General features: G+C 33.5%; 1 long non-coding RNA gene across 2 annotated transcripts; it reads left to right on the top strand.

The window, feature by feature from the left end:
* The first annotated feature begins 14,111 nt into the window (after positions 1-14,111).
* LOC306666477 lies at positions 14,112-71,241 on the top strand. 2 transcript variants are annotated; one of them, XR_013765312.1, is made up of 6 exons: positions 14,112-14,350; positions 29,307-29,409; positions 34,260-34,332; positions 36,322-36,425; positions 68,288-68,422; positions 70,981-71,241. It is a non-coding gene; the product is annotated as an uncharacterized lncRNA (long non-coding RNA). The 2 variants fall into 2 exon arrangements; XR_013765311.1 differs by lacking the exon at positions 34,260-34,332.
* The last annotated feature ends 848 nt before the right edge of the window (positions 71,242-72,089 follow it).

Below are 72,089 nucleotides of genomic sequence, written 5' to 3'. Positions count from 1 at the left end.
CTAATTTACTAAAATGAACATTTAAAAATTGTCTTTTTACTAGGGAGATGAAAAGCTGTTCTGTTTACATTAACCTGGGTATTTTATATTCACAAATACACTCAAGTCCTGTGTCTGATCTTTTAAAATGTATCACATTATTAGTGTTAATGAGATTGAACGTATTGTATACTAAAATATCTATCCTTTTTATAAGTCAGTTTTTGTAATCATAGCTACTTTATATGATATTTAGAAAGTCATTATTGGTTATGCTTATGGTAACTTTCAATTATGGTTTTGACAGAGAGGTCACCTAGAATCTTGTTTCTAATATGCATTGATGTTAACCATCTGTCAAAGTTTTGTGTTCTTCATGTGTTTGATTATCAATCTTTGAATGTGTTCTCCCAAGAGAAAGATAATGATTTAAGTAGAAGTTTTGATCAACTAACCAAAAATCAAATAAACTGTATTGTAATATAAGCTAAATTTCATTTTGCACAGAGACACATAGTTGAAGGGAAAAGGAAAAAGAAACTTGGAAAATTTTTAATCAAACACCACATTTTAAGCTTAGGGAAAGTGAGACTCAGAAAGGAAACGGCTTGCTTTATTAGGTTAAGAATTTGTTGGAAGAAAGTTGCATTGTATGTGTTCATGGTGTCCTCAACCTTGGGGGGGAAATCCCATATCTATAAACCACATTCATAATTAGTTTTTAATTTCTATTTAATTATCTATATTAAAGACTGTGCAGCTAATAAGATCTACTACCATTGCCATCTCTTTTCAAGAAGAAATATGAGTACTTTATTTTCACCTGTCAATGACCTTAATATTTATTGATGGAAACGTATCATTTCCCAGTGCTCGGTGTTAGAGAGGTAAATGTAAGAATATGAGCTATAACAGTTTTATCATTCGGAACTTGAAAATAAATAAATAAACCCTGGGATCTGTCTCAATCACAGAACATTCTGGCCTTAGAAACAGCTTTATCACAGTATTGGCTGTTGGCTTAGTTGTTGGAATAATTGTTTTGTTAAAGTTGAAAGAAGCAGCAAAGAAAGTTCATGATATATTGATCTGTTTTCATGGCTGGCTTGAAATAAGTGAATTGGTACCAATTCTCCATGCATATATTGATTTTTATATAAAAGGATTTGTAAGAAGGGCAGTTGAATACTGTGGAAAGTAGCTAAAAAACGTTTCCTTATAAACCTTATGAGATTTTCACAGGGTCGATTTTATTCGAATACTATATTCTTGTTTTTGTTATTTTTCAAAGAAAAGTAAGAACTAATTAAATTCAGGCACATCTCTTTATGCTTGTGAATCCAAAGAGTTCAATAATCTTAATTGTTCAATGGTAAAGAAGCTCCTAAATTGAAAACTCTGATGTTCAATAATTCAAGTTACCCAACTAGGATCCAATTCTCCCAAAATTTTAAAATTAATTAAAAATATTTAATGAATGTCATTCCTTTAAATAAAATGGAACCACTTTGCCTTTGTTTCCTTAACCTGAATCCTTCTTCACGTTGCTTGAAATGTAAATTCTGCAGGAACTGTTTCCTCAATATACATAGGGAGGACATGCCAAGTGATCATCATCTACTTTCTTAATAGAACATGATGGTTATTCTGAGGAGCTATTTTCAGAAAGCATCCTTAATCAGATAAATGGAAATACCTAAAATTCAGGTTTCCATCTCGATTTTCAACTTTTAAAAAACCTTGATACATTTACAAATTTTAAAGAAGTCATGAAATACTCAAAGTATAATGGAGTGATCAAAAGATCACGTGGACACATACAGAAAACATAAATCTGGGAAATAACAACTACGGACTAGGTGGACTTAGAAATTGTCTTGAAGATGAAAGTGTCATTGCTGTTCATGATGTGATTTTTCCTTTTGCAAAACTCCAAACAACAAAGTATATTCTCCTCTATATTTACCTTGCAGTTGTTTTTCTGGAAAACTCCATGCAAACTTAAAAAGTATAAAAGCAATTTGTGTCCACATGCAAAAGGTAGTTTGGTTCTAGATTCAAATATTATAAATTGTCTCCTCATCCCACTTTGCCTGAATCACTAAAAAGACATAAAAGTCTTTGTAGGGAGGGGCTAAAGATTCTTCTCTCCATTTTATATGGTGGTTGCATATGCTGATGAACATCAAATATCCAGGCACGCTGGTAGAAGATGTATGGTAATCTCCCAAATATTTTTACAACCAAAAATATTCTCATAAATTTCTAAAATGCTAACTTTGTTTGCTTCTACTTCATGAAACCTTTACTTATGTTCTATACTACAGGTAAGATTCTATATGTCAATGTGAGTGGAGCAAACAGATGTGGTAGTTGTCATCAGATCATTAGGAATAAAACTAAGCCTTTGGAGTAGAAGTAACAGAGAGGAAGCTTTCAGCTTAAGAAAGAAGGATCATCCCTAGAAGAAGTGTGTTCTTGATAAGCAGACAGATGCAGCAAAAATGAATCACAATCACCTGATAGTACTTTGACATAAAGAAATTCTTCCAATGATTAATTAATTGAATAGTTAAATTTCTGGGAGCCAATTACTATAATATACTAATTTCATAATTTAGCCAACTCTTCCATTATTTATCCATAAAAATATTTCTTCAACAATTAATATTTTTTCTGACATCACTTAGTTTTCATCTTATTTGGATAATAAAAAAAAAATTACATGTATTTTGCATTTGGGGTGTTGTTCACATCACATGGCCAAGAATTTTGTAAATGGCAAAATGTATTTCAAATCCATGACATTTTATCCTCACCTACCTAATTTATTTCTCTGAATGCCTTGATTTACAAATATCCAAGCATATCCTGGATGTGTATCTGTATAGGTTATTTTAGGCGAAATTCCTGAATTCAGCTGCAAATTGATTACAAAGACCACTAACATTCCAACTAAATTGTCCTCTGTTATGATTCCTTCCTTTCCTGTTCTTGATAATTATTTATACGCATTTTCTTTATCTTATATACCCTTTGGGGATGGTAACCAAGGAGCATGGCTATGTCTAATTCATTGAAAATCATAATTCCTAAAATCCATGGTTCCTGTCACACTCTCATGGGTGCTCAGTGAACAGGTCTTGCTTGACTCGTAAGTATTTGAAACTCGATCCTCAAGCAGGTTTGGTAGGGACTATGTCAATGTCTATCTGTTAAGAAAATAACCAGCCAGGTCTAGCAAGTGGTACAGGAAAGAGAAGAGCAAATAAAACTTCAACTTGAATGATTGTCATCATTCATATAAAACCACTGGCCAATTGCTCTTCTTCGTTTTGTTTCCTGTGTGGTTATCATGACACCGGACTACTCAATGGACCATTTTAAATGGATTGACCGGTCAATTTCAGAAAGTATCTGATACTTGCTGGAACTGATCACGTCATCAGATAAATTTAGCTGGGCCAACACAGCCTGTGCCTTTGATGTCAGACCGATAAGAAGTAGAAAGAGGAATTAGAGGAATGAGCAGTAGTAGTAACTCCTTCTTTTTCTTTCATAATCCATCTTTCTTTTCTTATATTCCATTCATTTCTTTCCTTTTCTCTCTCCTGATTTTCCCTAAGACTGGGTGATAAAACACACAGCTTGGGAGAAGCGTGGCAAGACCATGCCAAAAGATTGTGGCTGTGTGCACAAGTGCCCACCTGCCTGCTCTGACAGCACAGCTACACTTTCGTTGGATCATTTCATTTCCTAAGTATTGTAGATATCACTTTTTATCCTAAGATGTTAGCAACTGAGGAAGTAAACAAGTATCACTGAGCATTTGAGATCATAGTTATTTTCCTACTTAAAAAAAAAACATTAACAAAAAATACTATTGTGGTAAAATGGGAAAGAGCCCAGGGAGGGCAATTAAAGAAAGTTGTTTGCATTTTTCCTTGTTTGCTTTCTTGTCTGTTAAAATGCCCAAACAAAGTAATTTCAGAGTCTTCCCTAATGTGGAAATGATGATCAAACCCTTCTTATTTTAGCCACTTGTTTCTCTTGTCTACCGTTCTTGCAACTTTACATATGCTAAGTATAAGTGAAAATCTGAGATATCTGTTGAAATAAATTGCTTTCAGAATGTAGTTCTTGTATATATGGTGTATATAGAACACATGTGTTTGAGAAACTGTAAGATGGGCTGTCTGACAGATTCTTTAAATCTTATTTTTTAATAAGGAGGAAAAAAGCAATCTTTGAAAAACAGAACAATATAATTTTAATTCATATCGCTTTAATGGCTGAAGACCAGAGGCAAAATAAGCCAAACAGGAACAGAAAATAGTACATATGGGTAAAATGACTGTGATAATGTTACTAAGGAAACATAACTTTTGACTTTAATAACTTTAATGTGATTCAGTTTTCAATTTTAACATTCTAATGACTCACAATCCTAATTATCACGTTTTTCTACATATCACGTTCTTTCTTCTTAGGGTTGTTGCTAGCACTCTTTCCTGGTTAGCATATTTATTTTATTTTTGTCTCTTTTAAAAACATGCAAACAACATTTCAGTATAATAATTTTCCAGCAATATTTTGTATCTTTGCTAAAAAAGAAAACATTTTAGATTGAATGATAAAATTCTCAAACATTTCACATCTTTAAAATATTTAGGAAATTATTTTCTCACTTTTTTACCACATGCATGCATAATTGTCTTAACTAGCCAACATCATCAAATAATAAAATATATTAAAGACTTTATGTGCCACTGAGTTAAGTTTTGCTAAAAAATATACATTCTAGCAAAGAAATATAAACTTGGATTATCTGTGCCATAGAAATTACTTATATGGATTTTTTTGAAAGAAGGAATAATTTAATTTCTTTAAATTTATCTCTGAAATATTTTAAGTAAGTTTCTACATCATATTGTCTTTCTTACAAATTAAGGCAGAAGAACTCTATATGTTTTTATTTAAATAGCAAACCCAGGATCTCATTTATGAAAAGGATCATTGTAAAGTTGCCCCGAATGGCTCAGAAAACTGTGCTCTGGTACATAGTTTTTTAGTTTTTTCTGTAGCAACTTGTAAGGCTATGAAATTGACCCAAGGTTCCATAAAACCTCACTGGAAAATCAAATTCAAGTGCCAAACTTAAAAGCACTTTGCATTTTCTTGGTTTTTAAAACAAGAAAAGAAGCTTTATTTTCCACTCCTGTCCATCAACCTACACAGCAACCCATCAAGCCTATTCTAGAATTATACAACATTCTCTCTGCTCTCATTGCATTTTAGATTCTACTCTTCATAGGCTTCTTTTTAAATTTTTTTGAATGTTCTACATACATTTTATTATTTGGAAGGTTTATTCAGATATATTTTATTTTTTCTAATTAGTTATACATGACAGTAAAATGCATTTTGACACATTATACAGAAACAGAGAACAACTTCTCTTTTTTCCTTGACTGTGCATGATGCAGAGTCACATCGTTGCTGTAATCATACATGCACATAGGGTGATAATGTCCGTCTCATTCCACCTCCTTCCCACCCCCACACGCCCTCCCCTCCCATCACTCCCCTTTACCCCATCCAAAGTTCCTCCATTTTTCCCTACTCTCACCAACCCTTCCCCGCCCCCAGATTATGGATCAGCATCCACATATCAGAGAAAACATTTGGCCTTTGGTGTTTTGAGATTGGCTTATTTCACTTAGCAGTATATTCTCCATCCATTTACCTGCAAATTCCATTTCATTCTTCTTTAAGGCTGAGTAATATTCCATTGTGTATACATACCACAGTTTCTTTATCCATTCATCTTTGGAAGGGCATCTAGGGTGGTTCCAGAGTTTACCTATTGTGAACGTAGCAGCTATAAACATTGATATGGAGTGGGATAGCTCCATTCCAAGTTTTCTGAGGACTTTCCATACTGCTTTCCATAGTGGTTGTATCAGTTTGCCGTCCCACCAGCAAAGTATAAGTGTGCCTGTTTCCCCACATCCTCTCCAACACTTATTATTGCTTGTATTTTTGATAATTGCATTCTGACTAGAGTGAGATAAAATCTTAAGAAGTTTTGATTTGCATTTCTCTAATTGTTAGAGATGTTTAACATTTTTTCATATATTTGTTGATTGATTGTATATCTTCTTTTGTGAAGTGAGAAAAACGAGTTTGAATCAATCCCATTTATTGATTCTTGATTTAACTTCTTGTGCTTTAGGTTCATAGGCTTCTTACCAGCTGGTTGAGCCTCTTAAAAAATTCACAGACTGTAGCTGTAATTTTTTATATTTCCATTTGTGAACACTGTTGGACTTAGTAAGTACTCAAGAAACATTTGCCAAATGAGTGTATTAATGAAGAAATACGTAAGTAAATAAATAAATTGATAACCTAAAGAAAAATGAAACATATATTGATTAGAATAAATGGTGTAAAAGTATGTTCAATTATACCCATTTGTTACTAATAATCCATTTGTGTATGAACTTTCCAATATTTCAGCTTGCATATCTATAGCTTCAATAAAGAGGTTTCATTCTTCATACTTAAACAAATCTCTTCACCTACATCTTAGGTTTAGTGTCTTTCTACATTCTCACAAACGTTGTTCTTCTCTAGTCTCAGTGTTTCCTACATTGATAATTTCCCTTCAACAAGAAATATACCCTTTTCCCCAAAATTAAACACAAGGAAATATATTCCTTTAACTCCCTTACCAATTTATCTCTCAACATCCAAAGTCAAACATGTAATAGATCATGCAGACTATCACCTACTCTATTTCATCTGACCAAGCTTGCATTAAGTCCTCAACCCACTGCCTGTCCTACCCATTATCACTCTAGAGTGTGTCACTTTTGCTCAATAAAGTAATACGAGTAGTAAAAGTGATGATGATGATGATGATAGTGATGACGATAATGGGAATATGTTTATGAGCACTTCTGATATGCACCAGGTATGGTTCTAAGTAGTCGCATGTATTATACTGAAGACCTCTCTGTGAGAGGAAAGTCGAGGATGACCACATAGAGCTTAAGCAGGTCACACAGTTATTAGTGGTAGAGACAAGATGTGAATACCTTCAATTAGACACTGAAATCACACTTCTAACCATGAAGTTACAGCCACCAGAGGAAATACAAGAATTCTGTAACTTCTTTCCCAATCTTACATTCATTGAATATTTTTGTCATCAAAAAATACCCAATTCCCTAAATTTTGATGAAATTTCATTCTGTTCAGTTTACTTTTGCTTTCTTGATTGTTGTTTTAAGACTTTTCTCCCTCACATAAATGCTGTTGTTTCTGAAAATTATATCGTAGGCTATGTTTTTTTTTAATTCCATGCCCTTTTCCTAGGTGATCTCATTTATTCCCCATGACCTCAGATGCCATGCTCATGTAGATAGATTGATAATCTAGAGCTTTTATACATTTCTATTTGCAAAACAAAAGACGTGTATCCAATTTCCCTGAAACCTGTTTCTTTTTCCTTCTCTTACAGCTTGCTCAGTGGTTAAATCCTTTTCTCTAGTAAAGCATTTTGACTCCCTGCTTATTATTTTCAATTTCTCTCTTACAGAATTTGCTTCATGGTTACCATGAGGCTTGCAAAAAGACATCCATTTGATTATAATAAGCCATTTTGTTGAAATGAAAATAGGATAACCTGATCACCAAGAAAATTTTAAAAATAAATAGAAAAGAAATACACAAATAAAATACTCTGCATTTGGAGTTGATTCCTCCCCACTTTTTGAATTTTTGATGTTTCATTCTTCTTTTTCTGTAATGTAGTTCTCTTAACATATTAAGAGGGATATTGATTTTTAAGTGTTTTGATTTTTGTCTTCATCTAGAATACATTAATGGTTTAATGCATCGTGTTTGCCACAGTAAAACATTCAGGATTTGTCCATATAATTACTCTTACCAGTGATTTTTATACATTCCAATGTTCAGTTCTTACACATTAACATTTCTTCCTTTCCCTTGGAGAGCTCCCTTTAGCATCTCCTGTAGGCCAGGTCTGGGGGAGACCTATCTCTGAGCTTTTACTCAACTGGTAATATCTTAATCTCTCTTTCATTTCTAACAGGTAGCTTTTCTGGGTGTTCTTGGTTGACAGTTTTGTTTTGCTGTGTTTCATTTTCACTCAGCCTGGTGGTAATATCGTCCCATGCCCTCATGACCTGTAAGGTTTCTGCTGAGATGTTTGTCCTGGGCCATTAGGACACCCCTACATACTAGTTGTTTCTTTTCTCTTACTGCCTTGAGAATCTTCATCTTCTGTCTTTGCGATTTTGTACTATTTTTTGAGTCAGACTTGGTTGAGTGAGATCTGGCTGGTGACCTTTGCCTTTCTCACACTGGCTGTTTCTCTTCTTCTCTAGGTTTGAGAAGGATAAAAGGATTTGTGTTACTTCTTTGAATGAACTTCCTGCACCTTTGGAGTGCTCAAATCCTTCTCAATTAACAATAACCCGAATATTTGTTCTTTTAATGCTGTCCCAAAATACCTTTTATTCTTCTCTATTTCTTTATTTCTCTTATAATGATGTATCTGGCTTTGTTTGTGCCCATGTTTTTAGAAATTCCAAGAAAGCGGCTTATTTTTTCCAAGCCTGTATTCACTTCTAATATTTGATTACTAGAGGATGCCCTGAGTTCAGATAGGTCATGAGTTGACTGTTGTTGTCTTTCTTTCAACACCAACGGATGACATGAGCCCACACTTCCCACCCACAGTCTGTGTGTGACTTACCATGAATTGGAGGAATACCTAAACAGGGTAATGTGCCTCTGCAGACCTTGCCCCTGGACCACAGGAGACCCAGGTACCTCCCTCAAAATCACTACCTTTCATCAGGCACTGTGGGATTCTGCTCAGCTCCAAGCAGAATCACTCTGGAAGGGCTAGTCTCAGACTCCTATGCCATGCCTGTGGCCACCAATGCTACACAGTGTCACAGCCTGAGCCCACAGCTCCAAGACCAGCACAGAAGTAGGGTAGGAGCAAGGTTCACACTAGGATGGTCTTCCCACTGCCGAGATGGACTTGTGGAACAAGACTGTTGCAGCCAGAAATAGAAGATGGTGACCAGAACAAAAGATTGATTAACTGGGACCACGTGTGTACACTCCACACCAGGTCTCCTTCAGAGGCTCTCTCCACAGGTCGTCCAGGAGGTGGGACCATTAGGATCTCTCTACTGTCAGATTCACCATTTTGGTCCCGATATCCAAGGCACAGTTCTATTCACGTGGCCCCGCCCACCTCTCAGCAAATGGAATCTTGCTCTATACTATGCTGCCCATGATTAGGGTAACAGAAGTGATTTCTCAGCCACCAAAGCTTTTCTAAGCTATGTCCTGACGGAGTCTCACCTTCACGGACCTGTACAATTTTAGGAGTGCAGCCAGACTCATGTTATAGTTAGCGTTGATGCAGGAAGAAATGTGAGCCAATCCCACTGGAGTACAGCTATTGCTGGAACAGGTTTAGAGAAAGCTCTGTGCTCCGGTCTGAGGATAACTGTGTTGCCTGAGTTTGGGGGCTAGGTGGTCAGTACATTGGCCATCAAGGCTGATGCTGAGTCCCACTACCTCTCAGATGCACACATGGATAGTCTGGGAGTAGGGAGACAGGCCTACTCCAAGGCCAGCAATGATACCGGAGAGAAGCCCTTGGCTGGAGCAGGTCTAGAGACTCCACCTGTGAAGAGTAGCCTGGGTATGGTGGCCTTTGTTTTCTGCCTGCTACCGGGTCTCACCAAACAGGTGCAAAGCACTGAAATCCAATGAAAAATATTATGATAACTTTCCTTCTGTGCTTTATCTACAGTGAGTGAAACCTGGCTCCACCCTTTGATGTCCAAGTCTAGGGAAGGGCTGGTGGTGCCATAAGCTGCTAAGTTAACTCAGTACTAATGGCAGAGTCTATAGATACTAACCTGGGTATGGAGTCTCAGTGGCTTTGTCCAGCACGGGTTTTCACCAGGTAGGCCTGGAACTGGGTTTCAAATTCGAGGTCTGAAATTAATTCCTCCTTCCTCCTCAAAGAAGAAAACATCTCTTTCCATCCACCATGCTTGGAGCTTGAGGAGGTGAAAAGTGGGTAACTGTTTCCTTCCTGCCTTCTTTAGTGCATCTTTTCTTACTGCTGTACTGATCCAGGCATTATCATCCCTTATCTGGCCTTCTTTGCTCTTGTGAAGATAGTTTACTGTATGAAGAATTTTTCAAATTGATATGACTGTGCAGAAATAATTGCTGATGGGTCTTTCTCAGCTGCCATCTTGCTCTGCTCCTGGACCTGGAATATTTGCATGTTAATATTCCATGGCCCTCAAATTATGCATGTTCAAAAAGTGCATAAGAGACATAAACATTGAAGTGTATATGATTAAAATATTTAAGAATATAGAGAACAAGTTGACCAATTGCATTTAAAAAAAACAAATGAAAATTATAGAGATACAAAATTCAGAAATAACTTCATGTTTACTACTAGGTCTTAGAGTAAACAAAATAACCTAATAATGTTATTATCAGTCTTTTATTGCTGTGACTGACAAGATCAACTTAGAGGAGGAAAAGTTTATTCAGGCTCACTGTATCAGTGGTTCAGTCCATGGTGGGCTGACTACATTGCTCTCAGCCCAAGTGAGGCAGAACAATGTAGCAGCAGGGGATGGTGGAGTACAGCCTCATTTACAGCAGCCAGGAAGCAGAGAGGGAGAAAAGGAAAGGGGCTACAGGGAAGACGAACCCTCCCAGGTTATAACCCCAACCTCCTTCAGCCAGGCCTCATAATTAATGAGTTGTGGCCCACTTAATTAATTCAAAGTAGGATGGATGGATTAGGTCATGGCTCTCACAATCTAATCATTTCACCTCTGAATATTTCTGTATTGATTGACCCAGAAGGATTTGGGGGACACCTCCTATTTTAAGTCGTAACATCAGATGATCATTCAGCCTATAAATCTATCATAAACTGTTGTCTAATCCAAAGTCACAAAGTTGTGCATGAACAGCAGAAATATATTTTTAAGTAAAAGGAAGATATGAGTCATGCCTGAAAGGTTCAAACAAATTGAGCAAGTGGATTATACTTCTTGCACTTCCTTGTCACTGGCTTCTGTATATTATCTTCTCTCCCCCAACCATTGCCTGTGTTCATTATATTTAATTGACTAAGAATTTGATTTTGGGCCTGTTTAAAATATGAGCCTGTATTTTACACTGGTGCCATTCTAAAGTGAATGATTGTGTCATTATAAGTCTACTCAGGGATGATTCTGAAGTAGAGTAAGAAAGGAAAATCTTCCCAGTGGGAAGAATTTTGAGCAGTACAATTTGTTTCCACTTTCATCGGCCATTTAGTTTGGCCAGGAATACAAATGTACTCTGATTCATAAGCAGCTGTTAATAGTTTGAATGAAAGGTCAGGGACTTGGAAAGAATAAAGTTGGAAAATTGGAAGTCTTGGGAAGGGGTATGATTCTTCTTTTAAAATAAGTCCAGAATATAAATATGTTTATGTCTCATATGAATAATCAGCAAAGAAAATGCATTGCAGAGAAGGTTCTCAATAATCAAGTGGACACAATGACATTCACTGTGTCTATCAGTTAGCTTCTCTCTCAGACCACTATAGTACTTGCTCAAGGGCACTGTAAACAAAAGGTATAGCATCAGGGCTGGGGAGATAGCTCAGCTGGTAGAGTGCTTCCCTTGCAAGCACAAGGCCCTGAGTTCCATCCCCAGTACCGAAAAAAAAAAAAAAAAAAAAAAAGTATAGTATCAGGAATAGAAGATATTCATGGATTAAAAAATATGTTCTTCTTATCAAGGTTGACCTTGTTAACACTAATGTTAATAGCCTAATGCCAATAGGAAAAACCAGTACTAAGCCCCAATTACATCATTCCACAGGAGACAAGTCAGACACTTGGTGGCAGATAGATTTCATTGGACTTTCTCTTTGCAAAGGCAACAGAGATTTTCTTCCCGTGGGTATATAGTAATCTCCATATATTTTCCTTATCTCCCAAGACTGCCTCCACCAGCACAATCATTGGTAGACTCACAGAATACCTATAAACCATCATTGTATGACACATGCCATTGCTTCTCATGAAAGAATTCATCTCCCATAAGAGAACATGAAGAAATTGACTCGTGATCATATAATTTATTTGTATTAGCACATCACGTATAAGTGACTATTTTAATAGAAGGATAAAATGGCTCCCTGAATATTGAATTACAGTGCCAGTTGGAAGGTAACCTTTAAGTTTATCAAAAAATTATATTGTAGTCTCTACATTTTCAGAATACAAGGAAAGGAAGTAGAAAAAACTCTTCACTGTTGTGCCTCATAATCCATTTGCAAAATATTTGTTTCTTGTCTCAAGAACTTCTGGTTTTACTGCAGTGAGATTTGTTTTTCCCTAAAGGAAGAATGCTGACCCTCAGGTACAAAATATTGATTCCAGGGAATTAAGAGAAAATGCCACATGCCCATTTTCTTTTTGTTCCTTATGACACTAACTCCAAATTGAAATGGGTTGTTCTCATTTGAGTGACTGATCATGATTACAAAGGTGACATAAACTTCCAACTTTGCATTGAGTGTAAAGAAGAATACATATGAGACCCACAGGAGTCTCTGGGGGTTGCTCTTTATACCTCTTTATGCAATAGTAAGGATTATTGACAGAATAAGCAAATATGAAACAAAGGACAGGACTTTTAAAGGCTCATCCTTTTCAAAAGGAGGGTTTGAGTCATACTGCCTAGGGAAGTGATGCCAGCTGAAATGTTTTTTCTGCAAGAAAGAGGATATGAGAGAACTTATAGAAGAAAGAAATCATAAATATTAACCCAGGTAAGGCTTATATCCAAATGTAATCTAAAGTTATTTTATATAGTTTCCTTTGGCTTTTTATATATGTATGTGTGTATGAGTTTAAATTTAGTATATTGTCTTCTTTTTTTTTCTCTTTTTAAATTTAATATACAATATATTGGTGGCTAATTTTATAATTTAGTCTTTACACAGCAGAATGCTAGGTGAAATTTTGACTGAATTTGATTTGTGATAAATACAAACAGTGATGGCTATGGGATTGTGGGTCTCATGGTCTTGGTGAGAGGGAAAGGATCTCACATATGTGAAGGATACGACATTTTACTAGATGGAATTGTAGAGTCGTGTTTTGTTTTATGGAGGCTCAGGTAGGAAAGGTGTGTTTGGAAGCTGAAGTGCTAATAGGTTGACTGTCCTTGTTATGGAAAATACCTCTTATCATAACTCACTCTTCTTTATCTTCCTTTGGGCACTAGAACTTGACCTGATATGTCTTCCTCCTTGCCACCCAGCTTCAGGGTGGGTTTTTGAAAGACTCTAAAACCAGGGAAGCAGGAAGGCTCTTCCTTCCTGTATCTGGTGTGCTGTTTCTTAACAAGACAGCCAATACAGAAGCATGTGAAGCTGGGCAGCACTGACCAACGGTCTATGAAGACAAGCTGAGGCCAGAACTCAAGTTTTCCCACCACCCAGCAGTCACCCTGTGTGACGGTGATAGCCATGCTCTTCCAGAAAGGTTTTCCAACATCAGGCAGACTCGTGCTTACCCATTTTTCTTTGCCATGGGAAATAAATCTGTTCTCACCCTTGGCCATAATGTCTTACCTTTGTATGAATAGGAACCTTATATAAAGTTTTTATGTCCTTCCTTGTTCACATTCTCTATGCCCTAGAGCATCCTGATACTAAAGGATCTCCTCAGGAAGAAATAAAATGATCCCATAATGAAGAACAGGAATCAAGAAAGGAACAAAAGCGACAGGGAAAGATAATTATAAATGTAAATACACATTAATATGTATGATGATGAATCTATAAAATACAGTGTAATAAAATGCATGGCAATAAAATCACTAGGTGGAAGGAGGATAAACCCAGCTTAGTGAATTGGATGCTTGTATTTTCCAGAAAGTGGTTCAGGTACTATTTTTTTTTATGTTAATGTTAAGAGGAGCACTGTCATATTGAGGATAAACTGTATAGCAATAGTAAAACCATGTATAATTGAAAAACTAATGGAGAAGGAGCACTGAGTAATAGTAACTGTTGTTGGTTATTTCAAATGATGAAAAAATAAAGAAGCAAACATATGAGACAAAAGTTAAACATTAAAAGGATGTTAAATATAAACTCAGATACAATCATTCTCACAGTAAAGGTCAACAGATTTTGTAATTTCAAACACAAGATAAATATCATATTGATTTAAAGTATAATTGAACAAAATTCCATGTTGATCGCCTCACAAATCAGGTAAGAAAACTCTATAGAAAGTAGAAAAAGAAATCAAGAAATAAAAGAAAAATACTGTCTAAAATAAAGCTGGCAATTTCAATTTTTGAAAGATATTTCAAAATGATGAGATTCTTCAGTTTTAAAGTTCTAAATTTCTGTGTATATATGTATGCACCTACTGATATTCCCTTAAGATACATATGTATGTATCTTTTTATCTTATTATGCTATTATTTGCTCTTATCTTCATTGTGTCCTAATTAGAATTATTCTAGTATATTATGTTGTTACTTGTGTCAATAATTCTAAAGTTTTCTGCTTTCTGTACATTTTCCTAGGATTTTTATTTCATTCAATTTTCAATATATTTCAATTTTTGTTATTTTAGTTTTTTTGCTATTTCAATTTTTATTATTTCTTCTTTGGTTCATTAGTTTATTTAATTACCACGTAGCATTTCTAAAGTGCTTAAATTTTAAGTGTATAAATTGTTGAGCATTTATACGTTTACTATTCATTGTACTAATATTCAATTCAATATACAGACTCTGCAATATTCCATGTTTTCTTAATGCTTCTTCCCAATCTCATTTTTAAACCTTTCCCCATACCATCTCATAATCTTTTGGGTTTATCTTTTTTCATTAATTATTTCATGTATGAGATTCAGCTATAATATTTCATGTAGCAGTCATTATTAGCTACATAGAATCTTGTTTTTTTGAAGATACCATGATTTAGAATTAATATTATTATTGATGAAGATTTAAATTCTAGTCTTCCTTCTTTCTTTAGACTCTTAGGAATAATGTTTCTATGATTAGCATTATTTATGTCTTTGGCAAACATGTACTTTTTTCCCTCAGAAATGGAACTGTGGAACTTCACTTGAACTTGGAATAGAATTGTGAAATTCGTTGGAACACAAAATGAGAGTGGATCTATTGTGGTCAGTTATTATATGCTGTATGTCATCTTTGGCATTTGTGGATACCAACTTTATGGACTGTTACAGTAACAATTTCCCAAATGTTCCTTGAGTGTTCTTCAATTTGTGTGTTCCCTCTTGGCGAATATCTTTAATTTGCTCTTATTGAGTTCTTAAAATCTTCATGCATTATTTCTGATTTTTTTTCTATTCCATTTATCTTTAGGATATGGATTTTAAAATACCCACTAAATTTGTAGATTCAATCACACTTGCCTGACTATAGGGCAAATGCGGCTTTAAATATTTTAAAATTGTCACATATTTACAATCAATTTAAAGACAGTAATCGCAGTTGAAATAAAATTTTAATCATTAGGTAGTGATCTGTATATCTATCGTTGTCATAATTTCACTTGTGCGTTTTTTTAATATAATCGTGATTTAATGAAAACTGCCCCCTTTGCTTAGTTTATGGTTGATGTATATCTTTCTAACCTTCTAAGTTTAATTTTCCATTTCATTACAGTTTAGGATTCCCTCCTTATAGTAGCATACACATAAATTATATATTTATATTAGTCTGAACTTCTTCAATTTTTAAAGCTTATTTTTTTTCATTTTCACTTAATGTGACTTAGTTTATTATAATATGCTTGCATTTATTTCTATTACAGTGATCATTCTCAACCTTCTTTATATTGGATAAAACCTTGAAAAAGTATACACGTTTTGAGAAATCCCTGAATAAAATTTATTATACTTACAAGTGTAATATATAAGCAGGATTAATAAATTGTGGGTATTCTAATACAGTAATAACCGGACTTTCAATTTTCAATACAGAATAATACATTCTATGATTTGTTTCAATGGTTTAATATCATTAGTTTTGACTATTTTTCTCTACCTGCTTCTAAAGTAACTTAAGCCTACATAGAAACAGCTCCAATAATTTTTGTACTTTTTTAAAAAATAAGTTAACCTTATTTCATTAAACAAATCTGAGTTCTGCTAAAAGATTTAAAAACACTTCTAATGTTTAGAATTCTATTAGGCATCTCTACTATAAAAGTGGATACAACTTTTCAGCCAGATTTTCTTGAACCGAAAGCTACTAAGCTTAATTCACATTTTTTGACATTGATTTTTCTTTCCTTCTAAATATTTTAGAAATCATAAAGCAAATATTAAAATAATGGTTCAAATTTGATATTATTTGATGTATTACAATATGAAATACGTTGACATTTGAATGGTAAAACTACTAAAACCATAAACAAAACACATTTGATTAAAATTACAACTTAAGATCCAGCTTACTATGACTTTATAAAAATTTTTCTAATATGATCAAATTCCATGTCAATTATAGTACCAAGATATGTATGTTGGTTGCATGATCTTTTTCATGGCTATATATAACTGAAAGTTATTTTGAAATCAAATATAAAGAACAAAGTTGGTCTACCTAATATGAAGTTTGGGCTTGTCATTTTTGTTTGTGTATGTGTGTGTGTTCACACAATTACTCAATGCTAGTTCACTTTTAGAAAACACACATGATTTTTTGTTTTTAACTAACATGAGACAACTTCTGTCCTTGGCTTCAAAGCCTATAGAACAAGTAGACAGCCTTATGAACATGTAGGAAGTTTAAAACTACATCAAAACTTTCAGGGCTTTCTTCTGATTGGAGGGTTACACTTTTTCCACAGAAATGTAGAAACTGTCTAGAGGCCATGTAATAATGCTAATCAAACCATAGGTCACAAAGTTCTTCTTTTAAAGTCAAGTTTGTAGGTTGAAAAGTAATTACAGAGAAAGGAACTCCCTTCCTCTTATATACTTGATTTGAAGGGGCAGAAATACACTATTCCAAATTGTTCTGTATTCTCCAATGGTTTTCAATAAGGGTTGGGTCTTGCCCATTTCCCTCCTCCATCCAAGATCCAACAGCAGTGGAAATATTTCAAGATTTCTTTTGCAACATTATTTTAAAAATACAAGTGATATTTACAGATAGATGATTTTTGTTTTCATTTTAGATACAAAAATCTTGTCAGAGAAACAAAAATATTCTCCAGAAAATTGATTCTGCGTCATATGATGAAAACATTTACCAGTTAGACTAGTTTCTGTAGCCATTTTTCATTCTCAAAGCACTCCATAAAATCTGCCTCATCATTTTCCTGAATGTGATGCTATAATTACTGTTCAGAAAAAAAAAAATCATACTGGGAACTCTTTCTCTGTTAAACCACTGGATTCCATTGTTTAACGTGAGCTCTGTGTGTGTGTGTGTGTGTGTGTGTGTGTGTGTGTGTGTGTGTGTGTGTGTATTTGTAAATCACCTAGGCTTTTATACATTTTTAAAGGATTCTTGAGTATGTCTTGACTTTATATCATTGATTATTTTATTCTGTACTTCTTAAAATTTCATCTCCATGGTTTTCCTAACATCAGTGCCTTGTCTGAACAAACCACTGATTTATGATAATTTTTGGACTTTGATTTTATAAAAAATGGAGAAATCCTCAATAAGCCAACTGTTGGTGGAATAGTTCAGGGCAGATGCTAATGCAATTCCTGCAAGACGAAACTTCTGTTTTGATGTGAGGATGAAACATTAAATAGAGCTAGTCCTTTGCTTGTTTGATACCACTCTTAGTACAGGAGAATTTACTGTGAATTTCATCATCCTTTATAAAATATTGCAAATGCTACAAAATGACATTTATTGGTGAAACATGTTGAGTCATCAACTTAGATAGTGAAGCTCTAGTTTTTCAGTTTATTACACAAAATCTCTTCAACATTTTGTGACATACCTTAATGATCATACTCCTTGAAAGTGGAACATTTTCAGCATCTTGTCTTAGAAATTTCCTAACTATAATTTTACATGCTGGCATTATTAGAATTTTACTAACTTTGTGATTTATCCCAAATGAAGACTTTAATTAAAATAATATATATTAGGAATCTTTAACAGATGAATTAGGATTAAACATTTCTGCTGTGAGAAAATATTGGCCCTACCATATAATCCAGCTATTCCTTTTCTGGTTGTATATCCAAAGGAAATTAAGTCAGCATACCAAATAATATATACCTGTGTGTCCTTATTTATTGTGGTGTTATTCAAAATAGCTGAGATATGAAACTGGCTGAGGTACCCATCAGCAATCCAGGGGGTGAAGACAGTATGGTGTATATGCACAACTGAGTATTATTCAGTCATACAGAAGAATGGAAGCATCTCTTTTGGAGAAACGATGGCTGGAACTGGAGGATACTATCCTAAGTGAAATAAGCCAGACAAACAAAAATGACCAGAAAGTGGAAGAGGAACTTCAAAGGAAGGGGAAGAGGCTGGGAGGCGGGAGGGAGAAGAATGGAAAGGACAAGAAAGAGCAAAAGGAAAGATGGACATGATCGAGGCATGATATATATATACCTATTGAGAAGTCACAGGGAAACTCATTTCTACAATTAATGTGTATTCATTGCTGTAGCGATACTGAAAAAGTTTTTAAATTCTTTAATTTTCCAGTATATAATGAAAAGTTTTATTCTCTGTTGACATAAACTTTTGCTTCTTCTTCTTCTTCTTATTATTATTATTATTTGAAATTGCCTTGCTATTTATTGTTTTTTTACAACATTATTTTCCTTTTCTTTTTTCCTCTGTGGTTCTGGGGATTTAACACAGGGGTTCTCTACCACTGAGTTACATCCCCAGTCCTTTATATTTTGAGACAGAGTCTCACTAAGTTGTTGAATCTGTGTCTAACTTGTGATCCTCCTGCCTCAGCCTCCTGGGTAATTGTAATTATAGGCATGTGACACCTTGCTTGACTTAAAAGTATTTTGTTGTCATCAGTTACATATACAAAAACTTTTGTATCTTATGACTTGTTTCGTACCTTTGATATTATGATGTGTGGGGTAAAGAGTATAATAAATATGTCCACATTGTAAAACTATAACTCTTAGATTGAACAATCATAACTAATTTGTAGGCAACCATAAAAATCATTTTTCATGATTGCCTGGAAAACAACTATGTTTCTTCTTTTCTCTTTTCTCTGGGAGAAATCTTAGGCTTCATAACATTTTCTGGTCATTTTGTGACATTAAATCTAATAGTCACCTTTATCTTAGGAAAATTTCCACTTTTTAGCAGAGAAATATAGCAGCAGGCTAAGATCCTGCTTCCCCTAGGCACATCAATTTGAACAGCTCATTCATGCAGGATCTTTAGAAGAGTTAAAAAAAAAAAAATAGGCGAGAGATCACAATACCAGGTTTTAGCATAATAAAAAAAAGGAACAGGAACGTTGAAAATGGCACAAAGGTAAGAGTTTTTCACAACACCCCTCCCTCAAAACCAGAAGCATAATGTAGAGAAAGTTTCCTCTCATTTTGCAGAAAGAAAGAGAATCAAGTATAGTTATTAGACTTCCTGAATTAGTGGCATTGACCATAGGCTCAGAGAAAGAACAAGTACTCTACATAGGTGTTCTGGAAGGACAGGCACAAACAAAACCAAATTATGAATTATAAACACCTAAATTTTCAATGAGAAGATGCCATCATCTCTCAACATGCATCAAGAACTTTAAAGGAACCAAGGCCTTACCTAACAGATAAAGACAGACACCAGAAACCAGTCATAAATTAACCAATATATGTGAATTTTTGAATAAAGAAATCAAAGAGCTCTTTTAAGAATACACAATAAACCCCAAGAGAACAATTCAGTAATTTATCAGAGAAAATTAACAGAGAATATAAATAATTTTTAAAAAATCACACAAATCCTGGAGCTGAGAAGTACATTAAACAAAATAAAAATCAAGATAGAAGGCCTCAGTAGCCTAATCAATCACGCGGAAGAAAGATTCAGTGAGCTCAAAGACAGACTATTTGAAAATACAGTTGGCAGAAAGAAAAACAAGAAAGAATGATGAGAATGAAGAATGCTAAGAGGAACTATGAAACAGCATTTTAAAAAGCAAATACTCCTGTTACTGGGGTTCAGAAAATACCTGAGAATTACAAAAGGGCAGGAAGTGTATTCAAAGAGATAATCAGAAAACTGTACAAACCTAAAGATGGATACACATACAAGAGTACAGGGAGGTCAAAGGTCAAGAGTCAGGAGCTAATTTAACCAAGTTTACCCCAAGACATAACAAAGTTCTTAGAGTTTAAAGACAAAGAGGATTCTGAAACCTATAAGAGAAAGAAGAAAAAAAAAAAAAAAATCTGAGGTGTTTTACTTTAACTTCCAGCAGACTGCTCAACAGAAACCTTAATGGTCAGAAGATAGTGAGACTATATATTAGGAGCACTGAAGGAGAAAAAATAAAAACAAAACAAAACAAAACAACTGCCAGCTAAGAGTACTATAATCAGACTTAACAAAGCTGTCCTTTAGAAATGAGAGATAAACACAGTCCCAGATAAACAAAAGCTGAGAGGGTTTAGTACTACTTAACCTATCTTAAAAGAAATGCCGAGAGAGTTTTCCAAACTGAAAGAAATAGATTCTAATGAGCAAGAAGTAAACACAAGGCATAAAACTGATCAGTTAAGCGTAACCATACAGAAAATCCCATAATATTCTGATACTTTAGACATGATGTATAACACATTCAAGGCTTTAGTATGAAGACTAAAAACAAATGCAAAATTATAATAATAACATTAAGTAATAAGCAATATGAAAAGAAGCAAATTGGGGCATCAACAATTCAAAATGCATGGAGGAATGAACCACAAGTTTTTTAGTGTTTATTTCTTCTGTATTTGTTTTCCTATTGTTAAGATCAATCTTAATTTGCTGTTATTTTAAAATAACGTTATAATCAAAATTTTGCTTTGTAAGTTTCATGGTAACCAACAGGCAGAACCACCAACAATAATAAGTAATGAATCAAGACAGAGAAAATCAATCACAAAGGAAAACTATGAGAGAAAAAGAGGAACTATCAAAAAACCAGAGGAGTAACAAAATTGCATATTAAAAATTATAAATAACATTTTACATGTAAATAATTAAATTATGTAATTTAAAAACATACAATGACAGAATGCATAAAAAGAAAATTCCTTTTTGTTAATTAAATCTTCATTTTGCCTCCCCAGCATGAGCTTTCTGCAAGCTGGAAACTTAGAGAAAATAAGAGATAGTTTCTTCCCCTCTTCCCAATCACATGGTAATATTATTGCTGCAACTGCTAAACTTCCCATTCTGGATTCCCAATTCCTTTCCCACGAGGTAGCCCAAAGTTTTTTGAGATATAGAAAAGGGGTAGAGAGAAGAATTTGCTTTGATTATCATCAGCATTAAATCTATTTTAAAAGGGGATTTGTAGAGAGTAAGAAACTTACAGAAAGATGGTAAAGAGATTTACTTGTGAAAGAGTGTATTTATATCAATAATATTGTTGCCCACTAGGACTTAATATTCAAATCACCTCAAATCTGTCCATATCTTATCTCTGCTTCTCTCTGACCATTGACTTTATGACCAGAAAAAGCTTTCCACTGAGCAACTTCCCACCAGGGCATCACAAAAATATTTACCATCAAAGTAAAGTCAGATGTGGTCTAACTTGGTCCCAAGTCCAAAAGTCCTAATCTAGCCATATCTTTATTGCTTGAGGTATAAATCACAGGACCAATAAGCTAAGAACAGGGCAATATAAATTCTTAACATTGTGGTTTCTATTTGAACCATATTTGGAGACACAAGAACATGTTACTTGGGTTGGGGCTGGGGCTGAGCATTAGATGCTTACCTGAGGCTCTAATTTCAATCCACAGCATCACAAAACAAACAAAATAAATGAGCATTGCAGCACAAAAGAACTAAGTGTTAAGTATGAAATACCTCAGAATTTTTGAGAGAAAATATTAATGTTTAACCATTAACCTTGTTGATGGAAATAAATTAGATTTTCTTGGAAAACACTTTTACATTTGGGGTGGAAGTTCATTGTTTTTGTTTGTGTTTTCTTTATTATGATTATTTTTATTTAGCTTTTAATTTTTTACAGACTGCATTTTGATTCAGTGTACACAAAGAGAAAATATGCAATATACAATGGCACTCTGAGGACTAAATATTTCTAAAACATGATTGTGTTGAAGTGAAGACATTAGTCATTGAAAATTAATACTTTGATTTTTTTAAAAACTATTGGGATGACTTTTGATTACAGTTGCAAAGTCCTACTAAATACCTACATGATAAAGAGCTCATTTGTGTTTGTTTTACAATATCTACTGTATGAGCAGTCTCCAGCACTGGTGGATTCAGCAGGTCAACACTGTCATTAAAGGGAAAATCCATCCTTTTCCTGAACATTGGCTTTTTACACAAGATGGTGGATATTTGGCTATACACATTCCATAGGGTTCCATAAGGTACAAAAATGGTCCAGAGGAAGCTAAGGGGTTATATTTTACTATGGTTTTCATGCAGATATATGAAAACCATTTTAAAGAAACCCCCACTTCTTCAAATTTGCTGGAATTTGTTTGTATATATTTGAAAAATCAGTGGCAAAAGGTCATAATTATTTTATTGTCCATATATTTATTGTTTAAACTTACATTTAAATAGATTAATCAAGTAAAATATATGATTATAAAATTAGGAATCTTTGTATTTTAGGTTGTGAATTTACTTTTTGAGTTCTTGTTTCAAGAATAAAACTAATTGCTTATTAAATATTTATTATAATAGAAAATCAAATATATGCCATTTCTATTTTATAGATTTCATGATCAGATTTTATTCTATTTTAAAAGAAGATAGTAGAATTTAATGCTGATGTAATAATACAAAACTACCATTTACAAAAGTTTTATAATTTTAACTCTGCTCTATGGTATTTAGTCACTTTTAATGATTTTTTTTGATTTTTTTCTTTTTTAAATTTTTTTATTGGTTCTAATTTGTTATACATGACAGTAGAATACACTTATGCATTTTGATAAATCATACATGAATGGAGTATAATTTCTCATTTTTTCCAATTATACATATTTATTCTAATAAACCATCACAAATAATTGAGATATGTAAAATTTGATTCATAAATTTACAAAAAGCAACAAAAATTCTGAAATTAAAATACATTCTATTTGTTTACAATAAAAAAATAAAATAAAATAAAAATAAAACGGAAAAAAAAAAAAAAAAAAAAAAGAAAAGACAGCTAACCATGAATCAGGAAGCAGGTCCTCACCAGACATTGAATCTGCCAGCATATTGCTCTTATGCTTCTTGACCTCCAGAACTATGAGAAATAAAGTGTATAAGCCACCAAAAAAAAAAAAAAAATACATTCTCAAAATTCTAATAGAATTTTATCTATGTACTACTTAAAATAGCCAAAATCATTTAATTATTGTAATTATTTTACTTACGATTCACAGGGAAGTTCATGTCTAAATAAATTGAAATGAAAATACTGCAATTTGGTTGATGGGCTGTCTAATCTGCTTTGCTTCCCTTAGGATACTTGTGAGAAAGAAAGACGTTGGCAGTATTATATTCATCCTTGGACTTCTTACATGAAAACTTGATTATCATCATAAAACTGATGTTTAACATAAGTTTTCCCTATGCTACAGCAATATAAATAAGTGGAAGAAACAGCATCTCTATTGTTTCTACAATTTGCTTCAGTAAATTCACAATTCATAATTTTGATTGAATAAATCTTGGCTATTTATGTTCTGCTCCTCTCTTCTGTATCCCTTGTAAATCCTTTCCAATGCTTAAAAAGGACAAATCCAAATGAAAAGATAAATAGATAAACAAGAAAAAAGTACCCAAGCAATAAACTGTAAAATATATTTGTATTTTAACAGATAACAAGTAAAGAACATTTCAAATGTATTTAAAATTTGTGGAATTCTGTAATATATTCTGTTTTGTACTATTTTATATTTTAGATTACCTAATAGAAATAAACAGTGATGAACAGGTAGGCCTACAGGTGTTAAAAGTGTCAGTGGAAATTACAAATTTTCAGATGCAAAAAATACTTACATTTCCTATGTTTAGATCATTTCATAGAATCTACTTTCCTGGCAATCTGTTTTCTTAACATATTTATCTATTTAATTTCTAATATAGCTAAAGCATTAAATAGAGTAGATTGCACTGTTCCATGTGCCTCAAGCATCAGAATTAGAATACATTCCCCTTTGTCAAATAATAGAAATGTGTCTGGATGTTTCTAAAGTCAAATATTTCCTTAACATGAAATTTGTCAAGACATATACATTTGCTACAGGAAAACAGAAAGCAGTTTGAAAAAGCCATTAAGGATTGTCCCGGAAGGGTTTGAAAGTCAAACATTAAATCAATCTTAAAATGACTTGAGAAATACAAGATTGGGTCAATAAAAAAATATTCTTTGTATAGCATTAGATAGAGTTGTTATATTTTCAAGTTGATAGAGGTTTGACAAACTAAAATCACATATGTTTGATTCTCATTATTTGTGGTAGTGTGTTTTATAAATTTGCTATGAATGCCAAATTAGCAAATACTGAACCAACTCTCCTAGTGGAAATAATAGAAAGTTAAGGTTCCTCAAGTTTCTGTTTACACTACTTTTGCCAACAGATTAATACAATACTTGTTATTGTGTGTGTGTGTGTGCGTGCGCGTGCATGTGTGTGTGCGTGTGAGCGTGTATGTGTGTGTGTGTGTCTCTGCTTAAAGAATTAATATGTAGGATTGATTCATTAACATGGAAACCAGAGTCTAACACCCATGCCAGAATCAACCTCATCTAACACACAGGCTTTCTCCACAAGACACACTCTTTTTGAGTTCTTCTGCTTGGGAACAAAGCATCATACTTTAGCACTGTCCTTAAGCAGAGAAATTAACAATAAAAACTATAAAAATATAAAAGATGCGAACTAAGTAGATCATGAGATAGCACTTATTTACAGAACGTGAGCTGAAATAAGAAGGCAGTACCTTGGTGATTTGAATCAAGCTGTTTAACTTCTGCTGGGAATGTTCATTTTGAACCATTAAAAGTTTTTGCTACTCTTTATGTTTGCTAATGTACATGAAATTGATTTGGGGGTTACAAAAATTTTACCAAGTAGATAACTCCACAAGTAGAGAATTCACAAATATTGAGAATACATTGCATGTGAAAGGGAGATAGAAAATGTTCCATCCTTTGAAACCTCCAAATGTTCGAATTCAAACTAATTACTACTACCAGAGATTTATAACTAAGTAATTATTCCAACAGTAACAATTCAGGAAAACAAACACCTTCCATTAGTCTACTTGTATAAACTAAAATGCCTATGATAGTACCTTGGTGATTTGAACTCTCTACTGGTTCTCAGATTTATTGGTTCATCAGATTTTCCCATAGGGCCTGTTCAAACACAGATTATGACTCCCACTTTCAGAGGGAGGGAGCCTGAAAATTTGTAGGAGACTGGTGATAGTGCTTTTCTGATCTGGAACACACTTTGAGAAACACTGGGCTAGATTAAGTATGAAATAAGGAATACTATAAGTCTATAGGACTTGAACATGAAGGAGACTGCATGAGCCTATTTTGCCTTTTCCATGGTTCTACACCTCCCATGAGATTGTATTGCTCTCAGGTCAAACACAGAAAAGTTAAATAAAAATAAAGTAAACATCAGAGAAGAATAGCCACTCTAAGTCTTGGATCAAAACCCACCATCCCTAGGTTTCACTAGTATGGGGGATTTGTGTTGCTTGAAAGAATATCCTCATTTACTCAAGTAGATTCATGGTGGTGCTGAGAAATATTCCAAGAAGTAAATGAAATTGAAAAGTTGCTAAATAGTAGGAATTCAAAGCCAAAATTAAAACCTGCTACAGAGGTTTTAATCTAGCAAACACATTAATATTTCTAATCCTTAACATCCTAATGTTAAGGATGTTGTAAAACAATTCTCGTCTTTGAAGAGTTGAAAGTCAAAGCAGCTCTCAAAACCCTACAAGAAGTGATACAATTCAATGTAATTAATGTCTGATTTTAACTTGGAAAAAAGGGGAAGTTTTTCAAAAAGATTCTTAAAGTGAAATAATAGACAAAGCTGATATCAATCCTTGAATTCCAAACGAACAACATGATGGCCTGTGACCAGTCTCCTCCTGATGTACCTTATTGTCAGCTACATTATTGGTAGAAATGATGATATTACAATAAGATTCTGTCTCTAAATCAAACCACACTTCAAAATTGCTAACCAGATAATTTGATAACATGGCTATATACTGATAATAACAGAGTATTGCCCTACAAGTATTTTGGTCATTGAAGTATATAATCATCACAACTTGCAAAATAATTTAAATGAAACTTAAATGCTATAAAAATCCAATCTGTAATTTTTCCTGTTGTTTAATATCTAATGGTTAAAAAAAATGACTTAAAATGAGTCAGGATTCAAAGAGGCAGTTTTCCAAATATAATATCCAAATGCCACAAAAGAACATGGAAGATGTTCTGTATTCACAAACTTTAGGAAAATGCAAATGAAAACTACAGTGACAAAGCACTTCACACTCATTAGGAGAACCTATACCATATACTTGAATACACACACACACACATACACACACACACACACAAAGGCATCACACAGAAGTGAAGAAATTGGAACACTTGCTCATCATGGATAGAAATGTAAAATGATACAGGTGCTATGAAAAACAGTCTGGCAATTCGTCAAAAAATAAATATAGAGTTACCACATGACCCAGCAATTCCACTTCTGGGCATATACTCCAGAAAATTGAAAATTTGAGGTAGGTTTACATATAGGTTCATAGCAGTATTATTCACAATAACTCAGAAGTGGAAACAGTCCAAATGTGTCTTGATAGCTGAATGGATAAGCAAAATGTGGTATGGAGATACAATGAATATACTTCATTCAGCCTTGCGAAGTTTGGCACATGCAAACACCAAGAGAAGATCTTCCTTATATGAGTGGAGAATTCATGGAAAGAGTGTCGGGGGGAAGACACTAGCGGGTTGTAGTTTATAGTGTACATAGATTTGCAATTTTACAAGAGGAAAAGTTCTGAAGACTAGATGAAAAAACATGTAGATGCACTTAATGTTACCAAACTGTGCACTTAAAATTGTTAATATGGCAAAATGTTATGTATTATACAATTAACATTGTATTAAAAAGTCTAATGGGCTGGGAGTACAGTTTGGGGATAGAGCACATGCTTTGCATGTACAGTATTCTTGACTCAATCCCAAGATCCAAAGTAAATAAATAAAAATCAATAAATGAAAATAAAAACAAATACAATCTAACAATAATGTAATGTTTTGCAAATGTTATTGTATATAATGTATTTAAAGCTCTCTTTTGCATTTTTGCCCTCTCTAAAAATAGACAGACATATAACATTGGGGACACACATGGTGCTGCTTCATGATAAAAATAATTGATATAATATACAGTAAAGCATTTGGTCACAAATTGAAATGAATTCATGTCAGTGAATACTATTGAGTGTTACCTAGAAAATACTGTTGACAATTGGGGGAAAAAGTGATAAAAGCATAGTTTTCTTGTGATTTTAAGCTTATGATATTTATTAGCTTCTCTTTTTTCTATGGTAACTAATCTACTAAAAAATATATTCACAATATGTGCTCTTAATATTCAGGCACATAGTTGGCATGTGTAGCCCCTGATGAAATGTCTATTTGAATATATTCTGTTTAAAATTTGAAGTAAGATTAGCCAAATAGTAATATATATGTGCATGTGGGCACACACACACACACACACACACACACACACACACTGTGTATTTGGGGGGTCATTATTGCAGCCAATACTCAAAGCTAGAAGAGCACAAAGTAGTAAACACTATCAGTGTGGTTAGTTTTATAAAAATAGATATTCAATAGATAGTAGAATCATTGTTATATATAATGAGGAATGGACAGAAACCAACATAATTTCTGTAAGAAATCCTCTGTTTATGTAAGGTTCAAAGTGTTTAAAGGAGTGATCAAATTTAATGATACCCTAAGGCTTTGTTAAATGCTCCAAATATACTAAATTTTTTTGGATTCTTTTTTTTATTTTTTTAATTAAAACTCATATATTTACATAGGGCAATGTTGTTTGATTCATTGTTATTTTTTCCCCTTCCCTCCCACCTCTCCCACCCCTCTTTTCCCTCTATACAGTCCTTCCTTCCTCCATTCTTACCACCCTCCTTATCCCTAACCCTAAACCTAACCCTAACCCTAACCTTAACACTAACCCCTCCTACCCCCCATTATATGTCCTCATCCGCTTATCAGCAAGATTATTCATCCTTTTGTTTTTTGAGATTGGCTTATCTCACTTAGCATGATATTCTCCAATTTCATCCATTTGCTTGCAAATGCCATAATTTTATCACTCTTCATGGTGGAGTAATATTCCATTGTATATATATGCCACAGTTTCTTTATCCATTCATCAACTGAAGGGCATCTAGGTTGGTTTCACAATCTGGCTATGGTGAATTGAGCAGCTATGAACATTGATGTGGCTATATCTCTGTAGTATGCTGATTTTTAAGTCCTTTGGGTATAGGCCAAGGAGTGGGATAGCTGGGTCAAATGGTGGTCCCATTCCAAGCTTTCTGAGGAATCTTCATATTGCTTTCCAGGGTGGCTGCACTAATTTGCAACCCCATCAGCAATGTATGAGTGTACCTTTTTCCCCACATCCTCGCCAACACCTATTGTTGCTTGTGTTCTTGATAATCGCCATTCTAATTGGGGTGAGATGAAATCTTAGGGTAGTTTTGATTTGCATTTCTCTTATTACTAGAGATGTTGAACATTTTTTCATATATCTGTTGATTGCTTGTACATCTTCTTCTGTGAAGTGTCTGTTCATTTGATTTTTGGGATTCTTATGTGATGAAATTGTATTTGTAGTCTACATTAATGATGTTCACTACTATCATCATTGTAGGTTCTAGAATGGACTTTTAATGACAAATGAACACACTTGAAGAATGTATAAAACACTGTTGTTAGGAAATTGGGATCTCAATGTGAGAGTCTCTACTTACTAGGTAAGTCTGCATGGGTTGGGGTTGTTTTCCTCTCTGACATGGTTGACATATTTCACAACAACCTTCTAGAAGAATGGTTTTAGAGCACAGAATGTGAACCAGATTTCAGGCTTTGATGTGCCACCTCTGTTTTTGGCTACATGATCTATCTCAGACTAATTAATTTACAAGTTTGATTCTCAATTTCATCACAGGCAAGTTGTGGATAATAAATCTTACTTGATGGCAATTAACAGTATACTTGGTGATAAATTATATTAAATGGTTACTGGTATAGATTAGGTTGTTATAAATTGATTGGTATTTTTCCCATTTTTCAAATATTCAATTTCTGATAAATCTAAAATAATAGAATAGATAACTTCTCTAGAAGAGATTAAAGTATTTGCTGAAGATATATATTTTAGCTGGGTGCACTGGTGCACACCTATAATCCCAGCAGCTTGGGAGGCTGAGGCAGGAGGATCAGGAGTTCAAAGCCAGTCTCAGCAAAAGCAAGGCACTAAGCAACTCAGTGAGACCATATTTCTAAATAAAATACAAAATAGGGCTGGGGATGTGGCTCAGTGGTTGAGTGCCCCAGAGTTCAATCTCTGGTACCCACCCCTCCAAAAACAAGACATATATTTTGCTCCAAGTTAACATTTTTGGTTTCTCTGTGAATGCAGGGAATTCCTAAAAAACCATTTACTGTACCACAGGCATTCATTGAGTAAGTCAACTGTTAGCATCACTAGGGTCCTCAAATTATTAGTCACTATTGTAATGGAGTGTCTACAGAATGTAATGCCCATTCATCTGGATTTTCTCATCTAATGCAATATAGATGATTTCATAGTAGTCTGAAGAAAAATAAAACATTGGGGCCATCCTGAGAAGGAAAATTGTTATGGCAGGGTCTTTTCTTCAACTTTAACCCATCTTGTAGGCATGGTGCATTTGGATAAAAATGATTATTGTGCTACCAAACTCAAGAACCTCAAGTTAAAGTAGTGCCTGGGTAGCAAACTAATCCAAGATTATGTAAGCAACAGCATCCTAATTAAAAATGTGGCCAAAGAAGTAAGAAAACAAAATCATCTTAAAGATTCAGAAGAAGATAAGTAGTTCCTTAGGTTAGTTTTTTTTTTTTTTTTTTTAAGATCACAAATAAATGTGATGGATTAATGGACTAGTATCATAAATAAGATGAAAACATAAAAGGAGAAAGGATCATTGAAAGAGAACAGAATACAGAGTTTATAGAAAGATTACGAGGAATTTAAAATGCAATATCTTATTGAAATTGCCTGTGAAAAACAGCAAATTAAAATATGGACATTGCCAAAAAATCTCATAAGTGGTTTGAAGCAGAAAAAAATTAGACAAATATTAAAATAATAAAATAATTCAAAGATAATTCTGGTGGACAAAGAAGGGAAACCTGTACTAAACACTGCAGGTGCCTCTGAGAAACAAAGTAAACTACTTGAAAGAGAAATATCCTAAAATCTCTGATCAGTGGCAATTACAAAGATCTTTCAAATTCTTTTGTTTCTAGATAAATTAGACTGTAACAAAATATAAATTATGTGTTTCTTTGTTATAGGAATATTGAGGTTTTCTTGATGGCCTAGCATGTGGAAAACTTACAGAAATATTATGAGTGAAAAGGAGAAGTAATAATGTTCATATTCACCATTGTGCAGGATTTGCTGTGTGTCAGACTTTGTTCTAAGTGCTTTACACATATTGACACGTTCAATTGTTAACACAGTCCTAATCCTCGGAATAATTGATTCAGCTAGGGTTCTCCCCAGAGTATTAACAGGACAAATATAGAGATAGATATGGATATAGATATATGTCTATAATGAGATTAATTACAAGAAATTGGTTCTTGTAATTAGGGAGGCTGAGAAGTCCCACAGTCTGCCCTCTGCAATTTAGAGGTCTGGGAAAGCTAGTGACATAAATTTCAGTCTGTGTTTGAAAGCCTGAGAACCAGGAGTTCTTCCTGTGTAAGTCAAGACCAGTATCTTTTCTCAAGCACTTAGACCAGGGAAGAGAACTCACCCTTCTGTTTGTTCCCAAAGATGGATGAAGCCTGCTCACATGGGGGAGGGCCATGGACTTTACTCAGTCCATCCATTCAAATGCTAATTCCTTCTAGAACTGCTGTAAAGACAAGTTTTACCAGGCTTGGGGCACTGCATGGCCAGTCCAGAACCAGGCATCATTCAAACCTAGCTTTCATATGAGGAAAGTGAAGAAAAGAAAACTTAGGATTTTGAATAAAGATACCCAGCTAATAAAGGAGGTGTTTGACTTGGCCTTTTTTTAGCTCCATCATCCATATTCCTCATCAGAATGCTCACAAGGATTTACTGGAAGGCATTGATTTTTTCCTTTGAATTTCCTGCATCTAGAAGACTACCTTACATAACAATACTTTAATTCATGTTTTTAGGGAAAAAAAATACATATATTACATATATATTACATATATTGTATATATTTTGTATTTTTTTACCCTTGATCATACTTTAAACTACTTATCTTCCATAAACAACTATGAGTGTTAAAACATTTAAACAATATATTCCTGACACATTCTTCATACATTTGAACAGATTTTATTTTGCATAGTTGGTGCTTTGATAGCAAAGTTCATGAAAATTCCTGAATATGATTTTTCCAGGAACTTTTTATTTCATCAAAGATATTTCTATCTTAAAATTTAAGAGATAAATCTCGCCTATCTTGCTTCTAATTTATCTTTATCCTGCTCCTACTTTATTATTCCTCAGTTAATTACAACTGCAACCTTCTAAATATTCAGATTGCAGGAAAAAAAATGTGAAGTCATTCTTTACTCTTTTCTATATTAAATCCTACCACCAATGCATCCTCAAGTTCAACCATATTTATCTATAAAATAGATTGAGAATCCACTTCTTACCACTTCTACTGCTACAACATGGTTTTAAAACCCCATACTCCAGAACTTAGATCATTCTGATAGCTTCCAATAGGAAGGAAGAAAAGAAGACCTTGAATTTTGTATGCCTTTTTGTTTATTTTGGTTTCATCTTGTGGTATTTTGCAAAAGTATCAACTAGAGAAAGAAGAAGAACAACAAAAAAAGTCATTTACTGTAAACATTAAAGAAGCAATGATAGCAAATATAGTATAAACTTCATATGGGGAAAATTAAGCAGAAAAGACAATAGGAATACAATATTAGAGAAAGGAGACTATGATTCTATTTATTTTACCTTCCAATTACTTGTTTTAAAAAAATTAATATAAAGAAGCAAAAAATATATGAGTTAATGCCCAGATACCTTCAACTATTAACAATTTTGGAGATTTTTACCTACTTGTCTTCTATTTCTCCAAAAATATACATATGCACCATTTTCCTATATATATAAAAGTAGTAAACAAGATGAACACTCAGCATTCATCTCTAAGAAACAAGGACAATTTTCTCCAAAACTTATTTAGTTGTAGTAGTCCTATTATTTTAAGTCCTATGTATTACTGTAAGATTCTTCTATCCAATGCATTTTCTTTACACTTTTCCAACAGGAATGAAATCTTCCAGTTTATCTATGAAAATCCACAAAAACATGAGAAACCATGTCAGAATACATGGAAGAGGTTTTAACATAAATAATCATGCTCCCTAAAGTTTTTGAACTATTCCTTCAAATCCTATCCTAAAATAATTTAAATACAATTTGAAAGGAAGATAATGAATAATATGTCATTTGAAACATAAATGTATATTTCTTAACATAAGATCATCCCACTCATTGAAATCAGTCTATGAAAACAAGTGCAAAACTTTCCCAGAGATCAGTGTTAGTCTATAATCAACCTTACTCTACTTTTTTTTAAATTCTAAAAATAACATTCATTTAAAAATCTATTGGTGTGAACATAGCAGGATATTTTTTTCTTAGAAACAAAGGCAGAACAACTAAAACATCTTAGCTTGCTAATTTATAGATAGATAATGTATCTTCTCAACTACAAATATGGTTGCCAAGGATATAAATAGCAACAGAGAAGTAAATATATTTTTCAAGATTAAACTAGGGAAAATGAAGAAAAAAAGTCTCTCTATATAATCTAAACTTATTTGAATTTTCTATTTATTCAAGTGGTTCATGTTCCAAAATAATCCTGCAGATGGTCAAGAGACTTGATTTCTAATTTGGTCATTCTCATATTTTAAAAAGGAATATAATCCTAATGTTTGTAGATTGCTTACATGCAGAATTTCTCAGCTTTTCCAAATACTTTCTCAATGAGAAACTCTTAATTCGAAAGATTGTTGGCAGAACTGATTCAAGTATATGGGCTCATGCACAATATGTTGTTCCTTCTTTGGAACTGTACATATTGTTTTTCTTCCTCTTGTGGATGTTTATTTGAAGGATGAATAGGTCACTCTTAGCAGGAGAGCTTGTCATGTGACTGCCAGATACTGAAGACAGATGAGTCAGTTCCACACAGACTACAAATTATGCATGCTGGATAAATCTATATTCGTATTTGCATTTGACCTAAGCTTCAACTTTAAAAATAGATTTAACAGAAATTACACGGAAATTCAAAAATTGTTTTGCTAGGAAGCAAACAAGTTATGCAATACAATTTAAAAAAAGAATGTTCCTTCTGCTAGAAAGGGATCACATTAGCAATGAAATACTATATGTCAGTCTGAGCTTAAGCCCAAATTCAAGAACATATTGTACACAAAACTTCTGAAATCTATTTATCTGCTGTGTGATTGATAGCTATTGCTGCAGCTTGGAGACCTGAGGGCCAGACTGACTCCCTATCGTTTGTCATTACAGAATATTCTTCGAATGGAAAGTTATATCCCTTTCACCGTCAGTGGAAAATAGCCCAGGTGTCTGAGTTTCAAGTGTAAGGTTGTGGGCTCAGTAGTAGAAGAGCTGGTTTCAAATAATAACTGAGCCACTAAATTGCTTACATATACAAAATATAAATGCCTTAATTTACTCATCTGTAAATCATGGTTAATGATGACACTTGCTACACAACCCAAAGCTAAGTTGTAACTTAACAGGCATTATCTCTTAAAGGGCTTAGCTCACAGTCTACTACATACTTACTTAAGACGTATTGCCTGTGCTCTCTATTTAATTAGTTATTTTGCATACACTATTGAACAATAAGCCCATGGTGTTCACAGAAAGATTTTTATAAATTTTAATATGTGTTCCAAGATCTCAAAAACATGTTTTTGCCTCTTTTCCCATTATGTTTAAATTTGAAAATTAAGCTTACTCTTAACTAAATTAAATTTTAAGAAAGAGATCTGCAGAGAATAAGGAAATAGTGCTAAATACTGCATCATGTCTAAATTCCTTCTTTCTTGACAGAGTAAAAGGAGTTACTAGAGTAGGAACTGGGAGTGGCTCAATTAATGACTTCCTTTTTTCTTTTTCCTCTCTAATTTAATAGTCTTCATTAGCTTCTAATCTCACAAGTACAAAAATCATGTCCAATAGTTCAGAGTTGTTTTCAAGCTTTCACAGATAGTAAGTGAAATCAGAACTATCTCCCAGATGTGACCAATGTACCAAATAATATTAACTTGTGACAGAAAAAATAAAATGTTTTGGACAAAATGGAGAGCCCAACCTTTTTCTTTGGTGCCTAGTAGAGACCTCTGAGCAGGTGCTAAAGCTGCTTATTAATGTCATCTTTCTCGTGAAGCTAAATAATAGGAAAAGCACACACACACACACACACACACACACACACACACACACAAATACATATATTCTAACAAAGATGTTAGGCTTGATAAGTGCCATTTAGATATGTTCTGAAGTGAAGGTTAGTATCCCTGAGAGGCCTTTCTGATGTCATTTATTGAAAAGATGCATGCCTTCAGAGCTTGACAAATATCTGTATCTAGGAACTTTGTCGTCCTAGGTCTGGACTTTGAGAATACTCATAGCTGAGAGAAGTATGGCAGCAGTTACAGAAAGAAGGACTTTTTAGAGGTATTATGGTGTTCTAGAATAAAATAAATGTTTTTAGCCCAATTATCTTATATTATGCCATTTCTTTCTGTTGTCTGCTGTAAGTCCTCGTCTCACTCTATTATACTTCTTTGAGTTTTCTGTTATGACATTTAATTACTACAAAGAGAATTCAGCTGAACCACAGTAAGACATTTAAAAAAAAATTCATTGATACAAACTTAGGGTTTATGAAAGTGGCAGGAATTTTCTTCTGGTGCAAAACTGGAAAATTTAAAGCTAATTGTATAATAAAATATAAACAACAATAAATATATCCAAAGTCACACAGAAAAAAAAAATCAATATCTGTGTAACGATCTCCTCCAACCAATGAAATGAAACATACAAATGTTTCTGAAAACCACAATGTCAGCCCCTCCATCAGCCTAGTTCCCCTTCACAAGGTAACCACTACATTGAATTTTCTATTTATAATTTCTATGTATATATTTTTGCCTTGCTGCAGCTATCTGTTTGCACAAGCAAGACACAGTAATGTTTACTCAGATTGTATAACTTTAATCTTCATGAAAAGCATGCTATACTCTATACATCATTCCACTTTTTTTCAAATGTGTGCTTTTGAGATTATCCATGTGGAGACAGGTCACTGCAGCTTTTTCATTGCTTTGTTGTATATTATTTGTGGATTTAAAAGTCTTTCTTCTTCAGTGAACATTTTTTATCTCTCCTGATATTTTGCTGTACATTGCTGTTTTAAATATTTTATACATTTCAATATGCATGAGCTCTAAGATCTATATGATTGAAATGGAGGGAGTATTACCATCTTCCGATGCACTATTTCCTAAATTTACTTTTCCAAGTAATTGTTGCAATTAGTTTTCCATTGTTTTAGAAAGAATTATGGGGTTTTCAAGATGGCAGAATGGAGGAGGTCACTTTATTGGCTGGTCCAAGGAGTGAAACCAAGAAAGCAGAAAGGCAGCTACTCAGCAAGATGTGTGAACACAAAAGGGAGGAGGGAACTTTACTGGAATTTAATATGGACATTCAAAGTAGAATGGGGACTTATGAGGTTAAATATAATAAAATAAGGGAGAAATCCCCAGCACTACAACCACTGCTGTGGCGGGAGGTCTCTGTCAAAGCAGTTCATCTGCGAGCAAAGTGCAGGGATAAGGCAATTAAAGGAACCCATGTTTTTAGAAGGCCTGAGGCATGTCAGGGTAGGGAGAGTTTAGAGATTAAAGACACTGCCTGACTAAACTGAAAGGCTCACTGCACAATATCCTCATACAGGAAAGAAGCTGCCATCGCTCCTGGCTACATGCAGAGGACAGGGGAAGGAACTCTTTTGCAGCTGTGGCATGGGGGCAGGCAGCTGCAGGAGCCAGCAGATGAGGAAGCTGATTCCCTGGCAAACCTGAGTTTGGCCCAATATACAGGCCTGGCAACCCCACAGGGCACAGCATAGGGTGTGACTAAGAGACCAGGAGGAAAGCAAATGTGGAGAGAGGTTTACATGTGGGATTATTGGTCTGTAAACCCACCTGGCTCTCCCTCTCCCCCTTCAATCAAGCTGCTTGGTAGACCAGATGGGAGATACTACTCTGACTGAGAATTTGAAAGGGTCAGAGCAGGACAGACTGAGTTTGGAGACAAAATCTGAGACAAGGAAATATGGGGCCATAGATAGAGTGAACAAAGGATTGGCTCCTCCACCACAGAGGTTCACCCAGGGGAGATTCCCAGGGTGCAGTCTTCCAGCATGGATCAGCAATTGCTGGGTACTGCAGGTGTGCTGATTTAAAATCTCTAGACCAATTGGCATTCACCAAAGAACCTGTAGCATACCTAAGCCTAAACTCTGCCTCCAGGAGTTCTGCCTACAGGATTACCTCTCTCATTCTAACAACCCCACACTGTGGGAGGAGCAAGCATCACAATTCAGAAGACCTCACCTAAAACAGTTGAGGAAGGAAGCTGATATTTTTTTAAAGCAATGGAAAGATGTGTGTGTGTGTGTGTGTGTGTGTGTGTGTTTTCCTTTTGTCTGTTTAATTGTGACCTTAATGGTTCATGAACATTTGTACATATTTATATTTGTTTTCATTTTCTCATTTCTAGCATTTTTGATGCCAGTTATTTTTCATCAATCAGGTTTTTGAGGATTAGGATACTTGATTAGTATTTATCAGTTTTGTATTGCATCCTTTTATTTTAATTTTATATTCTTATTTTTAATTTTTATAATTAATTTTTTTATTTTTTATTTGTTCTAATTAGTTCTACATAACAGTAGAATGCATTTATGCATTTTGATAAATCATACATAAATGGAGTGTAATTTCTCATTTTTCTGATTATACATATTGTAGGATCACATCAGTCATGCAGTTGTATGTATACATGAGATAATACTGCCTGCTTCATGCTACTATCCTTCCTACTCCCATACCCCTTTCCCTTCCTTCACTCCCCTCTAACTAATATAAAGTAACTTCCCTAGCCTCCCTCCCCTTATTGTGAATTAGCATCTGCATATCAGAGACAACATTCAGTCTTTGGTTTTGGGGATTTGGCTTACGTTGCTTAGCATGATACTTGCCAACTCCATCTGGTTGCCTGCAAATGCCATAATTTCATTGTTCTTTAAGGCTGAGTAAAATTCCACCATATATATCATATATATATATATATATATATATATATATATTCATTCATCTGTTAAAGGGCACCTAGGTTGGTTTCATAGTTTAGCTAATGTGAATTGAACTGCTATGGACATTGAAGTGACTACATCACTCTAGTATGCTGCTTTTAAATCCTTTGGGTAGAAACTGAGGAATGGGGTAGCTGGGTCAAATGGTGGTTCCATTCCAAGTTTTCTGAGAAATCTGCATACTGCTTTCCATAAGGGTTGCACCATTTTGCATCCCACCAGCAATATATGAGTGCACCTTTTTCCCAACATCCTTCCCAACATTTATTGTTGCTTGTATTCTTGATAATCACCATTCTGATTGGAGTGAGATGAAATCTTTGAGTACTTTTGAGTTGCATTTTTCTAATTGCTAGAGATGTTGAACATTTTTTCATGCATTTGTTGATTGTATATCTTCATCTGTGAAGTGTCTATTTAGTTCCTTAGCCCAATCGTTGATTGGGTTATTTGTTTTTTTGGTATTAAGTTTTGTGAGTTCTTTATATATATCCTAGAGATTAATGCTTTATCTGGGGTTCATATGGTAAAGATTTTATCCCAATCTGTAGGCTCTCTCTTCACATTGTTGATTGTTTCCTTTGCTGAGAAGAAGCTTTTTGGTTGACATATATTTCAGTTATCTGTTTCCCTTGATTCTCTTTCTCACTTTTCTTCTGCTAACAGCCAATCTCTATCGTTCTCACTTTCACTCTTCCTTTAAATTTTTACTTCTATCTTCTCTCCGCTTCTGTTCACCATTTAAAATTGTAAACCTTTTTTGCAAACTCGCTGTTTTTATTTTTATTTTTTTATTTTTATTTTTTTTTTTTATTGTAAACAAATGGGATACATGTTGTTTCTCTGTTTGTACATGGCGTAAAGGCATACCATTTGTGCAATCATAAATTTACATAGAGTAATGTTGTTTGATTCATTCTGTTATTTTTTCCCTTCCCCCCACCCCTCCCACCCCTCTTTACCCTCTACACAGTACTTCCTTCCTCCATACTTGCCCCCCTCCCTAACCCTAACTCTAACACTAACACTAACCCTTCCCTCCACCCCATTATGTGTCATCCTCCACTTATTAGCGATATCATTCGTCCTTTGGCTTTTTGATTGTAGGCAGTAACTGAGCATATCATTTCCATTTTTGATAACATTTTAGACATCATAGCAAGAACTATGTGGATTAACACTCTATATTGTTTGCATTGGTTGGTGTTGTTATGTTTCTAACCCTAAATGATGAGGTAATGAAAACCTTCAGGGACCATATAAGACCACAGGATAGAAACTCTACTGCCTCAGGTTCATAATGTTAAATGGGTAAACACACAAACAATTTGAAAAGCAAGGGAACAAATTGCCCCAAACTAACCAAGATACTCCAGTAACAGAATCTATCAACACCACCATGGAAGAAATGTCAGAGCAGTAGTTTAGAATGCACATAGTTAAACTGATCTGCAAAGTAAAGACTGGAATAGGGAGAGAAATCAGAAAGAAAATACAGGAAGTGAAAAATCAATAAAGAGAAAGGGATTCTGAAAAAAAAGAAAAAAGCAGAGATCCTCAAAATGAAGTATTCAATAAACCAAGTTGAAAATTCAATTGAAAATATCATCAAGAGAATGGATCACTTGGGAGACAGAGTTTCAGGCAATGAAGACAATATATATATATAATCTTGAAAATAAAGTTGACCATGGAGAAAAGATGTTAAGAGACCATGTACAGAATTTCCAAAAAATATGAGATAACATGAAAACAGCAAATTTAAGATTTATTGGGATAGATAAAGGCTCAGAGATACAAACAAGAGGACTATACAATCTTTTCAATGAAACAGTATCAGAAAATTTCCCAAACTTAAAGAATGACCTTCTAATCAAATCTAGCAAGATCACATGACCCCCAAATTACACCAGACCCAGACCACTCACATTTATATGAAATTGACTAACATAGAAAAAGGATAGAATTTTTAAAGACTATCAGAGAAAAACAATAGGGGACATTTAGAGGGAAACCAATCCAAATTTCAGCTGATTTCTCACTCCAGACCCTCAAAGCTAGGAGGTCTTAAAATAATATATACCAAGCTTTGAAAAAAACTAGATACCAGCCAAAAATACTATATCAAGTAAAATTAAGCTATAGAACAGATAATGAAATAAAAACCTTCCATGATGAACAAAAGTTAAAAGAATTCAACAAATATTTGGGGACATATGACCTACCCTAACTCAATTGAGTTGATGTGGAAAATTTAAAAGGATCAGTTTCAAGCAATGAAATTAAAGATGCCATCAAAAGCCTACCAAAAAAGAAAAACCCAGGACCAGACAGATTCTAAGCTTATTTCTACCAGGCTGTCAAAGATAAACTAACAACAATCCTCCTCAAATTATTTCATGAAGTAGAAAAGGAGGGAAACCTTTCAAACTCATTCTATGAAACTAGACACAAAAACAGACAAAGACACATCAAGGTAAGAAAACATCAGACCAATATCCCTGGTGAACACAGATGCAAAAAGTCTTAATAAAATCTGGGCAAATTCCATACAAATGCATATTAAAAAGATAGTGTACCATGATCAAGTGGGGTTCATCCAGGGATGAAAGGTTAGCTCAACATACAGAAATCAAGAATCACATGATTATGTCAATAGATGCAGAAAAACTATTTGACAAAATTCAGCACCCCTTCATGTTCAAACACACACACATACAAAAGCTAAGGTTAGCTGAAACATACCTAAACATTGTAAAAGCCATATACACTAAGCCCAAGACCCACATCATGCTAAATGGAGAAAAACTGAAATCATTCCATCTAAAAACTGGAACAAGACAGAGATGCCCTCTTTCACCTCTTCCATTCAACACAGTCAGTGAAATTCTATCCAGAGCAATTAGACAAAAGAAGGAAATTAAAGGAACATGTATAGAAAAGAAGAACTCAAACTATCACTATTTGCTGATGACATGATTTTATAGTTAGAAGACCCAAAAACCTCCACCAGAAAACTTCCAGAACTCAAAAATGAATTAAGCAATGTAGCAGGATACAAAATTAACACCCATAAATAAAAAAAGTGTGTTCCTATACCTCGGTGATGAATTAACTAAAAGAGAAATTAGGAAAACTATCCCATTCACAATAGCCTCCATAAAATAAAATAAAGTATTTGGGAATTAACCTAACAAAAGTGGTGAAACACCTCTACAATGAAAACTACAGAACTTTAAAGAAAGAAATTGAAGAAGACCTTAGAAGTTGTAAAGATCTCCCTTATTTTCGGATAGGCAGAATTAGTATTGTCAAAATGTCCATACTATCAAAAGCACTATTCCGATTTAATGTAATTTCTATTAAGTTTCATAAAATATAAAAAGCAGTCATGAAATTCATTTGGAAAAATAAGAGACCCAGAATAGCCAAAGCAAAAAGTGCTGAGAAAAGTGCTCAAGAGGCATCACAATACCAGACATTTAAATTATACTACAAAACTATAGTAACAGAAATGAGATGGTATTGGCATTCAAACAGACTTGATGACTGGTGGTACAGAATAGAAGACACAGAGACAAACCCATATGCATACAGTTATCTCATACTAACAGAGGCACCATAAACACAAATTGGAGAAAAGATACTCTCTTTAACAAACGGTGCTGAGAAAACTGGAAATCCTTTTGTAGCAAAGTGAAATTAAACCCCTATCTCCCACTCTGCACAAAACTCAAAGTGGATCAAGAACCTAGGCATTATATCAGATACTCTGTGCTTACTAAAAGCAAAAGTATACCCAAGTCTCCATAATGTCCCCTTAGAAACTGAATTCCTCAACAACACTCCTAAAACCCAAGAAGTAAAATCAAGAATAAATAAGTGGGCTGGTATCAAACTAAAAAGATTCTCATAGCAAAGGAAACCATCAAGAATGTGAAGAAAGGGCTGGGGTGGTGGCTCAGTGATAGAGCACCTGCCTAGCATGTGTGAGGCACTGGGTTTGAATCTCAGCACCACATATAAAGAAATTAGTAAAATAAAGGTTCATCAGCATCATATATATATATATATATATATATATATATATATATATATATATAAAACAATGTGAAGAAAGAGCCTACAGAATGAGAGAAAATCTTTCCACCTGTACCTCAGAGCATAATCTTCAGTATATACTCAAAAAGGAAGGAACTCAAAAAATTTAATACCAAAAAAAATCCAATCAATAAATATGCAAAGGAAGTGGACATTTCAGAGAAGAAGGAATACGATTAGTCAACAAATATTTGAAAAAATTATCAACATCTCTAGCAATTAGAGACATGTGAATTAAGACTACATTGAGATTCAACCTCACTCCAGTCAGAATGGCAATTATTAAGAATACAAGTAACAATAAATGTTGGTGAAGATGTGGGAGAAAAGGTACACTCGTACATTGCTGGCGGGACTATAACCTGGTGCAACCACTCTGGAAAGCAGTATGGAAATTCCTCAGAAAACTTGGAATGGAACCACCATTTCACCCATTTATTCTGGTTCTTGGAATATGCCCAAAAGACTTAAATAAGCATACTGCAGTGATGTGGCCACATCAATGTCCATAGCTGTTCAATTCCCAATAGCTAAGCTATAGAACCAACCTAGGTGCCCTTCAACACAGGAATGGATAAAGAAAATGTGGTGCACAATGGAATATTAATAATCCATAAAGAAGAATGAAATTTTGGCTTTTGCTGATAAATGGATGGAACTAGAGACTATCACGCTAAGTGATTGAAGTCAATCTCCAGAAACCAAAGAATGAATGTTGTTTCTGATATGTGGATGCTGACTCACAATAAGTAGGGTGGTAGGTAGAAGAGTGGAGGTTCATAGAATTGAACAGAAGGGAGTGTAGGGAAAGGAACAAGGATGGAGATTAGAAAGATAGTAGAATGAATCTGATATAACTTTCCTATATTCATATGTGAATACCCGACCACTGTAACTTCATATCATGTACAACCACAAAAATGGTAAGTTATATTCCATATATATATGACATGTGAAAATATATTCTACTGCCATGAATAACTATAAAGAACAAGTTAAAAATTTTAAAAAATTTTAAAAATGAATTTTCAGTAAAACTAGTCTGTTTATTTCAGAGACATGAAACATACCTCACTGTTATAGTTTGAACTGTTTGATTATTAATGAAATTTTCTTTTATTTTTTTGTGATCATTCAGGTTTTTTTGGAATTGTCTCAATATAATTCTTATTTTAAAAATTGATAGTTTCTTAATGATTTTGAATATTTCTGATATAATCTATACTGATTGTTACAGTTAGCTACATTGGAAATAGCCGATACCACGTTGAAACTCCTGTTGTATTTTCTTCTTTTTTGCATAAACATTTTAAGTTTCAATGTAATCAATCAATCAATTTTTGTTTTCTTAATAAAACTTTCTCTACTCAGTGACTTAAGAAACTTCTATACTTACCCTTTGGTGTTTATGTGTAAATCACCAATTTAATTAAATTTTAGGTTTTTCACATGGAGTCAATTGTTTTAAGTCTCACTTTATTCATGTCATAGTTTCATATAGGATCTGGCTTCTTCATCTATCCTTTAGTCAACTACATAATGTCTTGGTTACCTAAATTTTTAGCATCTTGATTTCTAATAGTAATTACGTTGCATCTTCTTTCCTTCAAATCATTCCTGACAATTCAAAATCTGTAACTTTCCCATAAAACTTTTAGAAAATTCACCAAATTCATGATTGGCCACACTCCTACATTGTGATCAAATTGATAAATATTAATGACTTTAATATGTGACTTCTTTTATCCATAAACATGATGTATCTTCGCTTTTTTTTCAGTCTTCTCTGAAGTCTTTAACAAAAGTTTTCTAATTGTCATTATAAAGAAATCCCATCACATACTTCACATAAAGAAATTCTGAATACTTTGTATACATAATTATTATTATATGTTAAAGTTGTAAAATATATCATCTGTTCATTGCTGAGTTATGAAAAATTAAATTAACATTAGTATTGTGATCTAACATAGAAATATTGCTTAGTTCCTTCACTGATTCTGGTAACTATATGTGATTTCTGGTTAACTATGAAGAAAGATGTAGTGTGTGAAATAAAGATACAAAATCTACTGGTAGTGTATTTATCCTATTGTACATGGTACCAGAATATCTAGTATAAGAATGAACAGATCACTTGGGATTAGTTATCTTTGTCTGAATCTTGTTTTTTAAGGAAATGTTTGTTATGGTTTGTATATGAGGGGTCCCCCAAATATCTTGTGTTCATGCAAAAACAATCAAAGTTGAAATTATTAGATTTTGAGAGGTGTGAACTAATCAGTGGGCTAATCCATTTGAGGCCTGCATGAAGTGAGCAGCTTTCCTCTGCTGCCACCCTTCTGCCATGGTGTTCTTGCCTTACTTGGATCCAGAGCAATAGTTGGTCAACTATGGACTGAATCCGTGAAAACTTAAGTCCAAAGTAAACTTTTCTTTCTCTAAACTGTTGTTGTAAGGTGTTTTCTTCACAGTGACAAAGGGCTGACTAATACAGAAATTGGTACAAGGAGTGGATTGTTGCTTGACTAACTTGATCATGTCATTCAGAAGCCTTTGCAACTGGTATTTAGGGTGAAGTTTGGAAAAGTTTGAATATGTAGAATGGAGAAAGCTTAGAATATTGGAAGCAGAGATAACTGGATAATTTTGGTGTTAAGCACAGAAGACAGGATGCTGAATGGCATGTATTAAGTGAAACTATGCTCAAGGGTTTCAAAAGGGAATGAGTACTCCATTGAGAATTAAACTAGCAGCCACATGTGCTATGGTCTAGCAAAGGATTTTTTTTTTTAAATTTTACTCAATTTCTGATACTTTGTGTGGTTAAATTTAAAGATTATGAACTCATTAATCTCAAAGAGGAAGTTTCAAGGCAGCACAGCATTTTGGGGTAGATGGCTATGGTAGGTTTTAATCTGGTTTATTGTGAAAATAGGAAGCAGACAACAGAAAAAGAAGTATTTTAAAAATTTTCAGTTTAGCAAGTCCATGCAATACTCAAATCAAGGAAGGTGCAATTGATAAAGAGATTATAGTCAAAAGAGATGCTAAGTACTTTGCACAGACACAATAAGAGAGTTTATTTGAGGGCATCTAAGAAGTTGACAAGACAGTACACATTGCAGACTCAAGGATAAGTAAAAATGACTTTGAGGAGACACTGTGGGGGCATCCTCAACACACAGAGAGCGTCAGGAATTTGTTTCACCCATGCCAGTCACACATTCAGAAGTCATGGGATCCATGATCCCAATGGACTTTAAATACTGTGCAAGATGGCAGCAGTCCTTGATATCGCGCATAAGGTGCTGGTTTTTAGGAATGCAGAATGCTAGAATTAAGGGGTCATGGAGACTTCCAATACAATTCAAAGAAAGACCTGAAAGCCCAGGCAAAATGTACCAGATGTAGCAGATTTAGAATCCCTCTAGAGTATTTCTGAGAGGGAAATACCTGAAGGTGACCTCAATGCTTGAATGGAGACCTCAGGAATTAAGATATGTTAGTTACATGGATTATCTGCTGAGAAAAGCTGATGACTCAACTGGCAGGCCAAATGGATAAGACTGTCCAAGCCTTTTGGAGTTCACATCTTATCATCTGGTGCCTTAGATGCTGGATATGTAGCTGATGAACTTGTTTGCCTTGCTGAGTCTTGTTTTGGTCCCATTTCTTCTTTCTAGCCCCTAATTCTCCCTTTTAGAACGGGAATATTTACTCTATGCCATTCTATATTGAATATATATAACTTGCTTTTGATTTTTACTATATCTCATGGTCAAGAGTTTGAGTCTCAGCAACTTTGTACTTGGACTTTTGGGCAATGCTGAAACTAAGAATATGGAGACTATTGGAGATGGTTTAAATGAATTTTGATTGTAAAATGGATACAAGCTTTTTGGAACTATGGTAGGAATGTTTTGGATATCAGGTGCTCTCCTAATACGCCTGTGTTAATGCCAGAAAAATCAGGGGCAAAATAATAAGATTATGATAACTATTATTTATTCATTGGATTAATCCATTTGATGGGTTAATAATTTGAAAGGTTTACCAGGGGTTGTCACTCTAGGCAGGTGGGACATGCTGAGAAGATGTGGGTCACAGAGGTTGTGCCCTTGATGATTGTATATTGTTCCAGTGTATCTTCCCTCTTTCTCTCTGTCTCTCTCTAACTCCCTCCTGACCACCTTGAGGTGAATAACTCTTCTCAACCACTATACTTCTGCCATTGTATTCTGCCTCATCCTTGGTCCATAGCAATGAAACTGACCAACCTTGAACTGAACCATGACCACAAAATAAAATATTTTTTCTTTATAGTATTACTGTCAGGTATTTTGATCACAATGATGAAAAGCTAAGATAATTTTTTTGACATTTAATTTTATCAAAATGCTCAAAATAAGTTCTTGCTCATTTCCTTAACCAAGGTATGAATTTTTAATCTATTATTAGCCTGTTAAGTTTTCTATTTTTTCAAGTTATTTTGGTTTTGGATTTCATTATTTTTTTGAATCTGTTGAGAGAACTGTGTATCTGTTCCTTAATTGATCAATCTTATAAATTCATCTGTATATCAGTCCATATTTCTAAGTGCAGAAATCCTTGCTTTTTATGTCTGTAATGGTTTGGATGTGAGGTGTCCCTCAATAGCTCATGTGTGAGACAATGCAAGAATATTCAGAGGAAAAATGAATGGGTTTTAAGAGTCTTAACCTAATCAGTGAACTGATCTCTGATGGGATTAATTGAGTGGAAACTGGAAGCAGGTAGGGTGTGGCTGGAAGGACTGGTTCATAGGGGGCATGGCTATGGGGTATATATTTTGTATTTGAAGAGCAGAGTCAGTCTCTCAGTCTCTCTCTCTCTCTCTCTCTCTCTCTCTCTCTCTCTCTCTCTCTCTCTCTCTCTCTCTCTCTTCTCTCATCCTGATCTCATGTGAACTTCTTCCCTCTTCCACACACTACACCATGATATTCAGTTGCACTTCAAGCCCCAAAGAATGGAGTTGGCCTTCTATGGATTAAGTCCTCTGAAATTGTGAGCCCTCAAATTCTTTTTCTCCTAAAATTGTTCTGGTAAGATCTTTTAGTCAGAGCAGTAAAAAATCTGACTAAAACAACTTTTGTTTACACTTTGCTGAATTTGCTTTGCCATATTTTGTTTAAAATTTCTGCATTGCATCCAATGTTAATGAGCAAAATAAACCTATAAGTTTCCATTTTCCTACTTCCTATTTCAGATTTATTTAAAATTGGCTCCATTTTTTTTCTTATATATATTTTTTTGCTTTAAGTTTCATTTTTTTAAAATTGTAAACAAATGGGATATATGTTGTTTCTCTGTTTGTACTTGGAGTAACACATACCATTTGTGTAATCATAAATTTACAAAGGGTAATGTTGTTTGATTCATTCTGTTATTTTTTCCCTTCCCCTCATCCCTCCCACCCCTCTTTTCCCTCTATACAGCCCTTCCTTCCTCCATTCTTGCACCCCTCCCACCCCCCCATTATGTGTCATCATGCGCTTATCAGTGAGATCATTCCTCCTTTGTTTTTTTTGAGATTGGCTTATCTCACTTAGCATGATATTCTCCAATTTCATCCATTTGCCTGCAAGTGCCGTGATTTTATCATTCTTTATGGCTGAGTAATATTCATACATATATATATGTATGCATATATATATATATCACAGTTTCTTTATCCATTCATCAATTGAAGGACATCTAGGTTGGTTCCACAATCTGGCTATTGTGAATTGAGCAGCTATGAACATTGATGTGGCTGTATCTCTGTAGTATGCTGATTTTAAGTCCTTTGGGTATAGGCCAAGGAGTGGGATAGCTGGGTCAAATGGTGGTCCCATTCCAAGCTTTCTGAGGAATCTCCATACTGCTTTCCAGAGTGGCTGCACTAATTTGAAACCCTACCAGCAATGTATGAGTGTACCTTTTTCCCCACATCCTCACCAACAACTATTGTTGCTTGTGTTCTTGATAATCACCATTCTAATTGGGGTGAGATGGAATCTTAGGGTAGTTTGATTTGCATTTCTCTTATTACAAGAGATGTTGAACATTTTTTCATATATCTGTTGAGGTGAAAGATCTCTACAAAGAGAACTACAGAACACTAAAGAAATAAATTAAAGAAAACCTTAGAAGATGGAAAGATCTCCCATGTTCTTAGATAGGCAGAATTAATATTGTCAAAATGGCCATACTACCAAAAGTGCTATACAGATTCAATGCAATTTCAATTAAAATCCCAATGACATACCTTACAGAAATAGAGCAAGCAATCATGAAATTCATCTGAAAGAATAAGAAACCCAGAATAACTAAAGCAATCCTTAGCAGGAAGAGTGAAGCGGGGGGTATCGCAATACCAGAATTTAAACTATACTACAAAGCAATAGTAACAGAAACAGCATGGTATTTGTACCAAAATAGACAGATAGATCAATGGTACAGAATAGAGGACATGGACACAAACCCAAATAAATACAATTTTCTCATATTAGACAAAGGGTCCAAAAATGTGCAATGGAGTAAAGATAGCCTCTTCAACAAATGGTGCTGGGAAAACTGGAAATCCATATGCAACAGAATGAAATTAAACCCCTATCTCTGACCCTGCACAAAACTCAACTCAAAATGGATCAAGGACCTTGAAATCAGATCAGAGATCCTTCATCTTATAGAAGAAAAAGTAGGTCCAAATCTTCAACATGTCAGCTTAAGATTAGACTTCCTTAACAGGACCCCCATAGCACAAGAAATAAAAGCAAGAATCAATAACTGGGATAGATTCAAACTACATAGCTTTCTCTCAGCAAAGGAAACTATCAGCAATGCAAAGAGAGAGCCTACAGAGTGGGAGAAAATCGTTGCCACTCATACTTCTGATAGAGCACTAATTTCCAGAATATATAAAGAACTCAAAAAACACTACACCAAGAACATAAATAATCCAATGAACAAATGGGCTAAGGAAATGAACAGACATTTTTCTTATATATTTAATGAAAATCATCTACAAAAATGCATAGGGTATTTTCTTCCTCTATACCTTAAAATGTTTGTGCCCATATACTTTATGCAATTTTTGAGTAAACAGCATATAATTAGAATTTTAGAATTCTGTCTAAATTTTTTCTTTGGTTTAAAAGATCATTGGTAATTCCTACAATCTTTATATATTTATATTTATATTAATATCTTGTTTCATCCTTACTATTTGCTCTGCACTTTTTCCTAATTGTTTTCTTTTTTACCTCATTACTTTTCTTCACTTTTGTGACTGTTCATTTTCTCTCTACTGCTTTGGACATCATACTTCATATTTGATTATTTATTTTTCATTGTCAATATAAGGTCTTTAATATATTATTTCAGTAAAGTTTACAGTTAACGTATTTCCATTTTTCTGTTGAACAATGCTAGATCATTAAAAATCTTTAATTTCCATTTACTCTTATTGAACTTCCTTGATCGTATAAGCCAATATTTTAGTTTTACCTTGTTTTTATCTATAAAACTGGTGATTTTGATTTTGATTTTACTGGGTCAATCTTTGCTTAGTTTTAACCCCAGTTTGCCAGTTTTGTTTTTAGTTATCTGATGCTATTGCATCTTAATTTTTCTTCTTTCTTTTTGAATTTAATATCCTCCATTCAAAGAATATTCTTTGGTAGTTTAATCATGATGTCTTTTAGCAATGAATCTCTGCTTTTATTTGCTTGCCCTAAAAACATTTTTGTTTCATCTACATTTTAAAATTCTTTATACATGCATGCAAAAATTTTATGTTGACCGATACTTATGTGTCATCACTTTCAGTGTAAAATTTTATATATAGTGCTGTTTTTGTGTATGTTGTATGTCAAAAGAAAAAAAAAATTGCTCAGAGTGGTGATTTTCTGACTATGTTCAAGTATTGATTTTGACCTTGTGATTTTTGAAATGTTTTTAAGATTTGTCTTGATGTGGATTTTTAAATATTTATTAATTGGTTTAGAATTTTCTAGGAACTCATGTAAATTCAAATTCCAGAGTGTGGTGAAAAATGTAGGATATGACTACTTGTACCCTGTCTGAATCCAGATCATTGCTGATAATGCACTGTTCTCTTACTTTGACTTCCTTCTTTCCGGATTCCACCACAGAATTAAGGGAGTAGCATTTTGTGACTATTTTATGTGGGAGCCTCAGTTGTAGCTCTGTAGTTTGCCTGGTTGGTGGTCTCTTTCTATAGACCTATTGATAGTCAAATCTTTTGATTTCAGTATTGGCAGGAAAGTCTGATTCTCATTTTTATTTTGTGCTTCCTCTTTGATTTAGACCCCTAGGGGTTTTCCCATGCATTCAAAAGGTTATTTATTGAATTGCACTCATGATTTCTAGATGTTTTTATTGAGATATTTGGGGGGGGCATAGATTTTGTTATACTGCAGATAATTAGTGTGCAAATATCTTGCTAGCTCATCTTGAGTATAAAGGAGCGTTTTAGAGTGGTTTTATACTCTTTCTTTTCCTTGCCTAACACTTTTACCTAATATTACCTTAAAAAATTGTACAGGAATTCTTATGAAGAGTTTCAAAGGAACTAAAGTGGTAAGAAATGCTTATACAGAAAACACATTTGGAATGTTTAGCATATGTGTCATCTACACAATGGGACTTATTAAATACTACTTAATAACTTCAGACTAAACCAATTTGTCACTTAGTCAATTAAATTGAATTCCAGACTGTAAGAGATGGATTTATGTTAAGATCTATATGACAAGTGAGCTATCACCTGGGAATAAAAGAAAATGTTCTTGCCCTGAACATAAATTCTCAGCATGTGAATTCTTATTAACCAGATTTTCTTTATAATTCTGATATATCTAGTACAATTTTATGCCTAAATTCTAGTCTGGTTTGTAAAATGCAAAAACCTGCATTGTATTTTAAAAATTTTAAATAAATTTTAAACACACAGAACCTTTTCAGTTTTTTCTGTATTTATTGAGTAACCTTATTTAATTTTCTATCATAAGCATATTTTGCCATGGCAGCTTTTAAATAAAAAGCAAATGATTTGAAATCATATTTTGTCATTTTAATCATTCATTTCATAAGGAATAAATGATATACTAAAATTTGAAGATTTTAGTGTAAGACTACACAAAACTTTAGCATGAAGAGCATTTTTAAAATCATGTTGAACCTTGAGATGAGGTCAAAATTATTTTCTGAAGTTTCCTATACAATTTAATATTTGGGGTAATTATCAAATGACATGAAATGTACTATCATCTTTGTATAGAATGTAGAAATTTGGAGAGATGGTGATATTTTTGTATCTCTACAAAGTCTCCCATATAATATTAAAAAATCCTAGTAATTAAACCAAAATATCCACAACAGTAATAAAGTATGAAACATAAAGCATAAGACAATGGGAAACAAAAAAACAAACAAACAAAAAACCAAGACCTTTGTGATATCCGCCTCTCTGCAGGAAAAAGTAGAGGGAAGATAAAGGAGTTTCTAGTGTCTTAAAAGCTGTAAACTCATGAACCACTCATGGGTATTTGGTGGATTATTTAGTAAGCCAATCTTAGAATCAGTTGAAATGACATTTTGCAGATTCACATTAAGTTGAGTGCAAGAAAAGAGGGCAAAGGAGTGTGAGTAAGTCGATGTTGCTGAGATGTTCTGGAGCCTATGAACTGTCATTAACCAAATGAAATTCCCTTCAAGCCAAGATGAACACAGTAGTCAGCAGTCAGTCTCTTCACGTAGAAATTAATTGAGACTGGGGGAGAAGAGCGAATGTCTATCAATAGGCACTGGATGAATAAACTATTGCTCACTCACATGATGGAGAATTATGCAGCTATAATACAGAATACTGAATAGGTATAGGTTACTATCAGCAAAGAAAAATATGTGACAAATGAAGAGAAAATGTATAGTTTGGTTAACATTTATCTAAGAAAGTGGTGAGTGATTAAATATATATGTATTTTCTTAGTTTGGGGAAAATCGGTCTTAAACAAGAAATGAAAGATATTATGACATATGTTGGGGAAAGAGAATAGAGGGTCAAGGAGTTGTACAAGATTGCAACTAGCCCTCTTTTCCCTAGACCTTATTGTTTAGATTTCACAGTAGGTCTGTGTAAATATTTTGCATAACTATAAAACAAATTTAAATCAACATAAAAAGACATAAAAGTAATTGAACTTAAGTTTACATTGAATTTATGGCTTTAAGAGAAAGAAATGATTCCAAGTGAAAAACATAGTAAATTGACTGTAGAACCCAGAGGGGTATGTAAACAAACAACACACACGTTTGCTTGAGCGTGCACGTGCGCAGTCACACACACACACACACACACACACACACACACACACACACACACACACACAGAACTACACAAAAACCTCTAGAGGTATGTTCCTTAAGCACAGTTTTTGGTAATAATATTGGTATAGTTATTTGGAAACATTTTTATGTATATAACAGAGAAACCAAAGAATTACGTAAAGTCATTAAGAATCTAGATTTTCAACAAAAGAAAAAAAAAAAAGAAATAGGAATGAATTCAGCTAATATTCTAAAATGTTACAATTGAATTTTAAATATCAGTATGGATCAGTGATGTTAATTTCTCCCATAATTTTCTAACTCTAGCAACTGAAAAAGCCAAGAAATGGGTAAAAGATAAGCAGCTATCAAGAGCACAGAAGAAATAATACACCTCTGTTAACAGTAGAATCTCATGCTTTTTTGGAGATAGAGCAGATTCCAGTTCTGAGTCAGAGAGTAGAAAAGATGAGCTTGGATTCAATGTTACATCAAAATATAAGGAAGCCAACAAAAAGTACTCCAATCTTCCTGTGTGAGCAGGGGGGTTCTTGTTACCACGGGGTTATTTTTTTCCCCTTTGGGTATGTTTGACATTTTTGAGGCTCCCTCCTCCTAAAAAAAAAAAATAGCAAATCTGAAACCTTAAAAAGGTTTATCTCATTTCATTAGACCTTGAGCCACACTTATCTCCTAGGTTTCCCTGGCCTTCACTTGTCTTTCTCTAAGCCTAAAAATATTCCAAGAATACCCATCTAGCAGAGAGGTGAATGAACAAGTCAAGTTCTAGGATCAGGACTTAGTCTTTATTATCCTGTCTATTGTTCCTCTTAGAATGAGATCTTCAGGAGGACAGAAACCACATCTTTATTATTATTACATCAAGGCTTACCACAACATCTGGAACTTTTACTATTCAATCAGTGCTTTGATTAAATAGAGAAAATAAATCAAAAAGTATGCATGATCATTTTCAAAGGAACATCTTGATGAGTTTATTTAATATCCTTTTTTGTTATTATTACATTAGAGAATCCTAATACAGTCACTCTAATGTATTCACATATTTTGAAAAATTTAAATCACTTCACTAGCAAAACTCAAAATTTATTGTTTTTTAATAGCACATTCATTTTAATAGTCACTCTTTAACAACCTTGGCAATATATGTTGTTCAGAACTCATTTAGTCTTCCCTAGACAAATTGAACAGTCTTTAATGTTTCATTTCCTTCTGATCAAGAAACTTACAAAATTTTTAAATAATTGATGAGAATGATAATAGATAAAAATTCAATAATTTATCCATAAAGAAGTGTCTAAGAAATTTATGGAGCCCTCATGACAAGTAAAGATGATTTTGAGCACAAAAAAACATATAATTTTATTGTAATTATAATTATGAAGACAGAACTCTAGCAAAATATAGAGTTATTATGTTTAAAGGAAACATATGCTCACCAACTGGGAGGAGGTGAGCTGTATTCAATCATAAAATAAAAAAGGGCATGGATCCATGTTTATGCCACACTGAGAAGATTGGAAAGAATCCTAAAAAGTCAGTGAGGAAAATGCCTACTGCATAGGTATAGCCTTAAAATAGAAATCATATTCTAAATTTTAATTTTCAATATCCACCAACAAATTATAATAGAGAATAGAGAATTAGCTGTTGATCAGCTAATAGGAATTTAAGTTCCCTTCACAGTTACTTTTTATCACAATGAATAAATCAAAATTGTTCTTTAAAGAAAAAGGATTGCTTGGTGTACTTGAGGAACCACACTGACAATGATGACAATTCTGACACTGCCAAGGAAATCTCAGTAACACTCTTCATCAGTGAAGTTATGCCAGAGTCCCCTGTTTAACCTTCCAAATGAGCAATCACAGTGACTTGCTATGCAGGCCCTGGAGCCATATCTCCTGGGTTCTAATCCTGCCTGTATAGCTTACTGAATGATAAACTCTTAAAAATCGCTCTTATTTTGCATATTTATAAAACCAAATTTATGAATAAAACAATTTTTAAAATGTCAGTAATTATTATTTTTTGCATGCAGTAGGGTCATCATGTTTCACTATTCATAATTCATTTAAGCCACATCACATAAAAAAAAATCTTTCCATGTTTTGGTTACACACAAATTTCATCCTCCTGTAAACATTTATTAACCATTATTACCAACACGGACACATATTTTTAAATGTTTTCCAGAAATTGAAAATTTGAAAACAAAAATAAAAAACAGAATTTGCAAAAATTTGGGGAAATTACTGGTCAAAATGCTGTCATTTAAAGAAAAATACTTCTTAGTATTTTAAGGGAAATGTCATTTTATAAATGCTAAGTTTATTTTCGTAAGATGCTTATTTGACATTTGTATGAGAAAATTTTAAGTATAGCTATTAGTATCCTCACTTTGCAAATATAAAAGAGACTTTAAGGAAGGTAAAGTAACTGACCTAAGGTCACAGGGTTTAGGAAGCAGGAGCTAGCTAGAATTAGATGAAGGCTCAATACTTGGCAGTGGTCATATCCCATGTCCACCACGTTGCCCACAGCATAGCACAGCCATTCCATATCTATCTATAACATATATAACAATATTTTTAATTTAGGAGATTTCTATGGAGAGAATTGTGCGCCTTAAAATTCACATGTTGAAGCTGAAATCCCAATGTCACTGAATTTGGAAAAAGGTCCTTTAATAGGTATTGAAGGTAAAGGAGGTCATGAATTTGGGGCTTTGAGTCTGTAAGATCGGTGTCCATGCAACAAGGGACATCAGAGAGCTTTATGTCTCTCTTTGCCTCTCACAAATGCCACCCCCTCCCCACCCTGTGACTACAAAAGAGATTATCTGCATGCTCTGAGGAGCACCCTACTGGAAACAAGGCCCCTCCAGGGTTTCAAGTGGTACTGGTAGTCCCCTGGACTGTGAGAAAATGCATTTCTGCTATTTAAAGCATCCAGTCTATGGTATTTTCGCACGGCAGCCAGGACTGGTCAATATAAAGCTTAACACTCATTCTCAGAAGCATCAACTATGTTTGTATAAAAGGTAATGAAAAAGACTCAAAAATTTAACAAAGAAAGTACTTTGGTCTTTTTTTCAGTTTATGCTAAAGCTTTCTTTAGCTACTCAATTTTCATGCCTGCTCTTATATTCCCTTGCTCTGGATGTATTAATTTCCAAGAAAAATTTACCAAAGCACGTTCAACAGGTCCAGAATTATTCATTTTCCTAACCTTGAATTTCATAATACTCTAACTGTATTCCCCTTAAATTTCAGTTCCTTAGAAAATCCTTCTGTGTTTATTATTTGGACATATAGCCTGGTGATAATAGACAGGCTATGATTTTCTGTCTTTCCCCTGAACTAGAATTCAAATGAAGGATATGCTAAACACAGCTGTTGCTGTGTATAATGACATTCAGTATGTGGATGCTGCATCCAGATTCCATTTTAAGGCAGCCATCTGTCCTTTAGCTGGCAAAATAACGGAAGATTTATACCTTAATAAAACCACACACATAAGTGGAACCTACACTCCTTCATGTGCCCTCTGTGCAGTTTCACATTTATTAGTGAATTTTCTTTAGACTTTTTCTAGCCTTAAGACTGTTTGGGGTGACATGCTGAACCTGTTAAGCCTGAACACAGGTTTTAGCATAATACATTTTCGACTCATTATGGTTTTCAGTAAATCTTTACAGACTGACATGAATGTCATGAAATTTAAAAGATTAAGAAACACTCTCTATTTTTCAAGACCTATACAGCCTCATATCTGTTCAGTACTGCAGAGTTTATGAAACCTTTTTCCCTTCTTATTTAATTTAATAAGTACACCAACCCTTGGGGTTGCTCAAGGTCACACAATCCATTAGCAAAGAAGCCGACTCACAATGTTCTTTTTCCAAATCCCATACTCTTCATCACCCCTCATAGATAACAACTGAGCTATGCAGTGAATTATTATATATTATAGCTCTTGATAACAGTAATTTTTGAACATGTTATGTGCCAGGCATTTTACTAATTGTTTGTGTTAACTTTTCATCATTGTGACAAAATACCTGATGTAAATAACTTCAAAGAAGGAAAGATTTCTTTTGGCTCACAGTTTCAGAGGTGTAGTTCATAGTCACAATTTCTGGGCCGGTGGGGAAGCAAAGCATCATGGTACAGAGGGTAAGGTGGAGCAAAGCTGCTCACTTCATGGCAAGGGCTGGGGACAAATTAACCCTTCAAAGGCATGCCCCCTTGTGCAAGTCACCACCCACCTGCTAATGCTTCTACCAACTCCCAACAGCACCATCACATAACCAAGCACATAATTTCCAGGAAACATTTGAGATCCAAACCACAACATAGATTGCACTACACTGGAATAACTAAATTATTCCATTTGATCTTTAAGATCACGCTAATACAGTCACTATTTCTTGGAAGTATCTTATTTAATACAGGAATTTAGAAAAAGTAATTATCTGCATATGGAATATATTCCCACATTCTTCTTCAAGTACAATTAGAAAAAAATTTGTGATGTTCTTTTTGTTGTAATACCTCCCTGATTTGCAACTGTTTATTTTGTTTTCCCTCCTTGAATTTGGTTAGATTTACCCTTATGTTAAAAATCTTCATAAATTCAGAAGCCCTGTTTGATTGCTAATTAATTTCCTTTCAAATAATATTAAAACATTCTTTATTCTTTATTCAACTTCCTATTAACTCTAATTAGTAGTTGACTTTTGTAATTATGAAGCATAAAAATATACAATTATTACACAAGAAACTACTTTCTAACTTCTATTTAATAAAACATTTCACTAGTTACTCATTGATTGAATAATTAATTATTGAATGTCTATCATATTGTAGACACTGTCTAGAGCACCTAAATTGAAGCAGAATAAATAGAGATGAGGAAACCTGCCTTTGTGGGTTGTGGACTCTAGAACAGATCTCTATGCTCTTTATGCATTTCTGTTGTCATTGAATGGCAAATTAGGGTATTTTTTGTCAGTTTTCTGGGAGCTGATCTGGGGCATTTCTAAACTTATATATGCTATAGCTTGACTATCCAAACTGTGCCCTGCAGACCACCTGCCTTGGCACCAATTTTTTTTTTTTTTTTTAAATGCCAAAGTAGAAGTTCCATGATAAGATTACTAAATGAGAAACTGCATTTAAACCAAGATCTCCATTGTATTTGCGCTCAGAGTGAAATGTAAGAAGTGCTGCTTTATAGAAATTCAATAGAAATGGTTTTCCTCTGAGATATGTTTCCTCTAGGTGGTCTTGAAACAAGGACTTGTGATGTATAAATGTATATCACATCGTGTCTTCAATTTGACTGAAATGTAAGGATGTCAGCATCTCTCTCAAGATTGCAAATAACTGTAACCAATAATTTTGATCAATGAATTAAAGAATAATAAAATAAATATTTGAAATATTTATTGTAACATTCAATTGCAATTCAATTAATATTTTGGAATTATATGATTGACTGCCATGGGCAAATGATACTCTGTGTTCCATAAATTCTGTATCTATATACTGTAGAGTTGGAAATATAATGAAGGCTTAAGCTGTCAAATTTAAGTACATTTCTAACCTTAAAAATATAGATATATAATATATATGTACCTGCCTACTGCATTTCTTGACATTGTTGAAAAAAAGGACAGACTTTTTAAAAACTAATGTATCACCACTTCTTCAGAAATTGACACAAAATCCAGAAAAATATATTCATGATTTGTCTTACTTTTCACACTCTACATACCAGGCAAACAAAAATTGCACATACTTGCACTAACAGTGTTGCATATATCTATTTTTAGGACAGACAGCTATATCTTTCTCTCTGTACTGCACAGAAACTGAACATTGTTGGGAAAGGTTAGTGCTTTATTTCTACTTGATAATTAGGGACTCACACAGTCATGTGAGTTTTGAAAATGCAAGCTAATAAGTTTATCTTCTTCAAAATGCAATGAGTTTAATGATGTATTTCTTATATATAGTTAGAAGATTTATTTGAAAAATTAAATTGTGAAAACACTCATTTTGAAATTTCATTTTATTTCCTTATTGATTATTTTCTGTTTAATTTGCTTACTGTAATCAATTTCCAAAGAATTTAAAAATGCAATAAAATATATGTGAAATATATCTTGCATGTACTTTCATTAAATGCTTCATTTAATGAATTAAATAGGTATGTCTAAATCATCAGTTCTCCTGTTATACACAAACACACATACACACACACACATATATTTTTTCCTATAGCATAATGCTGAAAATCTTCTCGCATGTATAATTTCTTTAAACTTAAATAAATAAACTTCGACTCATAGAACATGACACAGATTGTAATGACAGTGCCACATATCCTTCACTCAGTGACATCACATATAATACTAACATTTTATGTATACAATGTGCAAAAAGCAAAATTTTAGAAACTGACATTCAAATCTTATTCTCTTTTTGCTTAGTTTTCCTACATATGTGCTTCTATTTTTATGTTTCAAGATAAGATAATTTGTGACCATTTCTCCATCTTTGCTTTTCATTAATTGACTTTTTGGAAAGAACCATAAGTCACCTATTAAAATAGCCTTCAATTTTGATATTCAGCTGATGTTCACTTAGATTAGATCGATGGTGTGCATTTGCGGAAGCATGGCACACGGGTGGAGCTCCCTTCTTGTTTTGCCTCAAGGAATACTTGGCACACCTGTCTTACCACAGTGACATTGGCTTTCATCCCTTAGTTAAGGTATAATTCATTAGGTTTCTCTTTTTCTGCTGTAAAGTTGATCTTTTTTGTTCCTTACTGTATTGTGTTGGAAGTAAGTCCAGCTCATACTCAAAGGGGGGAATTAAACAAACCTCATGAAGGGACAGTGTGAAAGAATTTGTCAGTATTTCAAAACCTCCACAGTAGCTAATAAGTAACTTAGTGGAGAAGCTGAAAGCCTTTACTTTTCTCCTGTTTTAAAAATAGCATAATTTATTTGGCATACAGAACTTAAATTGTGTGTGTGTGTGTGTGTGTCTGTGTGTGTATGTGTATTTCATTCAGTACTTTAAAATGGACTTTCCATTAACAATTTGCTTATGGGTTCTTTGAGAAATTTGTTATGGCTCTTCAGTTGGTCTTCACTAAATGATATATCATTTGGGCTGCCTATGAGATGTGCAGTTTGCCCTTGACATTCAGAAATGTCAACAAGATAAACCTTCAAAAGTTTTTTTTATTTCTTTTTCTGCTTGATTTTTTTTTCTTCTTGGTGTTCTTAGTGTCTTGTATCTGCAGTTTGGTATCTGAACCTAATTTTGCATAATCATTAAATATTAAAAAAATTTAACCCTTTCCAAATTTTTTTCTATTTTGAGAGTCCACTAAGTGTAAGTTGGGATATATGATATTGTCCTATGGCTTTTTCTTTGATTTATTTATTTATTTATTTATTTATTGGCCTTTTTCCTTCTCTCTTTCATTTTATTTGCAGCAATCTTTATTACTTCAAGTTCACTGCCTCTCCCCTGGGTTGCAGCAAATCTATTAATGAACTCCGAAAAGCCAGTGGCCATCTCTATTACTGTGTTATGACTTCTAGGAGTTTCATTTAATTTTTTCTTAGTTATCACACAGTAGATAGCATCCTCTGTTTGTTCATATTTTTCATCTTTTGCACTAGACTCTTTCACAAAGAAACATTTACTTTATGTTTTCTCCCTGATTCTTCCACGATTTGTGTCACATATGAAGCCTGTGACAATTTTTTTTTTTTTTATTCTTCGCAGTATTAGTTCTTCCCTTCTGTAGATCTCCTAATATTCAGTTGACAGCCTGATATCTCGAGTGGAACATTTGAAACTGAGATTTTATGTCTGGAAACATGCCTGTTTTCCCTGCCAGTCTTTATTGTAGGTAGGAGTCTGTGTTAATCTTTCAGGAGTCGAAATAAGTTTGGGATTTCTTTGTTAGCATGCTTACTCTGAACTGACTATAGGTTTTAAAATTATTTGGACAATCTTATAAGTTCATTTCAATTTTTATGCGTAGTAGTATGGTTTATTCCAAAATTAATGAAGTAAATGCAAAGTCTTCTCCTTTTTATTGTGCGAAGAATGTTTAAGAAAAAATAAAAAAAACATATAGGGTTGGAGCCGTAGCTCAGTGCTAGAGTGCTTGCCTCTCATGTGTGAGGCTTTGGGTTTAATCCTTAGCATCACATAAAAATAAATACATTTAAAAGAGACATTGTGACTGTTTAAAACTAAAAAAAAAAAAAAAAATTAAAAACATGTAAATTTTATAAAATGTATTTCTGAGTGATATCTTCAGTACCTTTGGGTGTTATCACAAAATATTTATATTTACTTTGATCTACTTAAAATAATCAGATTAAGCATATGATGCTGTGATAAAATAGATCAAAAGCTTGCTATTCTGCATTTGTAGTGCTATACTTTTGTCTAGTTGATAATTAGATTATTTACAAGTCACATCCTAAAAGAAATATTTAAATGTAAGAAAATATTTTAAATGATTTAAGTCAATGAGTCTCTGATATACACAATAAAACCTTTGTTATGTACTTAAATCAGCCAATATTTTATTTTATTTAGCTGTTTTAGAGTAATAGCCTATAACTGTTATATTCTTTTTTTCAAATTAAATCTTTTTTGCTTAAAAATAAAATATCCTTTGGAACACACATTTGACTGAATTCTTGGATGTGAAAATTATCTTCCTACGTTACTTATTCCTTAGAAAATGTTATCTTTATTTAATAACTATTTGTTGATTATCTCCTAGCAGTGCTGTTATACAGTGAGGAAAATGAAAAACAAATAATCCTCAGGGGCAGAATATTCAGAGAACTAATATATTAGCATACTACATATTTTAATTTTTCCTATTAAATATTGGTGATTAGTGCAACTGAATTTGCATCTAGGTCACAGCCTAAATGGTTTTGGATATAAAAGAAAAATAGGAAAAATAATTGAAATAATGTTTATTTAGATGCCCCAAACACTAATTTTCTATACATAATAAATGTGTTATGCAAAATGAAATAATGAACGATAGAAAGAGAATTAAAACAGCTTTAACTTCTCCTTCATCTCTGACACTCCCACCTTTAACACACAGTGCCCTATATTGCATACTGCCTTCTTAAAAATGAAGCCTTAATATTATTGTTCCGTTTTTCTCAGGAGCATTCAACAGTTTAGGATGATTGGCAGGTATGGCAATGCAAATGAAAACACTGCACAATTCACAGATTGCTTCTTTGCAGAGGGTTTGGAACAATAGCTCTAGGCTACATTTGGTCCAAGTTGGAGTCTATTTTCAATCCCTGCACTTTTCTGGATGCATTTAAATGAAAAAAATTATTATCACAATAATTAATAATAACAGCATGTTTTACAGACCCTAAATTTTAAAAAATAATTTGCATAATTAATAAAATTTTATTGATAAAATCGCATACCACTTAAAAGGATTTGGAAGAGAAGTCTCTGTAGAGTACTCCATTTTTGCCCCTTGGATGAATGTACCACTAGTTAGTGTCATTGTTAGTATAGTGATGGTGTAGTACTAGTCTTCACACATGAAAATACTTCAAATTAGTTTGGAAAGGAAAAATTTTTAGATGAGATAAAAATCTCATGATTTAATGTCTGTAAGCAAACAGTTTATTTAAACAGGAATATATGTGTTGACAGCTATAATATTGACAAAATAAATCAAAATAAATATTTTTTGCCAGAGCTTTTGGCTTGAGGGATATTTCTCATATCAATTTCAATTCAAAATTGTTTACTGCCAGTATACTGTGTATACTTGAGCATTATTCAATAAAGTTGAATAACATAATGATGACTGTACCCTCTTAAAGTAAGAATGAAGTAAGACTGAAAATTGAAGTACTATTGCACATATCTCAGAATTGATTTCTGCGATAAACAGTTATACCGATTGAGTTTTAAAAGATAAAAACAATGGCTTAAAAATATTGTAGCCCTAGAATATGAGGTAAAGAGAAGTCCGTTGATAACATTTTCTGTTATTTTTGTTTGTGATAGGCATTGAACCCAGATCCTTCCTGTTATGGTTTAGATATGAGTTGCCCCCCCAACAGCTCATGTGAGAGAAAATGCAAGAAAGTTTAGAGATGAAATCATTGGGTTATGAGAGCCTTAACCCAATCAGTGCAGTAATCTACTTGTACAGATTAACTGGGTGATAACTGCAAGCAATAACAGTGGCTGAGGGAGGTGGGTCACTGGGGTCATGCTTTTGGGGTATACTTTGTCCCTGGTGAGTTAAATTTAATCTCTCTCTGCTTCTTGATTGTCATGTTTTCACCTGCTTTCCTCTTCCACAACCTTCTACATGATTTTCTATCTCACCTCAGGCCCAGAATAATGGGATTGTCCATTCATGGACTGAGACTTCTGAAATCATGAGCTTCAAATAAACTTTTGCTCTTCTAAAATTGTTCCTGTCTGGTCTTCTAGTCACAGTAGCAAAAAAGTTGACAAAAACACTCCTACATGCTAGACAAGTACTGTACCACCAAGCAATACCCAAAATGCTAGCATGTTCTGGTTTTAAAGAAATACTATTGCAATGATTATTTCTTAACAAAAGCACGGCTTACTAGACAAAAATTAATAACAATTATAATTCATATTTGTCATGTCTTTTTCAGAAACACAGGTAAAATTGAGATTGTCTTCAGATACAAGCAAAGAAACAAAAACAAAATTGTGTCCTTAAAGATGAATTATTCACAAAGACAATGATGCTGATATTCCTGGTTGGCAAGTCTTTTTAAATTCAAAGGATATGTGTCTTTCTGGATTGAATGCAAAGATAAGGGCAGTATACTGTTAACCAATACCCTAAGTATCAACATTGGCAAGGGAGGCACTGTTCTTGGACAAATCAGGCAGATAGTAAACTTTTCTTTAATGAATTTAAAGGAGACTGAAAAGCCAAAGAAACCATTCAATTGGTCGTTTCATATACAGCATACTATGACAAATACAAATGAGACAATGAGTTGCAAAGCATAGGGAATGGAAAGCAGCTTCAGCTGGAGAATAGAAAAGATTCCTAAAGATCTTCCTAAAGAATTGGTTCTCAAGTTGACCTCAAGGACAAGAAGGAAACCCCATGAGATCAATGGGGAAATTATTCTGAGCAAAAGGAAGAGAAAATGGAAGTGTAAAATAAATAATAATTCTCTACATTAAGTTCGCAAAATGAAGAGTTCAGGTATTAACCCTGATTTAGGTGAGGGCTTCAAATGTAAATATTCTTAGAACTATTCATCATTCTGCCAGAGAAAACCATTTTCATGCAAGTATTTGGTTACCTTTAATAGTTGTATAACCTAGTGACTTCCAGCTGTATCAGGTACTTAGATTTAAAGTGTGGGCTCTGCCTTTCTTAATGGCATCAAGCATTGCTTTTCAGCTTCAACTTCCCTGCCCATGAGTATCCCATGCAGTGAGTCAGTCTCCATGGCTCAACATCATTGATTTCTATAACCCATTTTTTTTGGTTGAACCTACTTTATTTTACTCCCACAATTTCTATTCTTGAGTGTTTCTAGTATTATAAGCTTGACAGAGCTTGAGAGATACTTTCCATTTACGTAAAAGCACTCCCTGTATAAAGCAAAAGCTAAGTGACATTTTTTTTATTTTTTTGGAGAAAGAAGGTTTCAGGCTTAGTCATAAAGGAGACCTTGTAGAATCTATTCCAGTATTGCCCTCAGTCATTGTCTGTCTAAGAAATTTTCTCTGATGAGTTACCAAGAAATTCGGGTTTGGTGATACTGAAGTTGTGCAAGATCTAATTTTAAAAGCACAATTCTATCTTCCTACAGAACAATGATTATTAAGTTGGAATAGAGTTTTTTTTTTTTTTTTTTTTTTAATGACACTATGAAATCCTTCAGTATAAGTGGAACTAGAATGGGAAAGTACCTAGAATTGGTTTTTCAAATTAATTTATTATCTAATTTCTTTGGATATTCAGTGAGCTTGTTATCAGAATCAAATTGCAGGGGAAACATTTAACCTTATTGTATTGAAAAATGTAAAGCACTTCTTTAATATTTACTAAAGAACAATTTCCTCTTAGTGAGTTCTAATCTTCTGCTCTCCAAAACGCTGAGTCATGACAACTTCTTTTTGCTGCTTATATTGATATGGTTATAACATCTACAACACTACCATTTTAAAATAATATTTTACTTCCAAGATTATATCTGCTGAGGGTGATTATATAAGTAAAAGAACAATCATTATCAAGAGCACTTTTGAGTTGATGACTTCATCTGGAGACATCTTCTCTTTCCATAATTATAGAGTTTTCTATCTTGGAATCCCAACTAGAATTAGTAACCACCAAAATAAAACATAATGACCCTTTCTCTTGAGCTTAACTTAATGGATTCATCATGTTTTCAGGTCCTAGCATTTGGTGGAAATATCCTATAGTCCATAGCCACATATAAGGGCACTACCTGTTCTATTCGTGTAATCCAACCAACTGGCTAGTTATGAGGTTTCTCTGTTTCTGATAGGCACTGATAAAGGTAGTAACTGGATCAGCTGTCTCTACAAGAGCTCAGTGGTTCACATATGGAGTCCTATTTATTCAAGGAAGTTGCTCACTCTTTGGTCATTTTCCTATAAGAAACAGGATTATAAATTTCAGTGGTCAACAAGAATCCAATTTACATAGCTTCACAATGATATGGAAAGGACATAAAAATTTAAGTTAAATAACCTTGATTTCTAGTCTATCACCATTTTTATATTTTTAACCAAACCAAAAATTTCTGGACATTTTTCAGCTCTAATATTTAGTCCTCTTGTCATTGTGGCCAGTGGATGATCTACGTTTGCAATTAAGAATTCTAAGGGGCAATCTGGTTAATATGCAGATGTGTAACTACCTCAAGAATGACACAGAGGAAATTACTTGAAAAACTTGGAAGCCCTAGACAGAAGGATAGAGTAATTATTTGCTTATGAATTTCCAATATTTATGACACTCTACCTATTTGTTCAAAAATTATTTTCTATGTTGATTATAATCTAAACATATTTTCTGTTATCAAGTCTACAAAATTATATTTATCATATGAAAACCCATTTTTTAATCCTGAAAGTCAAATAAAAATGCTGATGAAAAATTAAACTGTTTTTCCATTCAGAATAGGAAAAAATTGATCACTTCATTGATTTACTTAACCAGAGCCAACATTAAATAATATGGTTTATTTCTCTATTTAAAATGATTTAGTATTCCTCATCCACTTTCACTTTTATGTTTTATGTATATTTTTTATGTAGGTGAGCAGTTATTAACACACATATTAGTCATTCTGGTAGAAGCCAGAGTTAAACCTATACAGCAAACTATTCTAAAGCAAATTAAAAAACTATTGCATGTAATAAGGTTGATTAAATGTCACAATGTTAAAATTAAGAATGTCTTTTTATCAAAATATATCATGAGAAGGGTGGAGGTATAGGCTCAGGAGAAGAGTGCTTGCCTAGTATGGGTGAGGCACTGGGTTCCATTCTCAGCACCACATATAAATAAAAAAATAAAAAAATAAAATAAACATCCATGGACTACTAAAAAAACATTTTAAGAAAGATATCATGAGGAAAGTGGAAAGCCAAAATATAGTCATATAGAAGATATTTTCCTTTCAAACAGCAAAAAATAGAATGGAGAATACATTCACATAAAATTTCAGTGAAAAAAAATAAAGAAAAGAGTACTACATAAAATATAAATGTAACTCTCATGTAAATAATTTAAAAACCATTCATTCTCATTAGTATACAATGAAGTTAATTTATGTGACTTGCACAAATAAAGTCTGGCAATATTAAGAGTTGGGAAGAATAAAGAACATTTTGAGAACTACAGCTAGAACTATAAATTAGTTAAGTCACGTTAGAAAATAATTGTCATTATGTGGCAAATTGAAGACTAGATACACTATCTTAGAACCTACCTTTAGCACTTTGTGTATATCTATATAAAACTTATGGAAAAATGATAAAAATATTCAGGGTGAACTTAGAATAGAAGTAACCAGAAGAAGGAGAAGATCAACTTAAATGTACATCGGTTATAAAATGCATTGATAAATTTTGAGGGATTATGTAATACAATATTAAAAGCAATGGAAATGAACTAAGTACAGATATTAACATATGTTGATAAAGAAGTAATTTTGAGCATAATTTTTTTTCAGAAGAAAACATATTAAGAGACATTTTTATGAAATTTAAAGCAGGTAACACTAAGAAATATATTGTTTAGGAATAGACACTCATGAGATAAAACCATCAGGAAAGCAATTAATAAGATAAAATTAAGACTGTGGTAATTTCTGGTGGGAAGGGGGCACACAAGGAATTCAATGAATGGGTAGGTTCTATTTCCCAAGTAACATGACAGGTAAATGGATCTTTACTTCATTAAAATACCCTAAAGTATGTAAATAGTAAATGTCTTCTTTGATGCATGGTTTCAAATAAAATGGTTCAGAATAATGCACAGACACCCACACCCACAAACACTAACATAACAGAAAGACATAGTATTAAAAACTAAAGCATAGTTAAGTGTCAGCAAATCAGCTCTCAGAACATGAAACAAAATTTCAGTCATATCATTGATTATAGTTGTACCAAGATATATTAGTGATTATTTTCCAAATAAGTATAAAATTTAACAAAGGGTTTTAAAAATTACTGACAATACTTTAAAATTGCAACAATTTTCTGAAATTTTCACATTGTTTTCTATCATGCTACTTTTAAGTTATTTTAAAGTAGATATTAGAGTTAGTTACACATAAACACAAGAAATTAATATTCAAAAATAATAGAAGCTCTTAAAATTTCAGAATATTTATTGACACATGTTTTTATTATTTGGAAATTGTAATTAAAGCCACAAAGTAGAAAATTATAACACTATTATCCTAACAAAATTCTTCAAAAATGTAATGTCTAGACATGTAACTTATGTATACAAAAATTGTGCTCAATTGTTTTTGTTTAATGGCATGACATTTTAAATCTAACTTTGTAGTTGATAATTGTGTTTATGTGTTTTTAACTGACTTTAATTAACATCTGAATTACAGAGTGCGTATATCCACTGAGACGAGAATTGGTATCTTTCTGAGGTGAAATGTTCTGTATAAAATTCACAACACTAAAATCAGCAGAAAGATTAAAGTTAGTGCTTTTACTAGATTAAGCTTTTTAAAAATTATTAGATAATTATTTGGAAAAGACTAAACATTTCAATGATTTCCTTAAAATGAAGATTTTGCTTGGTAGTTGATAAAAATTTGTAGATATAAAAGGTTAAATTGTAGGAAATTAGAAAACTATTTCAATAATATGAAGTTTCTAATTATCAGTAAATTGCATTAAATCTAATTATCAGTAAATTGCATTAAATAACCACATTTCATTATGCAAGTTTATTAGTATAGTATCTAAAAAGTGACCATTTTCTGTATAATAAGTAATCTATTTTCTGACCTTATTTCTCATCAGAGACTGTGGATTCTCTATGGGAAACTCAGTAGATCAATTAGTTGCATGAATGCTCTGGATATTAATGCGTATGTAAAGGAAACTCATATTATAAAAATGAATTGAAGAAGGAGCACATGATTTTTAATGATACAAAGGTAAATTAAATTTATCCTTTTGATTTCTCTTTTATTTCAATTCTAGAACATATTCAGACTTTTAAATTATTCAAGTTTTTTCAAACAGAAATCCAAATACATTACACTAGTAATATAATTATGTCCATAGAAGTTTGTCTCCTAAGAAATTCAACTTATTTTTAAAAAACTCTACTTTTATTTAAAAGGAAGATTTAAAATGACAACTTTTAAAAAAGGATTTAGAATTTTTGCATGCAATACCTCTGTCAGAAGGGAGACATTTTTCAAGCACATTTGCTAAATGATCCAGGCATGTCATTATTTATCTGTATTATCTCCTCTGTCCTTACTAGTGCATCCCAACATTGCTGAATTTGTTATTTCTTTGGACCCTAGTTCTACGTAGCAATTAAAAATTTAAAATGCTATTTTCTTGCCAACACACTACTTATTTTTGTCTTCAAACTACTAAATTGGCATATAAATAAACCACTATAGAACAAAAATAAGGGTGTGGGACAAGAGATTGCTCTTTCCCTGAATCTTGTCAGGCTTCCTACTTCATGAGGAGTAAACAGATACCTACAGGATATAATTTACTAACTGTCATGACAAATATTGTTATTTCTAGCCTGCATAGACTGAGAAGATATAATTTAAATGACATTCTCCATTGAAACCAAAGCATATATGAAAGACTGAAATATTTGGGTGAAGATACCATGGTTAGAATTTGGAAAATTGAGACAATGTAGAGATTTGAAAAAAAAAATCCATTTCTGTATAAAATGAAAAGTAAGGTAACTGTTATTAGTCTATTTCCATCACTATGATGAAATACTTGAGCAGGGCATAAAGCAAAAGATTTTACTTAGCTCATGGTTCTGAATGTTCAAGGAAATGAAGACTAAATGGTTCGGCTCTGGTAAGAACCTCAAGGCAGATGGCAGGAGTGGATGGGAAGGAAAGAGAAAGGAATCACAACAGAAAAAAGGGAACTGGAGAGTTACTGGGGTCCTGCAATTCCTTCCCAGGTCGCACCCCAACTGACCTGAGTACATTCTACTAGGCCCTACCTCTTAAAGATACCACCTCCCAACAATATTGCAGTTAGGACCAAGCTTCCAACCAAAGAATCTTAGGGACACACTTAAACCATATCAAAACCATAGCAAGAGCTAATTCTGAAAGAGAGAGTCTCTCATTAATTATTTCAATATAATACAAGGAAAAACTCATAGATTCTAATGAATACATTTTTTTTTTTTTTTTTTTTTTTTTTTTTGGTACTGGGAATTGAACTCAGAGGCATTAGACCACTGAGTCACATCCTCAGCCCTGTTTTTGAATTTTATTTAAAGACAGGATCTCACTAAGTTGCTGAGGGCCTCACTTAGATGCTGAAGCTGACTTTGAACCTTCGATTGTCCTGCCTCAGCCTCCCCAGCCACTGGGATTACAGGCATGTGCCACCTTGACAGAAGAATACAAAGTCTTTATATAAACTGATTTTTAATAGTAAATAAATGAATGTCTTTTAGTACAAATGTCTTAGACAAACAGATACTATGGCTCTTTCCCAAACCGTGATTGCCTAAGAAGTTTCTAGAGAGTGATGAGCAGCCATAGCTTCTGATGTGAGTCATGATGTTTTTTCTGAACTTCAAGAACAGGAAGGACTGATTCCTAATCCCTGTCCAACTCATCAGGGTCAGAGAGAATGATACGGGTTAGTCAGCATTGCTGGAAGAGCCAACCAATGTGATAATTAACAGTGGGAGACGATGAAATCCATCACTGTTTTAATATGTGGATCATTGTTTTTAACTATAATATATAATATAATAGCCCCTCAGTATCCATAAAGAATTGGTCCCTGAAATTCCCTAGATATAAAATCTGCAGAGTCTCAAGTCTGTTTTAATCAGCTATTTCGCTGCTGTGACTAAATGATCTGACAAGAACAACTATAGAGGAGGAAAGTTTTTTTTGAGGACTCAGTTTCAGAAGTCTTATTCCATAGAAGGCCGGCTCCATTCCTCTGGGCTCAAGGAATTGAGGCAGAACACTATGATGAAAGAGTATGGCAGAGGGAAGCAGCTCACATCATCAGGAAGAAGAGAGAGAGAGTCTCCACTCTCCAGATATAAAAATACATACCCCAAAGCCACACACTACCACTCCAATTAATCCCACCAGGGATTAATTCACTGATTGGGTTAAGACTCTTACAACCCAATCATCTCTCCTCTGAACCTTCCTGCATTGTCTCACCTGTGAGCTTTTGGGGGACAACTCACATCCAAACCATAACAAAGTCCTTGATATAAAATGGCACGATCTTTGCACAGAACCCATATACATCCTCCCATATTCTTTAAATCATTTCTAGATTACTTATCATACATAATAAAATGTAAGTGTTGTATAACAGTTGTTATGCTCTGCTGTGGATGGCATCATTATGAGAAAAAATAAAAAAACAGATGCTTCCATTTGAGACCTTACAACATATCAGTAACAACGTAATTTTTGTATTTCTAAATGTTTTGACCTGTTGTTGGTTGAATCTACAGATGCAGAATCCATGGATGTGGAGGGCCAATTGTAACTACATCTGCTTTCTAAGTATCAGGGGAAAATTTAGCCATCTTTAAAAGGATTGATGATGCTGCCAATAGTCAATCAAATTCCAAAATGAAATATTAACAATCACCTGTAAATGTTGTGAACACAGGTACTAGGGAAATCTAAAATAGCAAAACATCATTTAGATGGAAAAAAAAAATAAAAACACCAAACTTGCTTATCTGTTAAAGTGCAGAGAATAAACTGTATCCATACCATTCTTAACAGTTCTTTTGTTTTTTTGGCAAATGACTGAAATTTACTTGGAATATTTCAATGGCTACATCTACATAGAAAATGTAGAATGACATGAAAAGGTAAAGAGAAACACATTTCTTTTTAGAATCTGCTATTTTCATGATATGTTAAAATAAAGAAAGAAAATGCAAGCAGAACCATTTAACTGAGTTCAATCAAAATATAAACAGGATAGTAAGTAGTATACATCCCTAGTGACCTCCATGTAAATGTGGAAAAAACTCCAGAGGAAAGCAAATGGAATAGGTCCTTTAGTCAAAAAAAAAACAGAATTGTGTTTCTTTCTTCCCTTTGACCCTATCCTTATTAATACTGCATGCTGTGTTTTTATAAGGGAGTTATACAATGTCAGATTATACTTTCTACATTTAATTCAGACTAAATCCCACTGCAGTAGACTTCAAAATAATGCCCAAATAATTGAATGGTCTTGAGATGGTTTTCTTCTATTGTTCCTTCCTTCCTGCTTGCTCCTTCCTACCATTTATCTAACACATAACACCAGCTAAGTCAAACATTGTGTTAAGAGCTGGAAAATGAAGTTATCTTGCTCTGGTCATTCTTCTTTACTTAGTTCGACATGAACTTTTACGTACTTAACAAATCCAAGACACAGATTCCTCTAACACATTTTGGATGGGGACATGGAAGTTTTATCATGTTTTCATGAGTCATCCACCTCACAATTTCTCTTTATTTTGCTTCTCAAATACAGCCCACAGTAGACCCATGTCACAGCACTTCCACACTTGAAATTCTTTGAGATAACAGGCCTTCTTGTATGATAAGTTTAACGATG

Source organism: Sciurus vulgaris (assembly GCF_902686455.1).
Source record: "Sciurus vulgaris genome assembly, chromosome: 7".
Taxonomy (NCBI): Eukaryota; Metazoa; Chordata; class Mammalia; order Rodentia; family Sciuridae; genus Sciurus; species Sciurus vulgaris.
The sequence above is the reverse complement of the archived record's forward strand: the minus strand, read 5'-3'. Positions and strand labels throughout refer to the sequence as shown.